Source organism: Hesperophylax consimilis, chromosome 14 (genome assembly GCF_061612785.1).
Source record: "Hesperophylax consimilis isolate HC1 chromosome 14, BYU_Hcon_1.0, whole genome shotgun sequence".
Taxonomy (NCBI): Eukaryota; Metazoa; Arthropoda; class Insecta; order Trichoptera; family Limnephilidae; genus Hesperophylax; species Hesperophylax consimilis.
Window position 1 is genome coordinate 34051413 of NC_142849.1, and position 72089 is coordinate 34123501.

Here is a 72089-nt window from a genome sequence, read left to right on the forward strand (position 1 = left end):
AATTTATTTGCGCACGCCGGGTTCGAACCCGCGACCTTCGGATCTGTAGTCAAAAGCGTATACCACTAGACCACGCCGGCCGTCAAAGATATATATTAAAGATATATATCTTGTTTTTGTAGATAAAATTTAAACATTTGTAGAGCCCGAACAGTAATTATATTAAATTCCCTCTAGATTTTTTTTTAAATTATTAAAAACACATCTTGATCTATTAAATAACATGTTATACGTATGAACAAAATCTCAGTGTATCTTTAAATTCAACTTAGGCATTTGTCGAGAGATTTTTGGTATATTTTAAACGTGTCGTGTTTAGCTCAATTCTTATCGTTTATTAATATTAGCTCGCTTCCTTTAACATTTGTATTCACTTATCTTCCTTTGAAACTTTTTTTTTTTTTTTTATACCAGCTAAACTGCCAAAGCAATGCCTTTAATGTAGATAATAATGTTAATGAAACATTTTTTTTTTAATTTAGATTTTTTTTTGCGCTTCTGACTTTTTATAAATGGTAGGAATCGTTGTATTAAAGACGTATTTTTTAAATGGTAAGGATCGTGATACTAAAGACGTATTTTTTAAATGGTGGGAATCGTTATACTAAAGAGGTATTTTTAAAATGGTAGGAATCGTTATACTAGGGACGTATTTTTTTGTTTGTATGGCGTTTTGTTAATCGTTTGATAGATATGTTTCAAAGATCTGTAGCTAAAAAAGTGAAATTGATCTGGCATGCTGAAAATAGATGCATTGTTTCATGACTCCAGAGCTCACCGTTTACAATCTTTTGGAAACTATGTATTATTCAAAAGGAAATTATTCATCCTTTTTAATTACTTTCTAATCAGTTTTCAGTAATGGTTTAAATTTCAAATGACTACAAAAAAAGAAAGGATTGTCATTATACACTTATTTATTAACTAATTATATATTATGTAATAAACCTAATCATATTAAAAAAATGGAAAGCCAAGAATTTAGAATTTCTCAATACAGGCATATTAAATGACACCTGAACTGCAATAAAATATAAAACTAATAATAATTGATACACATTTATTGAAAATTTTATGTAAGTAATTTTAAATTATTTTTTTGAGAATTTTACTAAAATCTTAAAAAATATATTTAAAAAAACTCATATTTATGAATGAAAATTCAATGAATATGCTCATTTTTACAAGATACAATAAAATCGTCAATCATATAAACACAAGCCTTACATCCTCTAGAATAGTTAGTGGAGCAAGCCCAGCGAATTTTTCCAGTAGAAGTTAAGTTTGTTTTACTGTAGGTATAATTTCCCAATTTTAACAGAGTTGTTCCCCTTCGTGATGTTATATATTGAACTGAAAAAATAACAAGGGTTAGATTTTAATGCATCAAGATGACAAAACGACTTTCATAGAACTTATAAAATAATTTCATGACTAACTGAAAGTTAGTTCATACTACAGTGTTTAAAATAAAATATTTTTTTAAAAAGCGTTACACATAAAAAACAATAATTAAATACCACACAACACTGTCTGTAGCCAGTTGGACTATGGCTACGACTATGTTGTGAGATTGGAGAGAGTGGAGAAGGAAGAAGATGAAGAGGAGGAAGGTTTAGAAGTATTCGGCTCCTCAGAGTCACCAAATACGGCTGTTGCCATTTCAAGCAAAGAACTTTCAACGGTGCGTATTGAGAGTATCTATATTTTTATTGAAAAATCTTTCAAAGTTTTTTTTACTATATAAGTCTATTTTCGAAACTTTTTAACAACTTTAAAAAAATAATTAATTGGTTTGACTGAGGATTGAACCTTCTTACCCAGGAACAGTCAACAACTCTACCAGCCAAGCCAAATATAGAACCACACGAGCGTATATATGTTCGCGTCTGTGTGTGTGTGTGTGTGTGACCAAGATGATAGAATCTTTGATAACGAGTCCATCTGCTGAGTTTCAGCTCGATAGGATGTCGGGAAGTGGGTTAATTTCCGCTTCCAAAATTTGCATTTATTTATTCCGGAAAACAAAAGTGAAATTCAAATAGATGTATTTAAAAGCTTTTTTTTTTTTTTTTTTTTTTTTTTTTATTGTTGATACATTTTTTTTTACAATATTTCATATTTCAATTTAGTAATGTTGGCCTCACTGGGTTGTTTACCCGTGCTGAGGCCCCCATTTTATAATTTAAATTTATACATTTAAAAATAAAAGAAAAACAACATTAAAATAAAGATAAATTTAAAATAAAAATAAAGATTAAAAATAAAAGAAAAATATCAAAAGAGAATGTAAATCGGTATTTATAATGATATATGTGTTTGTGCGTGTTGCGTGTTTTATATCTTTTTGTGTGTTGCGTGTATATGTTTTATTCTTTTATGTTATAGAATTTTGGTAATATTGTCTTTTTGTTCTTTAATCCATTTTTTTATTTTGTGTTTGAATTTATTTTTATTTTCCTCAATTTTTGTTTCAAGTGGAAGACTGTTGAATGCTTTAATAGCGTGGTATTTATGGTGTCTTTGTCCAAAGGTAGTGTTTACCGTCGGAGTTTTTATGTTTTCTTTGTACGCTTGTCTGACCGGTCTATTAGTGATATTTTGTGTTTGTTGGGGTTTGTTTTTTTGGTCGAAAATGTAGTTTAGTAGTGTTTTAACATATAATTGGCGTATATCAAGTACGTCACAGCTTTTAAATATTTGGTCTGTGTCGGTTAGTTTATGTTTTTTGAGTATTACCTTTAATATCGTTTTCTGTGCGATTTCTATTTGAGCGATAGCTGCGTTTGTTGCTCCTCCCCAAGCAATTATTCCATATTCTATTATTGATTGGCATAGTGCATAATATATTGTTTTCAATTGTTTTATTTTATATATGTTTCTTATGTTTAGGAAAATGTGTATTGTTCTGAGGAGTCTATTTGTGATTTGTTTGATGTGATGTGTCCATCTAAGATTATGGTCAATTACGATTCCTAGATACTTTATTTGTTCTGTTTTTTCTAGAGGGGGGCAATCGCAGATGTTGGTGTTTATGCATTCGTGTATTTTTATGGTGTTTGTATTGTTTTTTGGCTGTCCTGTTTTAGTTATGCTGTACGTTGTGAATTTTGTTTTCGATATGTTTAGTGTGAGTGTATTTGAGTCCAACCATTTTTTCACTTGCGTGATTCCTAGATTCGCTATGTTATAAACCTTATTCCAGTCCTTAGATTTAAATAGTAAAACTGTGTCGTCTGCGTAACTAATTATTTCTCCATCTATTTCCATGCTGCAAAGTTCATTTATGTAAATTATGAAAAGAACTGGCCCTAGTATGCTTCCTTGTGGAACTCCGTGTGTAATCGGTAGTGGTTTGCTAGTATAGTTATTAATTTTGACTTGTTGTGTTCTGTCGCTCATGTAACTTTTTAATAGTTGTAGTTCTTTGTCTTTGATACCCATATTTTCTAATTTTTTAAAAAGTGTTTTGTGGCATATTGAATCAAAGGCTTTAGCCAAATCTAAATATATCGCTATGCATTTAAACCCTTGATCTAAGTTGCTATGTATATAATCTATTGTACTAGCTAAAGCTTCTTTTGTGCTTCTTTTTTCTCTAAATCCATATTGTTTGTCCGAGATTAATTTGTTTTCTTCCAGGTATTTTATTATTTGGTTTTTTAATAGTCTTTCGAAAATCTTTGATAGAGAGTTTAACAAAGTGATTGGTCTATAGTTAGTTATTTCCATTTTATCTCCGGATTTATACATAGGGATTACCAGTCCTTTTTTAAGAGTATTAGGAAAGCAGGCATGTGTTATGCTAAGGTTGATTAGGTGTGTTATAGGTTTTAATATTTCATTTTTTATTATTTTAATGCAATCCGTTGTTATCTCATCTAATCCAGGAGCAATCTGGTTTTTTAATGTATTTATTATTTTGTTAATTTCCATTTCCGAACTTATTTTTAATATAAATCTGTGTTGTGTTGGTTGGGTATCGATGTTTGATCTGTTTGTTTGTGTTAGTGTGTTTGTGCTGTGTTTTTTACGATTCGCTAAAACTTTCCCTATGGTTGCAAAAAAGTTATTTGCGTGGTTTGCCATCATTTCTATATTTGTTTTGGCATATATTTTTTTCGAGTTAATATTTAGATGTTCGATAGTATTTTTTTGTTTGTATTTTTGTGTGTATGTAACTTCCTTTAATATTCTCCATGTTTCCTTTGGGTAATTGTTTGCTTTTTTAAGTTTTTCTTTGTAGTACATCTCCTTAGCTACTCTAATAATTTTCGTGCATATGTTTCTATATCTTTTATAGTAATTAAGTTGTTCCATGTCATACGGTGTTTGTTTAATTTGTTTGTGAATTTTGTCTCGTTTACGAATACAGTTTAATATTCCTTGTGTTATCGATAGTTTAATTTTTTTTGCTTTGTGTGTAAGTTTTATATGTTTTATTGTAGTGTAATTATTTATTTCTTGCGTAAGCGTATTTGTAAATGTATTCCAGGCTTCATCGACATTATCTATTTGGTATAATGTATTCCAGTTTATTTTTTGGAGTTTTTCTTTTAAGTTTGAGTAGTCAATTATTTTTTTTGTAAATATTTTATGTTGTTTCGAAGTAGTGTTTTCGGTGTCTATTGCTATCATATTCATGTAGTGATCAGTGATTGTGCTTTCAAGTACTACTGTTTTGGTTTTTAGTTTTGTCTTGATCATTATATGGTCTATGCAGCTTTTAGTGTTTTGTGTGACCCGTGTTGGGACATTTATTATTGGCTCCAGTCCGTGTTGTGCTAGTATTGCTAGGTATTCTATGTTTTGTGGGTGTCCGTTTTGTAGAATGTTTATATTAAGATCTCCTATGATGATGATATTTTTGTATTTGTTGAGATCATTTAATGTATTGTTAAGATCAGTTAAGAAATTTGTGATGTTGTTTTTGGATGGAGATCTGTACATAGCTAGGATACATGTTTCTTTTCCATATGTAATTTGTATGCAGTTGGAGTCGATTATGTTTATTTCTTGAATGGTTGTGTTATTTTTATCACTGACGTATATAACTATACCATCATTTTGGTTTTTGTGTATTTTTGTATGGTGTGTATTATAGTTTTTGATTGTTTTTGGTATGTAGTTGTCATTCAACCAGCATTCTGTCAGCACAATGACATCAAAATTATTTTCGAGCTGTTGGAGGTATATAAAAAATTCATCAAAATTTTTATTGATCGATCTAATGTTTTGGTGTAATATATTGATTCTATGTTTTTCTTTTGTGAATTTGGTCCAGAGGTTAATATCATTTGTACTTTCACAGTAGTGTTGATTGTCCGAATCTATATATTCCATGTAATCTGCCATGTTGGTGTGTATTTGTGTAAGTATGTGATGTGAGGTTGTGTTAGATGTACAGTCGTGTTTATGTCAGTTTATTAGATATATCGTTTAGGTGTTTTATTTCCATAACCTTTGAGTCTTTGGATTTTCTGACGAGAATTTTTCCTGATTTTACCCAAACATATTTGTAGTCCTTTTCTTGGGCTCTTTTTCTGGTGTTCCAGTGCAGATTTTTGTAATATTGGGTTAATGCCGCATTAAGATAAACATATTTGGCTCCTTCTCCGTTGAATTTTTTTATCGGGTCATTGTGTTTGGATGCTAACATGGTTTGTGCTTTTGTGGTATCCTTAAAATTAATTGTTATTTTTGTTTGATCATTTGTTTTGTTTGTTGTGACTTTGTATGTATCCTCTGGGGACATCGTAACGCCTGCGAGTTCAGCGATCCGTGTAACAGCGTGGACTGGGGATATGTTGTCCTGTAATTTTAGGCCGTTTATCTCTATGGAGTTCAGCAGGGCTGCTTGTTCTATATCCGCCAGGTGGATTTCTACCGTAGATAATCTGATTTCTTTATCCGCTAGTTCCTCCTTGATTTTGTTGACGGTGTTTGGAATGTCCATGATTTGTTGAAGTTTTTGTAAAATGTCATCATATTTGTCATTGATGAAGTTCGTGAAGTTTTTTATTTCTTGCAGCTCTGTTTCAATTTTATTGAGCATTACTGTCTTCATTTCCTCGAATTTCGTATTGATGAATTCAAATATTGATTCACTGTCTATATTAATCATAGATTGATGTGTCGCCGACGGTGAGTCCATAGTGCTAGTTTGTGGTGAAGATGTGGTTTTCTTCGCGCTGGGGAATTTACTGCGAGATTTAGACATGTTGTTGTGTTTTTAGGGTTGCTCCTGTTGGTGGGCAAAAACAATGGCACTCTCTAGCGCCTAAAGGCAGGCAAAATCAATTACACCGGTTATGTATTTTGAGGCTGGCGCCTGTTGGTAGGCAAACACACTGGCACACTCTCTAGCGCCTATAGGCAGGCAAAACCAGTTACACAGGTTGTGTTTTGGTTTGAATCCGTGATGGTAGCTGATTGTGAAGCTGTTTTTAAAATCCAAGTGAGAGTTTTATAATCTGGGTTATTATTTATTAATATTTATTATTATATTTATTAAAAAAAAGATTTATTATTTTTTTTGTTCGCCGGTCTGAGGATTGAACTGTGATCGACAGAATAGCGCGGTGCTGACGTTTTAGACCACTGAGCTATGGAGCCTTGGGTGAGAGCCGTGGGATACGTTTAAATATACTTGTGTAAAGTTCATTTAGTACTTGTTTATATTTTGTTTATGCTCTTGGGTATACACATGTATTTATTGTTGCACTTGTAACGTTTTTAGCACTTTTTTATTTTGTTATTTCACTTCTTATCTTCACCGAAAAACTGTGAATTATTTACAATTGTTCTCTTTGTTTTGTATAGCTTCTTGTCGAAATACAGTCTATATGATTTTAATTTTTAATGAGATTAAACTGTGCAATCTAGTAGGAAGTTTATTGTTTTAATTTCAAAACACTATTTTGATACTTTCGGGTGTTACAGTTGAGGATCTAAGATCGCGCGATGATAGTGCGCGAAAAACTACACTGTATTTCATAAACTGAAGTGATTCACTTAACTTTTTACTACACTTTTGATTAGATTAATGTTGGAGCATTCAAATAGTCGTCTGACGTTTATGATTGTTGTTGTTATTGTTCTTGGTTGGCGGGTATAGGTACCGCTGTCCCGGAAACCATTAATTGCATAACAAAGCAGTCCGCTATGTTTGGTGACGTATCACTAGTGCCTGGGTGCATGTCTTGGAGGTGGGTGCGTCAACCCACCAACTGCGTGGCGGGCTGGATTTGAAGACCTTTTCACCTCTCCAGCCGGACTCTCGCCGGATTCGTAGATTTGTCATGCCTAGACTCGCTGATCCCCAGATTCCAACCACCTCTCACACATTTTTCATTCCAGAACTCCTCGCTTTCCTTCCTTTCTTTCATTTCCTTAAAAGACCCCACATTCCAGCATCCTGGAAGATGACATAAGGTCTTGGGGAAATTATTTGCCTCAAAAAAAGGTGGTACCAACGTTGTCTGAAGAAATAAAACAATTTGTTTATTATCAAAAACATACATTACGTATAAAATAACAGTAATAGAAAATGTGTAATGGCACAGTTATAAAGATACAATTATGCTAGGTATATTATGTTGAATATAACCTCTCTAGGCGAACCTCTATAGAGGCGAATTTAAAACTAACTATCTATGGTTTACCAATACTTATAACGTATGAGTTCCTATAAAACCATTTAAATACTACGAGGTACACCATTACTCATCGTACAATAATTATACACGAAATTTGCTAGACTTGGATGAGTTCACTGGTTTCACTGATTGATAGAAGCGTATCATGCATCGTGTCAGGGGGGTATAGTGCACTTACTTAGAAGTAAAAAAGACAAATAACTTTTTTCGAAATTCAATCTTTTTTACATACAAAACTATTTTTCCATAGAAGAATATTTTCGCATACAAACAAGTCAAAGTTTTTACCTAAAAAACTACGTTAAAACATCGGAATTTAGAAAAAAGTTCTAATTATTTATTTCTTTCTTATCATGCAGAATCACCCTCTGAAGTTTATCCCCGGACACACTATGTGTGTTGTGGGCCGTATGTCCGAAGACAGTTTTCTTTTAAATCGGTATAGAGAATACTCATGAAAATCAGAAAATCTAAAAAAAATTATGAGGTAACACCAACATAACCTACACTCAACAAAGATGAATATAAGGAAATCAACAAACATGAAAATGAAGTCTACGAATACGTAGATGAGGAAATTATTTATCTTATGAATGACTGTTGGATCCCTTAACAAAATAAAATAAAACATGAAGCTGACGAAATCAACAATCACGAAAATGCGGTCGACAAACATGAAGGTGAGGTAATAATGATCTAACACCAGCACAACTACGTTCCACCTCGGAAAAGGAACCCCGTTATGTTTTTAACAGTCGGCACCAATCAATGGTTGTGTTTGTATCTCCGGGAAACAAGTATGTCGTTTATTGTGAAAATGCAAGCTTTACATCCCTTGGCCTTAGAGAATCTACTGAAACAAGCCCATCGAATTCTTCCACTTGAGGCAAAGCTTGTTTTGCTGTATGTGTAATTTCCAAATTTCAGTAAAGTTTTCCCTTTGCTTGACATGATGAATTCAACTGAAAAGAACGTTAACATATTTAATACTTGCATTACATAAAGTACTAAGTGCCAACTATTTTAAACTGATATATACGGTTTAACTGAATATAAGAGTTTATAGAGAATACACACCCGGTGTATATACGATTTGATTTCGTTTTTGCATCAGGTTGCGTAATATTTGTTTTATTTAACCCTTTCCGGACGAACCCCGCGCACTGCGCGCCAAGTCCATTTAGTCAGAATGGTTGCTTTCATAACTCCACGTGGGACGGTGTCCAGCATGTTTGAATATTTTTTTTGAGAAATTGAGAGTAAATTTTCCCTTAATTGTGATTATACCAGGTGTGCAAAATCCTAAGAATTGCAAATTACCTATCTTTAATGACACATTTATTCGAAAATACATATTTTCCGAATATTATTTCAATCTCATATTTTTTCTATTGCTCGCTAGTAGAAAAGTTATTAACCAGTGTACGACACGGTATGTTTATCTATCCGCTCGGGGATTAGTACACAAGTATACAGTTACCGTCTTGTGCAAATCCCTAAAAATCCATTTGTTTAAAATAAAATAAAATGTGGTTACCCTAAAAGCCTAGTGACCTACACGGTGACCGAAAAGATAGGACAGTAAGTGCATAAATAAATGGTAACAATTATTTTATAAGCAATAATTATTAGCCTGAAACATTCATCCACATAGAAAAATCTCCTGATAAAAGATACATGACGCCAACGGGACATGAACCCGTGTCCTTTCGATTTCCGGTCGACAGCTCTGACCACTGAGCTATTATTTTACAAGTTCTAGTATCTTCACCAAAAAAAATGTAGACAATTTGTCTCGACGCCATCTAGTGAGAGAGTTAGCACTTACAATGCCTTTCTCATATAAAATAAAGTTGGTTGTTTTCAGGTGAAAAAATGTAACAAGCAGTAATTGTTGAATGAAACACTAGTATGAATTGAATTATTTCGCGGATAAGAGATAAGCCGCCATTTTTCAATGTGGATGAGTGTTTAAGGCTAATAATTATTGCTTATAAAATAATTGTTACCCTGTGTGCTATGCATAAAAAATCTTGTCTTAAACATTAGTTTACCAAAAAAATATTTGACAAGTATAAATAAATGTTTAAGTTGTGGAAAAAATAATACGACCCAACTAACAAAACCTGTAAAATATTTAACTTCCCCAAAGGAAATAAGTCTTATGGTATTGGCGATGGCACATATACCATTTTAACATTTTTTTATCTTTTTTGCATTTAGTGCTTTATTTAATTCAGGTATTCATATTATTAATACTGTAGTGGTACGCCACTACTTCATTTGAACGGAATTCCAGAAGTTTCGATTTTTCCAAACAAGCTTCTTGGATGTTCTTTTATTATTTTTCATTTTTGTTTGGCAAATTATACATAGCAACCAAATTGTTCTAGAAGCTTTAACTTATAAAAGCGGCAGCGTGAAGGAACTCGCTAGTATTCCGTCTCCAAACCGCCAGTCTAGTTGACCTAAATATCGCTAGCATTTTATTGTGAATAATAAACTAGATTTTTATGTTGTACACTAAGATAACTACAATACTAATATTGCTGATGTAACTAAAAACACAGTGTTTTCCTTGAGATTATCAAAAAATACACTGTGTTTTTAGTTACGGCGGCAGAATACATTAAAACCGGTCCGGTACACCAAACAACACTGGAATAAAGTATTAATTTGTTTTATCAATTATTTTGATGGTATTCCACCACGAATTATCAATTTAAAAAACAAACAAAAAAAATATCACCCTTGATAACCCTCGTTAGTCATATTGTGTTTAACAAGAATATATACACATACATACACATTGAAGAGACAAATCTATAGAAGTGTATTGTTTGCGTGTCTATTTGCTTGAAGTAAGGTACATTTTACCGCACTTCAAATTGTTTAAACATGTTCAAATATCAACAGATTACTGGAACACAAATATGAACATAAGAGCTATACAATTTAAGGATTTACCTACTAATGAACGTGTATTCACATTTACACAACTAATAAACAATTAATTAATGTAGAATAAGTGGTTATTTATCAGTCGTGTAAAATTTAAAAACACGTTTAATCGTAAGGGGTCAGGAGGGGCTATTGCATACTAATTAATATCTCGTCAAAACATGCTTCGCTATTAGTACGCGTGAAGCGGTGCACGGGGAACTGTATGTACAGTACAGTGCAAATATTGCGTTTTTCATCGTATAAAAAATAAACTTTGCCAGAATCAATTTAATGTCTAACGTTATTTTTTTCAAATAAAAACCAATTTTTCGAAAAATGCTTTAATTAAACAGTAATTTAATATTTGATTATTGTATAAAGTATTTTGAGAACATAAATAATATAAAAAAATATATTTTAACATCAAAATTTCGATTTGGGTAAAACATAAAACGACTTTCAATTATTATCATTTCACGTGAAAAATGTCTCAATTATTATTTTTTTAACTAAAAAAATGTAATTAGAAGCTCTAAAAAGATGTCGTTTCATATTTTATTTTATGTATTAAGTATTATTTTAATTTTTTACACTTATTAGGGACCTAATAGACCGGGCTGTTGGGACTTTTGTGCTCTATTCACACAACAAATGACTTAATAGCGCTGATACGAATATTTAAAAGTACTACCAAATCTTTGGGGGATGATTGTGATCATTTTTAGAACAAATAATAGTATCATTGATTGCTATGAGACACGCCTTACATCCCTTATTGATATTTGTCGAACAAGCCCAGCGAACTTTATTATTGGCTCCAATGCTCGATTTGAAGAATGTATAGTTTCCGATTTTTATGAGTACATTACCACGCTTCGAAATGACGTATTCGACTGAAAGACAGATAAAAAATAATGTTTATATATGCACATAAGATTGAAACGTATAAAGACATGAGTAAGTATTGAAGTAGGTACCTACCAGCCAACCATTAAAACCAGGGAAATTATTTTTAATTAAGGTTTAAAAATATTGATAAAGAATTAACTTGATTAATTACTTTTTAATTAGTGTACAATATGCCATTGATAATGTACATAATATAATAATAGCAATACTGTTAATATTTGGTGAGTAATCTTTAAACTTCATATACACGAATAATTTAAATACCTCTGATAGTACGAATATTAAGTATTACACAACTAATAGGAATCAACCAAAATACTCAATCCCTAAAATATGTCAATCCTAAGGTACATTCAAGAGTTAGATCCTCCTTTATTTTTTTGGAAATGACCCTCTACACAGCACCCTCAAAGATGACATGCTTCGAAAGAAACCTCAAAGCCACCATATATTTAAGCTAATATACCCAACTCAACATCTGTTTTTAGCCAACGAGAGTCACAAAAAGGGCCGCCATAGATGTTCCTGGCATTTTTTTGTGGATTTCAATGACTATTAATAATATCTGTTTCAATTATTACTTTCGAAAGCGATATTGCAACAAAACATTTCAAGCAACTGTAAAATGTTAAAAATTATGTAACTATACCTTAGCAGAACTTTTGAAAAACGAATTTGATTAAAACAACTGTAATATATTATTGATGTTTGAAAAATAAAAACAAAACAAAAAACACACAAAAGTGGTGTAAATATTTATTGAAAGAAATCAGCATATTTTGACGCATTATCCTTAGTGGAAAATACTTTAAATTAATTATGTCCTACATTAGCAACTGAATTTCCTCTAAGACGAATTCATTAATAATTTAAAAAAACATAAATGTATAAAATCAAAATTACTTTCGCCATAAATTAATTGAATAAAGCACTAAGTGCCAAACATATGAAACTAAGCTATAGGGTTTTAATGGAATAACAGTGTTTATAGAGAAAACATACTTGATATATACGATTTTTTGGTTTCCGCTACAGGTGGTATAATGTATAGCTACAAATATGTTATGAGGTACTTAAGTCTTAAGTCATTGCCAATGGCCAAAAATGGGCACTTAGTGCTTTATTCAGGTATTCAATTAATGATTGTGTATACTTTTTAAAGCAACAACAGATTCATTGTATGTATAAAGGCATGCTCTGCATCCCTTGGGCTGATTAGTAGAACACACCCAGCGAACTTTCGTATTATTTTGTTCGGATCCTGATGCGCATTTTCGATAAGAGTAACCACCTACCCTTATGAGAACTCTCCCTTTTTGAGAAATGATGTACTCCACTGAAAAGAAGAAAAAATCAATAAATTGTGGAAGGTAAATTTATTGTTGCTTCGTTATTCTTTCAAATTCTTCATAAGTTTTTTGGCGTTCATCTTTGAATTTACGTCTTCACATATAAAACTACGTTTGTCACATATTCTCGTTTGATGGGCGCTGAGAGAGGAGTATAGATTTAACACTTTGTAAAATGTTCAAGAGAGCATTTTTAAACCTTGAAAATGTACAACCAAGAAATTAAACTGTTTTACAGACAGATATTTTTTGTAATTATGAATATTATACGACAAACAAAAATTTCAACCAACAAACACAAAACTTACTTTATAAATAATTATAAATGCGGAAAGAATTAGAAAAATCAGGTGAAAAGTGAAAATTTATTGGCCCGAATAACCCCGCTGTTTATTTTGGTATTTCTGATATTTAAACATAACGTGGTACAAGCATATGAAAAATAAACTGTTACGTCATTAGTAAATAGTGTTTTTAATATTAAAAGCTTTTAAACTAAAGAATAAAAAAAACGCGTCGGCTCTTCACGCCGTCATACAAAATGCTGTGCCTGTTGAAATAAAACGTAAGCGTTTTGTGACTTGTGACATCACTTAGACGGTTCCATGATAACTCCTCAAAATAACAACAACACACCTTTAAAAAGTGAGTCATTAAAAGTGAGGAGACAAAAACTAGGTTATATATGTAACTATTTAACCTGGTTTTTGTTTCATCACTTTTTATAGGTGTGTTGAATTGTCGTTTTGATGAGTTATCCAGTTACCCACTTGGACGTACAACAAATAAGGTGCGTTTTGAAGGGACCCGAAAAATTAAAACTTTGAAAATTAATTTAACTATTGAAACTAGCTTTAACAATAAAAATTATTTGTATTTCAGTTAGAAGGTGGAGTTATTCTAAACCAAATGACAATCCCCCATCTCTCTAAGCACCCTTCATTTGTTAGCGTCTGCGTCTGTTTCTCTATCTCTAACAAGGATGCCTTACGATTAATAATAAATAATAAGTCATTTTAAATATGGGATCAGAAGGATTTATAATAGGCCCTGTTAGGAGTTCTACCGAGCCGGACCCTCGGATATGAAAATTTCTGGAGTCGGTGTATTATTTTCCCATTTGATCTCTGGTGAGTTGAAGTGTTGTTCTTGTATTGTTATGTATTTATTTTGCTTATATAATGCACTTGCATAATGTGGATTGACCAGATAATCATTTGTAGAAAAGTGTGTGGAAGGGTTTAGTTTTTCCTATGGGGAAAATTTAACGCGGACATAAAGTCGGAAAATATAACGTTAATATCATTGGTAATAATTTTTATTGTTCCAATTTTTTATAATAATTACATATAATTCATTTATGCACAAAAATTTTCGCACCATCAGTGATTATGTGTATTTTTAATAGTGACAATGACATCGTTAATAGTGTAAATAATGGCTTTGCATCCCTTGCGGCGTTGGTGTGTGGAACATCCCCAGCGGGTTTTGCCACTGGATGAGAGGGTCCACTTGTAGAAGGTGTAAGGACCAATTTTAATAAGGGTATTACCCCGTTTAGATACGATGTATTCCACTGAAATTATAAAGTACTATTTTAATAAGGGTATTACCCCGTTTAGATACGATGTGTGCCACTGAAATTATAAAAATACTATTTAAATAAGGGCATTAACCCGTTTAGATACGATGTACTCCAATGAAATTATAAAATACTATTTTAATAAGGGTATTACCCCGTTTAGTGACGATGTGTTCCACTAAAAATATTAAATACTATTTTAATAAGGGTAATACCCCGTTTTGATACGATGTATTCCACTGAAATTATAAAATACTATTTCAGGGGAGAAAATTTCTCACTGCATTGAATTTTTTTCTTCAAAAAATCATCTTTTCAAATTTCAACTTCTGTGAAGGTTCTATTACAATATCATTACTGACCAGTTGCTTCAAAATACTGAAATAATAACAGAACTTGGATAGAATCTTCATAAAACTTGAAAATCAACTTTGAAATTCGATTAATTGTTCAGATTCTGTGAAAGAATATGAGGGGAGGCTGTCTCTCCTGGCTATTCAGATCTGGTCACCAAACACAGCTTAAGCCATTTCAAGCAACTTTTCAATTTCTGATTGGTGGTCTTACACCAGGGCGATATTGTGCCACAATTTATTATTTTTAATTAATACGATGTAATCAAATAAAATATTACTTTCACATGTCGGGATTCGAACCCGCGATCTTAGGGTTGTTTGTCGAGATCCTTACCCCTTGACCACGGGGACGTCAAAGTATATATGTAAATATATAATATTATAATGCATAAAATAATAATAGTCACATCAAAAACAAATATATTTTATTGAAATGTGTATCTTTTGACGTCTTTAATACAATGATTGTGTTCATTTCTTAAAAGTACTATAGTGTCTCCCACTGTGTGAAGGCAGGCTTTACATCCCCTAGGCTTGTGCGTAGAACACGCCCATCGAGCTTTACCACTGTTTCTAATAACCTCCTGGGAGAAAGTGTATTGTCCTATTTTTATTAGAGGTTTACCCTTCTTTGATACGAGGTATTCAACTGCAAAAAAGAAAGTAGTTATATTATTGAACAAAAAATTTATTCTGTTATTAGTTATAATTAATGATTTCTATTTGATGGAAATTTTTTAGGAATTCCACACATTTGTTGCATCTATGTGACGTGTTCTTTATATTCTTCTTTTTTCGAATGGTGAGAGGGTCAGGGGGGAACATCTAGGTCCGTGAGCCAGAGTAGGGATTTAGGCGTTGCCCAGTGGACCTTATCAATCCCGCCGGGGAATGAATGCAGGGGGCATTCGTTGACCATTTGCTCGGAGATTCACACATCGCCGATTCTCGAAGGCTCCACCTATGCATAACGTGGACACAGCTGCTGTGAGATGACCTTATAATTTTGATGGCGGAACAGAGTTTACGGGGCAGTGAGAATCCAGGCTGTCTCTCAGTGGGGTCGTGTACGAGATGGGCATTTCTCACGTTGGCCGTTTGCAACTCAAGTTTTAACATTTCTTCTGGAGTGAGATGTAATTGGAGGAGCCTCTCTCTTTATGTAAACAAACCCTAACCACTAATCAAATAGTTAACAAACTGATTATTCGCCAGACAGATTGTCACTTTGTACTACGAAGGAGCTGAGGTGGCAACCGACTGACTGTAACTGACACAATTCAAACATAAATAATGTATGCAATATTTCTAAACCTTTTATTTTCTAATCATCTTCACGGTACGGTAGGAACGGGTGTTTTCATTACCATTAAAGTACAATCATTTTTCATGTAAACATCTCACCAATCAAGTTCGCTTTTCCTAATTCAATAATGTTACAATCAAATAAGGAACCCCAGTGAAAAATATTTTGACATTGAAAAAACGTGTGTTTTTGTGGTTATCGTATAATTTATAAAGCGATTTTAACGAATAAAGACTATAGGCTTAAACGCACGTGACGTCATCTTCACCAGACTTTGATTTCGATGGCTCGATAAAAAATTCATGCCATTTATATATATATATATATATTTTTTTTTATAGTGAACACCTCACAAGAGCCCAACTGCTCCCGTCTGGAGCCAGTGAGACTATGGCATCCCCAATTGGGGGATGTTGTGAGGCTGAAGGTAAGTGGGGAAGAGAAAGAGGAAGGTGGGGAAGGGAAAGAGGAAGGTGGGGAAGTACCTGGCTATTCAGATCTAGTCACTAAACACGGCTAAAGCCATTTGGAGCAACGTTTCAATTCTGAATGGTGGTCTTACACCAGGGCATTTGGCAAAAACGAGATATTTGCACGCCATAAGAACATTTTTCACGATGGTGATTCAGGTAATTAGTAGAAATGCCTTAACAAAAGATGTTTTTATTACAATTTCAAGCTTTGTTTCTGGACTTCCAAAAATTAATAAAACAAAAAATTACATTAATTACTTTAATGCGTCCAGGTTACATAAATATTGTCACTTATAGTAGATTAATAAAATATACATATGATATTAACACTAATTAATAAAATATACACATGTTATTTACAGTAGATTAATAAAATATACACATGTTTTTTACAGTAGATTAATAAAATATACACATGTTATTTGCAGAAAATTAATAAAATAAACACATGTTATTTGCAGAAGATTAATAAAATATACACATTTTATTTACAGGAGATTAATAAAATATATTCATGTTATGTACTACTATTTGTAATTACTACTACTTTTGCAGGATATATTTTTATCCATTTTTTATTTACTGTGACTTTATGGCCCAGTTGTTTCGCAAAAATACACATTTGACAAAGTCACCAAATGGTGCCATTTTGTTTTTTTTTACAATTGAAAGGTTCCCGTTAGTCATTTTCAGCTTTTGAACAAATCGTGTTTAGCAGGAGAGGAGAGGAGCCGTTAAGCTTGTCAGTTTATTACAATTTGATTGAAACGCACCTAAAATCTACGTTTAACGGGGACATTTCAAATAAATAAATAAACAAAAAAACAAAATGGCCATTTGATGACAATGTTACATTTGAATTTCTGCGAAACAACTGGGCTTCTTTTGTGCTCTTCATTTGTAATCTTTGAAATATATTGCTGTGGGTAAAATTTTTTTTGGAGGCCATGAAAAATACTTAAAAAATTACATTTATTTTTTTCACATTGCAATAATGAGTAAAACTTCAAATTGTAATGTTAAATAATTTGAGAAAATATTGGCAACTCTCGAAACAAAAGATGTGAAATAAAAAATACAGAAAAAGATTCCGTCGCATCTAGGAATTGAACCCGGGATAATACATACATAATGATGAAAGCCAAAAAAAACGTTAAAAAAGAAGATATTGTTGGTAGCTCTCGGTCAAAGAATAATACAGTTCAAAATTATGCAAGTGGATATAGTCGATTTAGCTCAGTGGTTGAAGCATTTCCCCGGAAAGGAGGAGGTTCTGGGTTCAATTCCTGGAGGCGGCAGAATCTTTTTTCTTTTTGTCTTCCATTTTTAACATCTTTCATTTGAGCTCTATCTCGTTTGAGTCTTTAATATTTTATTTTATTATTAAATTCAGTTTATTTAAATGGGAGAAAAAAATTAATGATTGTGCGAGTTTTTAACATAGATTATAGTATTGTCTATTGTATGCAGTCTTGCCTTGCACCCCCTTGGCTTGTGGGTGGAACAAATCCATTGAGTTTTTCCGTTCACCCCAACTTTAGTTTTGCAGAAAGTGTAATTCCCAAGCCGTATGAGAGTGTTGCCCTTTTTAGAAGTGGTGTATTCAACTGAAATGGAGGAACACATAAATTAAATAAGATTGTATCCAAAATTTCTTTTTTACGCAGATAAACAATTTCACTAGCATGTCCGGGGCCTGGGAGCCAATAGGTCTTGTATAAGTTGGGAACATCAGTTTTTTGTTCAAATCGGTATAATTCACAATAATCTGGATTTTTTATTGGAAAAATAAAACACGAAAAAAAAATTTATTAACGTTTTTAATTATTTATTTATAAAATACATTTCACAAGGCATTAATAAAGAATTGATAAATTGAATCACCAAACCTCAGCTACTGCCTATTTAATGGTGTACAATAGAACATGGTTTGGAGAAGTACAGTTAGATATCTATTTTTTTGGTACAATATTTTTAACATTTCAGAGATATCCAGTAATGTTGGCCTGGGCAATAGGTGGCTTACCCGTGCTGAGGCCTTCATTTTATAATATAAAAATATAATATACATAATACATTTAAAGAGAAAATAATACATTTTAAATATAATCTTGTGTGTTTGTGAGTGATATGTGTTTTATATTGGTTTTGTGTGTTACGTGTAGGTTTTCTTAATTTTATGTTATAAATTAAAAAAATTAAGTTTTCCCAATTTTATTTTCAAGTGTTAGACTATTAGTGTCTTTCTCCAAAGCTTGTATTTACTGTCGGAGTTTTTATGTTTTTTTGTACGCTTCTTTTTGTAACTGGTCTGTTAGTGATATTTTGTGTATGTTGAAATTAGTTTTTTTTATCAAAAATGTAGTTTAGTAATATATATATAGTATTAAAGAAAGTGTAGTAATATATATAGTATTAAAGAAAGTGTATGTAAACAAGCTGAAAATAAATTTAACGAAAAATAAACAACAAAACAAAACAAACAGAGAGAAGAAAAAATATTTTATAAGAATACGACGGAAAATATACTTATACCATAGATAAAAGATAATAGAAAAAAGGAAAATGGGCCATAAAGTATTAATAATATGAAACCACTCGCATAAAAGTGTCGAAAAAATCCTTTAACTATACTTTTGCAAATCGCATTTACGCAAAGCGACGAGCATTTGTTTTTACTTAAAACAAACGCAAAAAAATCCTAAATTTCTAAATTCAAAAAACCTATACAGAAAGTAGAAAACATACTATAATGTCAGTATTACATAATGTCAGTGTTATATAATGTCAGTGTTACATAATGTCAGTTTTACAAAATGTCAGTGTTACATAATGTCAGTGTAATATAACACTGACACTTTCATCCCTTTGTAGCTCGGCGACAGTCGGAACGTTTCCGTGACATATTTTCCTGTTTATCCATTATCTATGACGCTAGAAGTATGCAATAAAATTAATGGTTATGCACATTTTTTATAGAAATGATTGTGTCGTCCATTGTATATAAGCACGCCTTACAGCCCCTTGTCGTAGAACAAACCCAGCGGGTTTTTCCGTTAGCCCTAATCACCTGTTTGCTAAATGTATGGAGCCCTATCTTTATAAGAGTAAAACCCTTATTCGATGTCACGTATTCAACTGAAAAACAAAAAAAAATAATTAGATACTTAATATTTGTTAATACCTTTGACCAAACTGCACACAAACAAATAATCACAGATTAAAATGCATCCATGAATAACTAAAAAAAATAATTATTGTTTATTATACATTGTTGGATACGGGATTTATGAACACGTGTTCCGACATTGTGATAATATATTCGTATTTCACTAAAAGTTTAACAGGAAACCTATTTATTCATTCGTTAAGGGCCACCAATCAATAATTCGCAAAGATTCTTAATAGATTAGTAATACCAATTTTCTCCGTGCATGGGTATTTAAGACGATGAGTTTTTTTGCGACTTTTTGCGTAATTTTAAAAATGATACATCGTTTCATTGGATTAAACTAACACTATCTACACATTTATAACTTTTCTCAAAAAAATATTGTGGGTAAACAAATAAATAAAAAAAACGTATACACAATGTAAAAATAATAGAATTTATTTATAAGTGTGTCAATAAAACAATATAATACAGTGAGAATCGATAATAAGGTAAAATTAATTTCTTTTTTTTAGTAGTAGTTATAATAACAATACTCCAACATTTACGCTTAAGGTTTATTCCGATCTTTAAAGATAGTCATTGTCTTTTTAATACATGTCTAAAAACTGGGTCCCTCACCCCTTTTTACAAAACGGGTGATAAATGCGATATCCGAAATTACCGACCGGATGCCGTTCTAAGCTCTATCGCGAAAACATTTGAGAAAATTTTGCATAAATATATTACTTAACCACGTTAAGTCACTGACAAATTGACGATTATCAACACGAATTTAGGCCCCAGATGTCAATAACATCTAACCTCCTGTGCATCTCAGATATTTTTGGTTTCCAAGCCGTTGATCGAGGTTTGATTCTCTGCTGTGGCAATTTCATTTGTTTTAATTTAAATTGAAAAAAAAACTTACATTTTAAATTTTATTTTGTCTTTTTTATGATTTTTCAACCTATCGATTTGTTTGTTAAGGACCTGCAGTCCCGTATTTAACCGGATAACGAATAATTTGAAGAGACTATTAATAAATTAGTCATATTATACTTTATCACAAATGAACAAAATTTAAAAAAGAAGAAAAAATTCGTTGTTTTTTTAGTCGTCAATGGTAATTGTAGGTGTCAATGATCGTGTGTATTATTAATTTTGACAATAACATCCCCGTAGGTGTACAGGGTAGCCCTGCACCCTCGGCCAGAGGAACACCCCCATCGTGTTTTTCCATTTGCTGCTGCACTCCACTTGTAGTAGGTATAGCCTCCCATTTTAATGAGGGTTTTTCCCTTGCTTGAAGTGACGTATTCAACTAAAACGTTTAAACTGCTATTAGTTAAATTCAAATAATAACAACATAGTGGTGAATTAATCACTTAAGTGTGCTACATAAAGTTCACAGATTATTAAAAACCGATGTATAAAAACAGCCGGCATAATCCAAAAATTCAAAGCAAGGATTTAAAATAATAAAAACGAAAATAAGTAAATTCTTGTCGTGTTGTACTTTGTTTTGTTTCTTTCTCTCTCCTTTTCTATCCCCTGTATATGCAAATAGAGCATAATCTATTTTTACCAATGTATTAGTGGGTAAGTTCCTTCTTCTAAATTCCTACCTTGGCTCTGTGCTTCGGTGTATATCCCAGTCTGTTTCCTTTTTGTTTCTTCTTTTTTGTTCTACTTCACCTCCTTTTTCTATTTGTGTACTATTTTGTATGTGACATTTATGATATTTTTGTACTCTTTCGTATGTGAAACTTATAATTTTGATATCAAAAGGCCAATGTAAAATTGTACCTGTTAACTATGTATAGTAAATTCCTCTCATCCTACAATAAGTTTTGTAACTCATCGGAATTGTTCTAGCAAGAAATAAAAATAATAAGAAGAAACTTGAGACATATAGTTGACAAAAAGTTGACCATCACCCCCAGAAGGTTCGTGTCTGAGGTAAAGCCAACCTGGCCAGTTTCAACATCTCAAAAACCCAAGCGTGTCTGATTTCTGCAAATAGACGCCAAATGACTGTCTGGTGGAATTCGATGGAAGTATCCTAATAAAGACTCCATTGAAATGTTTGGAGTAAGTATATCAGATCGGCTCAAGTATCGGGGCTCTAAATCTGGCTACTAAGAAACTGTGCGTCTTGTATAGAACTAGCAAATTAATAATTCATGCTATTTATTTTATTTACTAGCGCGAACCCGTCAAAAATCACGGAATAATATAACGTTAGAATGTGTGAAGCTTAAAATATTTATAAAAAAATATTCGATGAAATACGTGAAACATTAGGATATCTGCCAAAATATAACAAAAGAAAATAACATTTCAAATGTACAATTATTAATCAATTAAATAAAGTAAAATAATTTTTGTACATACTTTTTGTTTTAACTGTTCCCATAACCAGTTTCAATTTTGAAAACGACACTTAAATTCAAGGCAAATCCAAGTTCTTGAGTTCACTGAATTAATGTAACAGACAGAATCACAGCCGAAAACATTATTTTTAATTTTATTTGGACAATTTAATCATTGAAGACAATATTAGCGATTCTTAAACGAATATTTTAAACGGAAAAATAAGAAAAAGATATGGTCGCATCTAGGAATTGAACCCAGGATTAAACTTGTTTCCAGACTTATTATCCAATATTAACACAGCATATAACGTTAAACGAGAAATAATAATAAAATAAGATACTATTAAAGGTTACTTATTTTTGGAATAAAAAAAACTCACTTAGAATTGACAGTTAATTTATTTATAAAAATTGGTGCAGAATAATATCTATTAAAAAATAGTTAATGAGACAGGTTTTGATTGCACAAATTAAAATGCAAAAATGAGATAAAAAGTCGGAGGAGATAAAATTGCAGTCGTCGCCATGACATGATCAATATACGAGGAATGGTGCTGTTGAATGAAATTTCCGAAACTGTGGATGTATTTAATACCTTTTGAAGTAGCCTTAAGACTTTTTAATAGTTGCACACTAATGAAAATTATCGAAAATATTATTAATAGTCGCAAATGATTTCATCCACTTGATTTTTAGAGTAAAACCAGCAAAAAGAGAAATATTGATAGACGGTGAAGCTTTGAAATGAAATAGTTGGGAGTAATACTGGTCTCCGAATTGACTTTTTGGGTGTAATACAGGTCTCCGAATTGCCTTTTTCGGAGTAATACAGGTCTCCGTATTGACTTTTTGGGAGTAATACAGGTCTCCGAATTGACTTTTTGGGAGTAATACAGGGATCCGAATTGACTTTATTTCAAAACACAAAACAAATTATTAAAAATATGTACTCTTTCAAGAATAAGGAGTTTAAGAATCTCAGTGGTCCAGAGCATCTGACCGGACATCAGAAGGAGCGGGTTCAATTCCCGTCGGCGGCATTGATTTTTAGTAAAGATATTTTCAATTTGTATTGATATTGCAGGCGACTAATTATTGCTTATAATAATTTATTATAATATGTATTACGCTGCTAGGCATTAAATTACTTGCCGAAAAACACAAACAGATCTGTTTTTTGTTAAATATTATTAATACCATTAATGATTATCACTTGCCTAAATGATTGTGCACATTTCTCACCGTGATAATAACATCATCTACTGTGTACAGGGTGGCCTTGCACCCTCGTCCGGTAGAGCAGCCCCACCGTGTTTTTCCACTTCTTGCCACACTTGATTTGAAGAAGCTATAGGGTCCCATTTTTATCTGTGGTTTGCCCTTCGTTGAGGTGACGTATTTAACTAAAAAAAGTTTAAACACCTATTAGTGAATAACAAGTAAATTACATTTAAGACAAGCGAAGTTAAGTAACGTAAAAAGAGTTAAAATATTTTTCAGTCATTCATACATGGTTCGTGTTAGCAGCATAATACATATGCAGAGATAATATAGTACAACTTTGTATTACATTAACATTGTTTTATATAAACGGGTTATAGAACCATGAAGTATATTAAAGCAATATTTTACTGCCTCTGAGTAAACTAACTGTACACGGAGAAAAGTAGGTATTGCTTATTTATAAAGAATCTCTTAAAATTATTGGTAATCCGATCAAAAACGGGATTGCAGGCCTTTTCTAGGTAATTTTAATAAACTCGTAATATATCGGAACACGCGTTAATACACATGCATTTGCACATACTAAAAGTGTATTAGGAAACCTATCAATTGATTTGCTGCAGGCTTGCAATCCCGTTTTTAACTGGGTTCAGAATAAATAATAGAATAGATTCTTAACAATTTAGCAATATTCAATATCAGTATTTTTTCTCCGTTTTAATTACATGACTATTAATTTTATTTAGTTTGACGGGTAGCGTATCTCCGCGGTAATGAAACACATATGGTACCCACGCTTCTCGACAAATAACGCTACATTTTACTCAGAGGTGGTGAAATTATTCGTATTAAAAAAAAGAATAACAGAAAAAATAACCCACTATTTTAGTAAATGCTAATGTATCGCTTGAATAAAACACTTAATTTTTATGTACTTCAAATAATTTATTGTCATATAATGGCACTAGGCAGCAGGTACCTATAAAATTATTGTAAAAGCAACAAAAAAATAATTATCGCTTTGATAAAACATCTTGTGCAATCAAACAGATTTGACAAAAGGAAAATCATCAAAAAAACTTGTGCCTGCATACCTATACATCCAAGTACCAAATAAATAATGTATTTTAAATGTGTGGGACAATAAAGTCAGGTGCTTGACTCTGTCAGTGTAGAGCGAGACGGATATATTGTAGTTGTATAAAATCACATGTTTTAGTTTGATCTCTCTCTCTCACATCTCTGCACGCAACCAGTAAACTAGTATTGGTAACTTTTTGTACTCGGTTAACATAAACACGTAAACGATGTAATTACTATCGGAGTATCATAGATATGAATAATTCCAAAACCTAATACTAAGGACGGGTTGTTTAACAGAATTTGAACAATTCATCAAATTTCAAAGTTGATTTTCAAGTTCTGTAATTATTTCAGTTTTGTGAAGCAACTGGCCAATAATGATATAATGTTAGAACTTGAATAGAACCATCACAGAACTTGTAAATGATCTTTGAAATTTTATGAATTGTTAAAATTCTGTGAACCAACCCGTCATTACAGTGGTACAGCACAGTGGCGGCCGGTGGTCAAAATATATGGGGGTTCACCGGATTACAACATTAAGTCATAAAATAAATTAAATAAAGGTACATACCTATTTATAAAGAAGTTCTATTCTCTGCTCCTTTTGTTTAGCGAAGACCTCTATCAATGCAACACTGATAGTGCGTTCAGTCTGTCCTGGCTCAACGTGTTTAAAAAGATTTTATTCTTTTTAACGTTGAGAAACATCTTTAGCTTTCAACTGAGGTCATTCCAAAGGTCATGAATGGTGCACAAAAGTTTTAGTAATTTCACAGTCTCGGGAAAGTCTTCTAATAAACAAGTACTATAAAAAATTTGTAAAATTGATAAAGGGCCGTTAGCTTTTGAAAAATCGTCGCGGGCGTAAATTCTACAGAGTTCACTTTTTCTGAACTTTATTTAGGAAGTCATACGTTTTAAACGTAACATTGAAATCATGTTCTGGGAAATTTGACCTGTATCGATTTTTATTAAATAGCTCATTATGGTGTTTAACTTAGGCACGGTAGCCAGAATCCAATTGCATTCTGATGTCAACTTTTCCTAAAACCTTTAAGCTCAAAACTTTTTGTAAATGTAAATGACAAGAATTATGTTTTTTGATTTTTTCAGAAAGGTGAGTTACATCAGTAACACCGCTGATTGTCCAAACTGAATCAACATCGTAAATTAAACACGTAAAACAAAATAAACTATTCAATTGATCACATGCACAGAGCTACGAAGCTTTGTTATACATTGTTTTGTTAAATGATCGAGTAAACTTCTTCGATCCAGATTTTCACTCTTGTTTTATTATCAGTTCAGATTTTAGGTGGACAGGCATTTTTTATTATCACTTTGTTTTCAAAACTCGACCTATTGTTCTTAATGTATTCCACATTCAAACTCATTCTTAATTTATACTTTGAACAAACACAAAAGTAATCATAAATTAGTATAACCTGCAATTGATAACCCTATTAATAATTGATATACAAGATCGATATAACCTGCAATTAAACTTTAAAACTTTCGCAGAGTAAGAACATTTTTTAATTCAACAGACCGTGCCCGGCAACGGCGAGTACTGACTAAACTGATAATAAGTAATCTGACCATCACTCATCTCTTAATGACAAATTTTATCTTAAATGCTTGTATCCAAGAAGCGAAACATTCGCTGAAAATAGCAGATGGTAAATTGAAACCACGATATCGACAATAACATTAAACATACGCGTTTTAGTTTAACTTTCTACTGAATAAACCGTTCCTTCTGATGTGGTGGTAAAACTCCGAACGCCGTTCTTGATATGGTATTATTTGCAAAGAATAGTATGTAATGGTATGGACCCACGCTTTCGACTGTTCCACAGAATATGCGACAAAGCAGTTAAATTTTGGATCGCAATCGAAAACGAACTGCTACGAACATAGGCACAAGTCAAAGTCGGTCTGCAAGTTAAGCGCGCTTAATAAGTAGGTACCTTTTGAATGAGATATTATAACCGAACCGAGTTTCGTATTGTGATTAGTCATGTCGGAAATCTTCTGGTTGTTCGGCGCTCGGGAGCACATATTAGCTGGCCGCCACTGGTACAGCATATAACCATAATATAAGAGTAAAGCAAAATGTTTGGTACAAAAGTAAAAAATAAATCAAAATCTAGTAAATTTACAATTTGAACACTTTTAAAATATTATGCCGCAAGGTATTTAATAACTTATTGCATTCCATATAATTTTTTTAGCATAAGAGCGCATTTTAATGATTGTGTACATTTCTCACCGTGACAATAATATCATCTATCGTGTACAGGGTGGCCCTGCACCCTCGGCCTGAAGTACACCCCCACCGTGTTTTTCCATTTCTTGCGACACTCCATTTGTAGAAGGTAAAGGTTCCCATTTTTATTAGGGGTTTTCCCTTGCTTGAGGTGATGAATAGAACTGAAAAATGTTTTAGAGGCAATAATTAGTACAATAGTAAATAGGTTATTAGACAACTAAATTTACCTAAGTGTAAGCCCAAGAAGCTCTGAATTTAAAGTTGTCCATAAAATTAAACTTAGTATCAAACAAATTTTAAAAATTAATAACACTTTATTAAGTCCAGAAAATCTTATCGTGAGAAATTTTCCAGAAAAATAACAAACTGGTAATTTATGACGGCCTCCGTGGTAGAGGGGTAAGGCTCACTACTAGGTCGCAGGCTCAAATCCCGGCTTGCGCAAATAAATTTTATCGATTTGTTTTATTTCAATAATATATATTATACTTGCGGCACGTTCCAGAGTGGAATACTCTCAGTATCGTCTTGGTATAAGACCATCATTCAGAATTGAAACGTTGCTTGAAATGGCTTTGACCATGTTTGGTGACCAGATCTGAATAGCCAGGTACTTCCCCACCTACTTGTGCCCTATCTCCTTCCCCTCCCTTCTACCTTCAGCATCACAATATACCGCAATGAGGGATGCCGTAGTCTCAGTGGTTCTTTATAAATAAGAACAAAATAAAAAGTTAATAAAAATAAGGTGTTTATCATAAAATCAATGTACAAATAAATACAAACAGAAAACAATACGAAATAGCAAATGAAATAACAACACAATTTATATACATATATTTATTTTAAACCACTTTATTTTAACACATTTTTCAGAAGTACCCTTCCTTCGTTAGGAGAATATTAAAATTAATATGAGATGTACATAAATATTTAGCATCAGAGAGAGGTGAACAAATGAGAAAGGTTTAATTAGGTTTTACGAGGAAAACAAACAATATTTAGGTGATAGAGAGCGAGGTGAACAAATGGGAAAGGGTTAATTAGGGGGTTTACAGGGAGAAGAAACAATGTTCAGGTGATGGAGAGTGAGGTGAACAAATGGGAAAGGGTTAATTAGGGGGTTTACGATGAGAATAAATAATATGTAGGTGATGGAGAGCGAGGCGAACAAACGGGAAAAGGTTAATTAGGGGGTTTACAAATAGAAAAAACAATATTTAGGTGATAGAGAGCGAGGTGAACAAATGGGAAAGGGTTAATTAGGGGGTTTACGAGGACAATAAATAATATGTAGGTGATAGAGAGCGGGGCGAACAAACGGGAAAAGGTTAATTAGGGGGTTTACAAATAGAACAAACAATATTTAGATGATGGAGAGCGAGGTGAACAAATGGAAAAAGGTTAATAGGGGGTTTACGAGGAGAACAGGCCGGTTTATTGGAAATACGAGTATGTCTAGAATAGGACTACAAGATAAATTTATTTGGTCGTTTGGAGATTATTTTATGTTTTGCCTTTATGATTACGGCGAAGAATTCGAATCAATTATAATCGGTAGAAATGAGAAGATTTGCATTTTCTGAAAAAATATTTTCATAAACATCCGTGATTCTAATTTGCATTCAAATTTCGAGTTGTCTTACCTTATGTAGAACGATGGATAGTCATGGAAAAATAGTTTTTAAATGTCTGAGTTAATTTATATGTTAAAATAAAGCGGTTTACATTGTAATAATTATGGCAAGCCCCAAAGTAAAAATAAATAAATCAAGTTATTAACACTGAAGATAAATACTTTCGTGCTATATAAAGACCTGATCAATTACAGTCTTGATTAATATCATCCAAAAGTTTTCTTCAGAGTTTAATGATTGTGTATATCTTGGGTAGAGATGATAATATCGTTAATAGTGTACAGACGCGCTTTGCAGCCATTACGTCTCAGGGTACATCCCCAACGAATCTTTCCGCTGGCTCCGCGGGTCCATTGGCCGAAGGTATAGGGTCCTTTTTTTATAAGGACCCTGCCACGATTGGAGTATACAACTGAAAAATTTAAATACAACTTTATAATGTTAGTGCAATTTTTTCAAGGTCAATACAAACCTTTTCAATGTTAATACAACTTTTTCAATGCTAATACAACTTTTTCAATGTTAATACAACTTTTTCAATGTTAATGCAAATTTTTCAATGTAAATACATTTTTTTAAATGTTAATACAATTTTTTTGGAGTTAACTGAGATTTTATGTATCAATAACTAAACTCTAAATTTGACTGTTGCGAACTTCTGCAACTCATAAACTAACGAATACTTACAATAACAACACGACAAAATACACTATTCCACTGCAACACACATAAGCGCAATTACATTGCGAACTCCCCAATACAACGGTTTCACACTATGGGAAACCAATACTTAGGTGATGTCGATATATTAAATATTAACTTTGCGAATTTTGTGCATCACGTAAAAGATTTATTTCAACACTATTCCTAAATGGAAGTTGTATTTTTGTAAACCAGTCAAATCGCTGTATTTTTTTAAATTTATATTCTTGTTCGTTTTTATTTTTGTTTCTTGCATATATTATTTTTTAATGTAATTTTATTTTTATTATTTCTTAACCACCTACATTTAAAAGCTCTCTGGGCGTTAAATAAATAAAAATAACTTTATTCAATCATATTCACATTTAATAAAAAATACACCGAAAGAATTAAAGCTAACAGTGCTGGTACCTAAGAGTATGGATAGTTCCATGGCTGTTACCTACCCTGAAATATGGCAGTGAGGCATGGAACTGGAAGAGGAAGGATGAAAGTAGACTGAACGCTGTATAAATAAGATACCTGAGGCGGGTGCGTGGTAAAACCATTTATGATCGTGTGAGAAATGCGGAGATTCGTATAGAATGCAAAGTGTGGTGTAAGCATTAAGAATAAGATTAAGACAGAGACGTTTAGATGGTTTGGGCGTGTAGAGCGAATTAACCAATATGAAACAAATAAGTTCGAGTGAAAGGAGAATATATGACGCGAATTTAAATAGTAGAATAAGTCGGGTGCGCCCGATGAACACATGGCACGATCAACTGAACCAAATACTTAAGTCTGGTCACGTCAAAAGTATAACAGAATGGTGTGTGTGAGACGATGTATGAATGTTAATGAAGCAAGGACTGTGTGCTATGACAGTTTCGTTTGATTGTCCGTTCTATTTCTGTACTGGGAAACGGAGTGATAGTCACTTGGTTAGTTAGCAACGAATATTTTTTTAAAGATTTAAAAAAAATCACGACAGACACGTAATAAGCCTTTTTTGTTTTTCGTCTTTGTTTTAAAATAAAACATACATTCCAGGGTTACGAAAAGAAGACATTATATGAAAGCACTGAGCAAAAAATGGTACTTGTGACATGATGGAGGATTTAGCTAGCATAGAGTCAGGCATCGTGTAATTTTCACAGATTTGACCTTTGTAATTTTCAGATCGTAGCGTCATTTCAATCATGAGCTATGCCTCATTCAAATATGTATATAACTGTCATAACATAAGATACGATGAAACATAATTATATAATATTTTTGTCAGTAAGAAAAAAATATCAAAATTGCTGAAATATCGTACGAAGCTACCAAGTAACGGGTTGATTATATATATTTTTTAAAATATGAATTATATTCAATGAAACGTACTAATATCGTTCGTCTGTAATATGCGTTATTCTTGTGTGAAATTTTTCACGTTCAATAAACTCAAATAACCTTAAAATTTAAGTGTCGTTTTCAAAATTCGAACAGCTTGTGTGAAACGTAATTCAGACAAGCGATAAAGAAAGCACCCACCCATAGTCGATTTTTTGTTGTTGTTTCGAATTAATTAATAATTCCATATTTGAAATGTGTAATTCTATGGTTTAAAATTTTGACAGTTTTCGTAATTATTCAAGTTTGCTAACGGTGTTCATTCAAAAGGTAAATTTCCGATCTTCTCTCTAATTTGTCAATAAAAAATATAACTATACTTTTTATAAAGAAAATCCAGAGGCAAATATTTGCTTATAAATACTTTCAGCTTCGCAAACCCCACACTAATATCTTTATAATAAAACAGGTAACTATATTTTTTTTGAGTCGCTTTTATTTAAAATATTGTATTGGCAATAGAAACATTGATAAACATATATGTTAACAAGGAAATAAAGTTATACAAATTGAGTACACTTAAAAATATTATCTATATGTTACAGTTACATACTGTGTACATCGTTTACATTTTATTGAACTGATCAGTTACATACTGTGTACATCGTACACATTTTCTTGAACTATTGATCAGTTACGCACAGTGTTAATCGTATACATTTTCTTAAACCACTGATCATTTACATACGGTGTTCATTGTTTTTATTTTTTTAAACCATTGATCGTGTACATGAAGTGTTCATAATATACATTTTTTGAAACCATTGATCATTTAGGTACATATTGTGTTCATCGTTTACATTTTTTTGAACGATTGCTGATTTAAATACAGCATTTATCATTTATATTTTCTGGAACCATATTACATCCATGAATAATAATTTTTTTTAAATGTCAAGTGTTGTAATCATCATGGATGATTGTGATCGGGTTTTGCTGATATGATGACGTTCTCATAGGTGAATATGACAGCTTTGCATCCCCGGGAGAACCGCGCAGAGCAAACCCATCGATCCTTGCCATTCGACGTTCTCTGCTTCGAATAGGTTCTGTCCAGGTACTTCAACATGGGTCTTCCCACTCTTGACATTATAAATATTCCTGGAAGAGAATAAATATTTTGTAGAAACAATTCCAGGACAGGAAACGATGGCATGACAATATACCGGAAGATATAAACGAAACAAGAAAACATCACCAGAACTTGAACTAGAGAGCAGAATTTTCATGCACATATGAGTCTGATTTCAAAAGAAAGGTGTTCAGTTTTGTCTCCAACGGGAGAAGAAATTCCAGAGGTAGGGCAGTACGAAGAGAGGTTGGGCCTACTATGATTGGGTCTAGTGCAAATGAAGTGTCACCTCTCAATATACCTAGCTTAATAATAGACTGACAGTCCGCAAAATGAATCATTTTCAAGTGTTGTAAGTCGAGAAAGTTTCATATAGTTCTCAAAAAGCATGGTTTTTCTTATTTTGTTGGAAATCATTTGAGTGTGAAGATTCCATTTGAGGTATAGATCGATGGTGAGCCCGATGTACTTTGTCTGACTAGTACACTCAATGTAGGGGATTAAATTGGTATTAAAAAATGAGTGTATTATAATAAAGGTATCGTCCGTCATGTGGTCGACCTCTACGATTGATGCAATGTATTTAGTTTTATCGGTGTCGAGTGTAAGCGTATTGGTATCCAACCGCTTTCTAACAATACTTACATATATCCGTTTCAGCTTTTTGTAAGCAGTTTTGATAGCCAACTTCAAACAGTAAGACTGTGTGATCGGCAAGGTCAACGATTTTCTCCTAAATATTAACGTTGTTTTAGTAGTTAATATACAACAGAAACAAAGTCGGTCATAATATGCTCCCTTGTGGTATACCGAAATTCGTTGAAATTTTGTTTTTATGTCATTATTTATTTTATTGTCACTATGGACGGAAGCCACCAAAGCAGCGCAGGACAGGGACGTCTGGAATCCCTGACCTGAATAGGACAAGTGTAATAAGATGCAATGGGCTGAGACAAGTAATGGTAAGATATAATTCCTTTCTTCACTGATTGACAATGAATAGAATATTTCACTTACTATCAGTCGACCTGGTGCAGTGTTAGAATGGTAGTCTTTTTTAATCATTGGTAGGTCACTTTATGCGAGTCACCTTTAATTTAAAATGGGAAACCTACCTTGATTACCTTGCCTTCTTTATAATCAAGGCGAATAACTACAGCAAGTGGTATAAAGATATGATAAAAATTATTTAATTTTCAACGATTTTGAAAATAAAAGATTGTTTTCTAAAACATGATATTTATTCAAGTTAGTAAACATGATATTGTTCCTAACTGAAATGAAGAAAAAACAACTACGAGTATATATATTACATAATAAAATAAAGTACAATTTTGCGTACCTAAATCACTTATATTAACATATACATAGTTATATATTACTCCCGACGTAAACACACATTATCAAAAATAAAATTAAAATAAAGCATAAATATCAATGTGAATGTTTTTGATTAACACAATAAATAATGTCTCCGATGGTTAAAATAGTCGCTTTGCATTCCTTGCGAGTTGAGCAGGCCCACCTTTTCTTTCCCGTTGCAGAGAACGAAGTCATCCGATACGTGTAGTCTCCATACTTCAACAATGGCTTCCCTCTTCTGGACGTCAGGTATTCAGCTAAAATTATTCAATAATCAATAATAGTTAATCATTTATCCAACTCAGTGGCGGCTTGTACTCACAAAAATGGGTGGTGCGTGGTACGCAAAATATATTTTGAGTCTATCCCCTGCCAGGTAGAGAATACTACCAATTTTGATGCTTATACCGACAAATTGGTGCCTTCTTGGCGCGACAAACAAATATTTATACAGATTTTTAACTTTAAGCTACAACTTTAACATGAGTTAAAATATCACCAAATAGAACTTGGGATTTGTAGAAATTATATCATTTAACTTGTTATAATTCATTAATATTCAGGAGCAATACAAAGATTTGACAGCCGTCCGCTGTTAATATATAGTGTCTTCGGGTAATAATGCCTCTCGGAGAGTTCCGAGGCATCGATGAGCGCTGCTCATGTTTCGGAGAAATTTCAATACAATGCGTATAGATAATTGAGGGTCTAAGACGTTTCTACGAGGTTCCCAGGCGACATTTCTCAATGAGCGATATGGAATCCGCTCCCATCACGTGACTAATGACTAATGACAAGTGATACAACGAACGAAAAATAACATTTTTTACCTATTAAATATATTACTGAAGTTTATGAGTGCGTTGCTTCAACGAACATTAGCACTAGTCGGTCGCATTCCAATGTCCCTCGTGAACAAGATGGCTCCTCCACTCCTCAAGGTTCTGAGCTGCGTGGAAAGTCGCGGACACTATATTTTCAGTCACCTGTTACATTTGATAACTTCAACGCATCGGTGATCTTCCTTTGCTTCTCCTGTTATTAATTTTGCTATTGACCATAAGTTTCTGGAGAGTATCGTGTCGAAAGTTTCTTATGATCGTATCTTAAGAATCGTAAGTAACATATTACCATCGACAGATAGTTTACAGTCTTTTGTGGATGCCTAGCTCTTCCAGGATGGATGTATCGATATACATACAAAACAATAGACCTGCCCATGAGGGAAAAGTGAACAAACCCAGTTTCGCGGAACGGGGAGGTTGCGTGACCGTCCCCCACTTAAGTGATTCGTAAATATATTAATCTGACAGAACATAGGCATTTCACATTCTCCTATTAGTAGTTATATTTTAAAAATAAAATCTGTTTCCGAGTAAGTAGTCCTTTTTACATTGGCGCGAAATTACTGGCTGCGTAAAGAACTTAACTGCAAATCCCAAATCGGGTAAAAAAACGTGCTAGCTTGTTTTGAAAATGGATTTTTTTTACACTATTTATACACTTATATAAAAACGTGTTACAATTTATTCGACTAACTCATTTTTGGGTCGCTATGCAACCCGATTTGTAAAACATTCACACAATGGGCTGCGTTGCAAACCTTCACCTTGCTTTAGCGAACTTAACTTCTCTGCGCAGGGTCTGTATATTTCAATTCACAATCTTCGGCGGTCAAAATATGACTTTATGTCATAGTTTATCCAAAGCATTTGGTGTCAAAAAGATGGTCCCGTGGTTAGCTCGTCGAAATGATACCCAGCTTTTACGTTAGGGCAAGTCTACTATTTTGCAATGTCTATGGATATATCCTTCCAGTTGATCATATTGGAAAAGTAAGAATCGCACCTAAATAATCCATCCGAATTCTGAATGCTGAATTATTGTTAATATGTTATTTTTACTGAACAATTTATTTTAATACAACACCGTGTTCCTATGTGATTTTGATAGTTTTATCTTTCATAAACACTTTACTTCATGTAACGTACATGGTATTGTTTATAATTATGAATACACGAATTTTGTGAAGATGTTAATAATCGAATTAATGAATGTTCCGAAAAACATTTTATGGTTCAAAAAATAGCAAAAAAATAACCCGTTAATTTTTTTTACACTATAATACATTATTTTCAATTTTCAACATAGTTGTCTCATAGGCCGGCTAGAAGCTGATTTCAACATAGCTGTCTCATAGGCCGGCTAGAAGCCAATTTCAACATAGTTGTCTCATAGGCCGGCCAGAAGCTGATTTCAACATAGCTGTCTCATAGGCCGGCTAGAAGCTGATTTCAACATAGCTGTCTCATAGGCCGGCTAGAAGCCAATTTCAACATAGTTGTCTCATAGGCCGGCCAGAAGCTAATTTCAACATAGCTGTCTCATAGGCCGGCTAGAAGCTGATTTCAACATAGCTGTCTCATAGGCCGGCTAGAAGCCAATTTCAACATAGTTGTCTCATAGGCCGGCTAGAAGCTGATGTCAACATAGCTGTCTCATAGGCCGGCTAGAAGCCAATTTCAACATAGTTGTCTCATAGGCCGGCCAGAAGCTGATTTCAACATAGCTGTCTCATAGGCCGGCCAGAAGCTGATTTCAACATAGCTGTCTCATAGGCCGGCTAGAAGCCAATTTCAACATAGTTGTCTCATAGGCCGGCCAGAAGCTGATTTCAACATAGCTGTCTCATAGGCCGGCTAGAAGCTGATTTCAACATAGCTGTCTCATAGGCCGGCTAGAAGCCAATTTCAACATAGTTGTCTCATAGGCCGGCCAGAAGCTGATTTCAACATAGCTGTCTCATAGGCCGGCTAGAAGCCAATTTCAACATAGTTGTCTCATAGGCCGGCCAGAAGCTGATTTCAACATAGCTGTCTCATAGGCCGGCTAGAAGCTGATTTCAACATAGCTGTCTCATAGGCCGGCTAGAAGCCAATTTCAACATAGTTGTCTCATAGGCCGGCTAGAAGCTGATTTCAACATAGCTGTCTCATAGGCCGGCTAGAAGCCAATTTCAACATAGTTGTCTCATAGGCCGGCTAGAACCAATTTCAAAGATTTTTGTTTAGGATCGAACCTTCCTCCCCAGAGACTGACTCTTAAACTGCTGTTAACTTTTTTTTTTTTTTTTGGTTTTTCTGAGGATTGAACTTTGCTCCCAATGGTTTGGAGTCATCCACGCTAACAACTACTCCAAAACCCGATTGGGTAGGACCGACATTACTTATATTAACTGCTATAGTGTCATCCAATTCAGAGAAATGCGTATATGTATGTATGGGTGATTGCTGTATTTCAAAATAAAACCTAATTTAAAAACATCGTACTACCATATGTATCAAGTAAAATTTTAATGTTAATTATAGTGCGTCATTGCCTCCAAAAGTTGATAGAATACATTGTCATCGACAGCGAGTCTAGCTACCGAGTTTCAGCTCGATAGGATGTCGGTAAGAGGGTAAATTTCTGCTTCCAACATTTGCATTCGTTCATTCCCGAAAACAAAAGTGAAATTCAAATAAGGTGTATTTATAAATAAAATAAGAACGTATTCGTCACGCACACTGTTTATTAAATATCAAAGAACCCAAAAAACCATGTAACACAAAAAATACCATGAATAAAGAAAATAAAGAAAAAAAGAAGACAAGAATATTTTTTATTTGTACGAGTTAAGTTTATGTGAGTAAATCAACTATAAAAATTTGACTCAATGTCCAAAATATAACCAAAATATATCTTACTTACTAATATTCACGCCGTTCCCTCCCCTCGGCGGTAAGCAGAGAGGACGGACCGACAAACAATTCGGTCTTGACATAAAAAAACCACTCGGCCTTGGTCGTATATAAAATCCTATAATAAATTTAATCCCATCTCTGGAACCATAAAATTCGTTAAATAACGAAAATGAAAATATTTTTACAAAAAAATTTAAAAAGTACATATTATTATTTATTTTTTTTAAATATTAATACACAGTAAAAAACCTTTCACAAATTCCTTTAAAAACTAATAAAAAAATTGTAATTGATTAGTTAGAAGCCTCGATATACTTATTTTATAGTATTACAAAAAATATTAATATCTAAATGCTTATTTATATAATTATGTAACTGATAAGATTACAACACTGAATAAATAAATGTATAGAAGAGTATCGTTGGCGTGTCGGTTTACCCAAAGTAATGAGAGTTAATTTCATCTTATAACGGGTGAAATCATTGATCAAACATTTAAATTCTTTCACTAACAGATAGACCATTTAAGACGCCACCATACCCTAAAATAAAGTCAGAATCTTTAGAAGGCGTGTAGAAGAGCGTGTTCTACACAAATATGCGACGCACGTCCCCGGTTGAACGGACAGATGGTCGAATTTGCCCCAGTAAATATTCTAAAACAAAGTTCCGATAAAGGTATTACTACTCAGATGTTTTTAATTGAATACATCGGGAAGTTATTAATTAATAGAAAAATAAAATCTGGTGCATACCGTTAATTTCATAGCTGAAAAACGTTTTATAAATATTCAAACCATTATACCAGTTAAATATTTTAATGGTAAGATACTGTGTTTAACAATCTTAAATATTTACATTTGCGGGTATCGATCTAAGAAAAAGAAATCACAGTTACAAATTCATGGGAATTAATTAAAATGTCAGCTACGAGTAAACCCCCGTTATTAAAGTCTTGCGTGGCCTTAAATGCGTTGCCTCGAAAAGGTTTACTGAAAATTTGATGACTTTGAATGATAATACTATTGATTTTGTATTCAGTGGTAACTAGGAATCAGTGACAGTGTCTGTTATTGATGGATACGATGGTGTCATCCATGGTGAAAAGCGTGGCCCTGCACGTCTTGCTTCTTTGCCTGGTACAAGCCCATCGAACTTTTCCAGTACTTGTAGTAGAAGAGGTATAAAAGGTGTAAATTCCGTACTTTATCAGTGGTTTCCCGCGCTTGGACATCACAAATTTCACTGTAAAAAAATAAAAAAAGATTTAGAATAGAACAATAGTATCTTATTATGAAAAAAGTAACCATTCTTCGAACCCGGCATTGTCCCAAAATTATTTTACTTAAATATTATTTTCTTCGAGAAATTCAAATGAAAAACATAACCACTTTACAATTATTGAAATAATTCTTGATTTATTATAAACAAAGGTTTATTTCAACTATATTCACTTATTTATTGAACGCCCGTAGGACTTCTACAACTACTATAAAAGTAGAAATTTTACATAATGCAGAAATATTATAGATATATATATATATATACATATACTGTCAATTTTAAACTTTAGTAAGTCCATTAAACAGTGTAATTAATATCTTCGATTGGAATTCCAAATTTATTATGAATACATCTCAGAAACTCATGCTGCACTCTCTCAATTTTTAGCTGGTGAATCTTTAAAAATGGAGCCCACATTGTCGAATTATACTCTTGATTACTTCTCACCAACCCAGTGAATAATAATTTAAAGGAATTAATTAACTTAAAATTTCTCACCGTCCTCAAAATAAACTCCAAACGTTAGTTCTTTAATTTTGAATTAGTTAAAATACATTTTAAAACAGATTTAATATAGTAAACAAACTTTGTTTTTGATGGGTTGATTTTTATTTAAGTTAAATATATAATTCATAATCCATTACAGATGTTTCTTTGACCAAATTATTCCAAAATGAAAAAAACCACAATTTAAGAACTTTACAAAGGATGATGTTAGGTTAGGTAGTCATGTCAACTATCAACATTCACTCTGCTCTTTATCCGCGGGATGTTGGTAGCACGGAGCCTCGACTTGATGTTGATGACAATGTCAGTTATGTTTTGAAGAGTTACTGTCGTTTTCTTACGGAAAATTGGCAAGTCGCAGTCCATCGAAGTAATTAATACATTTAAATGAAAAACTGTATGTATACAAAATATGTGTATCAGAGATTTTATTTATTATTTTATAAATATCAATAACAAAATAATTATAAAAAATAACTTGGAAGGCCTAGAAAATAACAATCAAATGAACCAAAGGCCACGTACTTATATTAAGCAAAAGCATTTTCATTATTAAACTAATTCCCTATAAGTCTAAGAGAATCACCATTCCCTATTTACTCCTAATTATCACCGTTTCAGCTGAATCTACTATCTCTATCGCACCATCTTAATTTCCTCTTGTGGTAGTAGGTATGTTGTAACCACAATATTAAAAATAAAATATGATAATTAAAAACAAAATGAATCTAAGACCAACTACTTATTGTAAGCAATGGCATTTTCCTTATAAAATTAGTTAATAACGAATTTTTTACAAAAATTAATTCCATCTGTATGTCATTTTCGCAAATAAAAAAAAATTGGAAAAAAAAGTCGTCAGAAACCTCCTTCATACGATAACTTGGTATGGTTTTATAACATAAAAAAACTGTTTTATGACGAATAATCGTAATAGTTAGTGATTATGGAAATTTCTCACTGACACAATAACGTCACTTACTGTATATATGCAAGCCTTGCACCCTTTGGAATAGTGCGTGGAACATGCCCAACGAACTTTTCCTCCCTTTCGTTTGCAGGATGTATAAAATGTATAGTTTTCATATTTTATCATAACATTTCTCTTCTTAGACAAAACGTATTCAACTGTAAATAAAAAATAATATTGTTATAGGTTCATCTGAAAATAACATACTGAATTTGGAACAGACACAGATATTCTCATAAAACGTTACATTTGAAGTATTTCCTAAAGCTTAAAAAATGGGTTGGGTACACTACCGATCATTTTGGTGTGAAAATGTCTTGTTCGTCACTAGGCGAAGGTTTTTTTTGCACAGCTAAGTTTTAAGAGCACCTTAAGATCTACCAGACGTCGTACGAATAACTCATGCAACCCTTTCCGTTGCTTTCAGTTATTCCTATTTCTTTCGTAACACTGCGTGCGCCAGAAGAAAAATCTGTTCTTGTGATGTTCGCTTAGATGGGAACGTGTTTAAATTTGCTTTTCCTTTCAAACGCATGTTCTTCTTTTAAAAATGCCTCGGATAAGAACACAAACGTTTTTGGTATATATAAATGTATGCTGTGCCGTGTAGGAACATTCGGGGGCTCTAGGAAGCATTAAATAGTAGCTTCGTTTTTAAAACGAAAGTAGTTTCTTGACGTGAGAACCAATAGAGGGAGCCACAAAGAGGTGGGTGCCGTCGACTGATTCTTTCGTCGTGCAGAGTGAATTTCGAGGCTCTTATCTGACCCATCTCCCAACTCGATGACGTACAAGCAACGGAAATTTGTCTATTCTTAGAATATACACATCACTTGGCGCAACTACCCTTAGGCCACGAGTTATATTTAAATATTTTGCGACAATGAAATAGATACCCACATGTTCTTATAAATTATTGCCGTTACGAAAACGATGAGCGTGAAAACATCCAAAAGGCATTTATGTGTGAAAACTGTAATGTAATGTTACACGTTGTTTTTTTTTTATAACTCTAACTGCAAATATTTATGTTACCTCCAAACTGGATTTGATCGAAATAAAAGTATATTTTTTTCGTAAATTTATTTTACTTATATATATTATATACATATTACAATTCTAAGTAGGTTGAAAAAACACACTTAGAGACGTAACAATCCGTAATACTTTAATGTTTCTATGGAAAATAAATATTATAATAAACAAAAATATTACATTATTGCGTTTATATATGTATTGTTACAGTTAACAAGTAATTATAATTAACCTCAATTATAAAATATTTACAACATCTTTCAAGTAATTCAGAACAAAAGACAATATTTATTATTGATTCCTATCGGGAAGAATCATAACTGGTTAGTAATAAACAAGTCATAAATGCTACGTAGTGATTTTAGTCATTATGTTGTTTCGTCAAATAATGAGTAAATTGTGATTAAAATTAATAAATTCTAGGTTGAAGGTTAAACACAAAAGTAAAAGTTGGTTACAATGTACAATCAACATACCTTCCTACATTATAATTAAATTAAAATTGATTTAATACTGAGAAAAATATATCTTCACATGGCTGAGATCTATTGGATGTGAATTTTTTGTGTCATACTGAACCGTAATACGTGTTATTTCGTATTTCTTTTGATAATAACTCCCAAGGATTCATCGTAGGTACACAATATTACGTTTAATACGTGTTTGTGAGGAAATCCATAGGTATGAACATAATTATTGTACGTAAATTTAATTATGCAGGTTGATCACGTAATATGTATACATTTTAAAAATCATTGTTCGTAAAATACTGCATGGAACCTAAACAGTATGTAAACATGTCATCTGAAAATATAAAATCACAAGATAACGAGATAACACGATAATAAGATAATAGGAAAATAAGATAAGAATATAATAAGACAATAATATAATAATAAAATAATACAATAATATAATAATATAATAAAATAAAAATATAATAATAATATATTATTATATTATAATAATATATTATTATAATATAATAATATATTATTATATTATAATAATATTATAATATGATAATATTTAATATAATAATATTAAAATTTAATAATAATATAAAATATAATTAGCATTCTCAGACTATAAAAATATTACCATTCGTTATTTCGGCTACTGGCATTATACCTAGCTCTCTCATTAAAAATTTTGACGTATTAAATCTTATTGTTGTTGTTTAAGATGTAAAAGTCGGTCATTTTGAATACATCTAGGATAACGAAAGATTTTTTAAATATTTATGTTGAGGGATCAGTAGGATTTATAGGCCCTGTTAGAAGTTCTACCGAGCCGAACCCTCTGATATGAAAATATCTGGAGTCGGTGAATTATTTTCCCATTTGATCTCTGGTGAGTTGACGTGTTGTTCTTGTATTGTTTTGTATTTATTTTGCTTATATAATGCACTTACATAATGTTGATTGACTAGATGATCATTTGTGGAAAAGTGAGTGGAAGGGTTAAGTTTTTCCTTTGGGGAAGATTTAACCCGGACAAATAAATCGGAAGTTAAATAAATATTATAATATAATAATATAATTGGCATTCTCAGACTATAAAAATATTACCATTCGTTATTTCGGCTACTGGCATTATACCTAGCTATCTCATTAAAAATTTAGACGTATTCGAACTAAAAAAAAATATATATAGATATGCAAAAGTCGGTCATTTTGAATACATGTAGGATAACGAAAGATTTTTTAAATATTTATGTTGAGGGATCAGTAGGATTTATAGGCCCTGTTAGGAGTTCTACCGAGCCGAACCCTCTGATATGAAAATATCTGGAGTCGGTGAATTATTTTCCCATTTGATCTCTGGTGAGTTGACGTGTTGTTCTTGTATTGTTTTGTATTTATTTTGCTTATATAATGAACTTGCATAATGTTGATTGACTAGATCAGGGCTTCCAAAACTTTTTTCAACTGTGACGCCCTTGGGAAGTTGCCATATTTTTGCAACGCCCCCCACCCCTCCCCCAGTGACTAAAAATCTAAGCCCCCCCGCCGCTCATTTGTACCAAGCGTAGTATTTTGAAGCCCCCCCCTGAACGGGTCACGTAGTATGGGTACGTTACCTAATAACAATTTGTCAGAAAAACTCCAAATAGTATCTGTATTTTATATTAGAAAATAAAGAACACAACATAAAAACAAAAATGGAAGCAAACAAAAATGGAAGCAAACAAAAATGGAAGCAAACAAAAATGGAAGCAAACAAAAAAGATAAAAAAGCATTTTTTTTCATTGGTATTAATGAGAAGGATGTGCTTGCTTTTCTGAGCATAGTTTCACAAAACGAGATTGAAGTTTCGAAATCGCCACTCTAGTCTCTGCCTCTAAATTTATTTTTGATCTGTACTAATTCTTAATGACTGCAACTGCAGAGAAACCTGTCTCACACAAGTATGATGTCGCAAACGGTAATAAAACCCTTAACGCTGCAGTGCTGATGGAACGATATTCTCGCTATAAAGATTGCCTCACGACGCCCCTGGGATGATCCCGCGGCGCCCCGGGGCGTCGCGACTCACAGTTAGGGAAGCCCTGGACTAGATGATCATTTGTGGAAAAGTGTGTGGAAGGGTTTAGTTTTTCCTATGGGGAAGATTTAACCCGGACATTAAATCAAAAATATAATAATATTATAATTTTATAATAACATAATAATATAATAATATAATAATATAATAATATAATAATATAATAATATAATAATATAATAATATAATAATATAATAATATAATAATATAATAATATAATAATATAATAATATAATAATATAATAATATAATAATATAATAATATAATAATATAATAATATAATAATATAATAATATAATAATATAATAATATAATAATATAATAATATAATAATATAATAATATAATAATATAATAATATAATAATATAATAATATAATAATATAATAATATAATAATATAATAATATAATAATATAATAATTTAATAATATAATAATAAAATAATATAATAATACAATAATATAATAATTTAATAATATAATAATATATTTATATGATAATATAATAATATAATAAAATAATAAGATAATAAGATCATAAACCATAAGATCATGAAACCATAAAATCAATGGTTGTGTACATTTTTACAAAATACGATATTCACGTCAACGGTATGGAGGTAAGCGGGACAACCTCTCGAGCTAGAACAAGCCCACCGGGCCTTACCGTTTTGACTAACCCTAACCTGATAGAACGTATAATTTCCAACCCTAATAAGATGTTTATCTGCTTTCCTTGAAGGTACGAACTCTGCAGGAGTTGGAACTAAAACAAACAAAGTATTAGAAATTATTTTTGTTGTTTTAAAAAATTAATACTGTAGTAGATTATTTGGGTTTAGTGATACAAAACATCAGATTCACACTAAGTAATCTCTTCAACCAAGACCGGGACACTGACTCAAGTTGGCGTGCTATTTAAATAAGATCCTCCTTTATAATTATGTTAAAATTCATTGAACCAAATAAAATTACTCTATTATTTTAAAACGCAGTTCTATACGATAGAATGACTAATAACTAATAACATGCTACTTTATATTATAAGGACATTGCATAAAAAAATATCAGGCCGACTTCATTTGTGTCCTGGCCTTGAGAGAGGTGGTTTGGTGAAATCCTTTGCAAGCCTTCCATCAATGCATAAGCAACAATTGCAGCTAGTTTAATGATAGTCATGAGAAATCAAATATTTTCAGGCTTATTTCGAACCCATGAATGAAAATCATTTTTTTTTAAATAGTTTACCTGTAACAAATTCGTTTTTTTTCATGCCTTTAATGACTATTTGAAAATTATTTTGGGAGGAATCTGCCCCCAACTGCGATGAAGGAATGATTGTGTCCTTCAGTGTAGTTCTTTGAGCGGCGTAAAAGGGTACGTCAACTTTTAACGGTTCAGGGCATTGAAATGGAGGATTCAACCAATTCAATTCACTTTTGACTGTTACGGGGGAGCACTCTGAAAGAAAACAAAACAAAGTTTTAGATATAAAAAAATCTTATAAATAAAACTGTTTCCACATGAATTGATCTTAAAAGCAACCCATATCTCATATTTCAATATGGGAGGCGGGTATGGGCACCATTTATTGGATACTCAAAACCTCTGCCACAGGTCACCGCAGGTGGTCGGCTACGTTTGGTGATTCAGAAGGGGTGCCCGGGTTCATGGGGTGAGGTTTGTCTAGGTTGACGGCGGGTGCGTTTGCCCGTGTGTGTCTTTTTTGGTGGGATGGAGAGAGACTGGTTCTGAGAAACCTTTTGACCTCTCCAGCTGGACATTCTCTCGACCCAACGTTCTGCACCGCAGTGGAGGGATGGATTCATTCGAAACTCCTGGATACATTTACCCCCAGATTCCTACCCACCCTTCATACCTTTTTCCTTCTCAGATCTTCTTCTCCTTAAAAAAAATCTCCACATAGAATCCTGAAAGACGACATTAAACCTGAGAGAAATTATTTTCTTCAGGGCCTCCTGTGAGGAGAATACTTAATATCGTGGGGTTACTGCCTACATTTTTGGTTTTATGAGTTAGGGGTGATTTTAATGTGTATTTATTATAGTTTATGTCTGGAATAAGTTTGGTTCCCCACTTATGTCGTTAAAAAGGTTTTAGCTACTGCTTTTTTATATATATTTTTAATTAATTAATACGCAAGAAAAATATTGTAATCACACTTACAAAAATAAGCATGTTTGATTTAAAAACAAAACTGTAATGATATTAAAAAAAAATAACAAGAACATTATTTCCCAAAACACTGACTTTATAATGAAGATCAAACTTTAATATTGAGTTTACTCCAAAACATGGTTTTGTAAGTTACCAACTTTTGACAGTAACCTCACGATATTATGTTTTATTATTGATTACAATTACGTTATTTTAGATACGTAATAACTGGTAGTTGTGTCAGGATTTGAACCGGTACCCTTCGAATTGCGAGTCGATCACGGAGGGCGTCACAAATATATTTGGCATTCCTCACTATTGACAATTTCAACGATCTTCGTTTTCAAAAAGATTGGAATATTAAAAATAACGGTAAAAAATTGTATAAAGTGCTTACAAAAAAATCATAATTAAATAAAAATAAAACAATATTTCAAAACGATTAACATTATTTAATGTGTGGAATTTAGATATAGAACAAATAATTTATCATTAAAAGTTCCTTTCATACAAATTTGAATGGAAACAATTGTTCTTTTAGTCCAACCGCCAAGCGTTCCGTCTCACTTACACTCGCCAGGAATCGTAGATCTCCATCCCATTTGAATTTTGAAAACACTGTTTTGTATGGAAATATAGGCAAAGATAAGTGTTTTTGTTGATGAAAGCCGAGTTTGAAAATTCTGAGCAGTAAAATATCACGATCAAGTCGATCAAATGCCTTGAAAATGTTGGTCTAAAGCACAGATATCACCAATATTTAACGTTTTGTCTATGATTTTAATAGTGGAATGAATATTTTTCTTTGATAAACCAAACTGCCAAATGTCAACGACCGCAGATTATTTTTGGCTGGGATTAATTTGCAAGTTGATTTTTGATAAAATTCCCCACTCCAACCAGCATGGTACCGCACTACCGCGGTAACTAAAAACGCAGTATCTTCCTTGAGACTCTCAAGAAAGATACTGTGTTTTCATTTTCCCCGCCTTTGTTTCTACCTACATACCAATTGCATTACTTTAAATAGCTCCGCCGCTTGGATAGTCCGTGCAGTTTGGTTAATATCTATGGTCTAAACAAATTTTATGCCTACATAGATTTTATTTTATAGCAAGGGTACACCAACGGCCGATAGAGGAGAAAATAGGTTTTCAACCTCAAAAATCATGAAAACTTATTCTTATAAATTTTTGTATGAAATTTATTATCGTTACTTAATACATTATTTTATAGTAATAATGCTCACAGATCAATGTTTAATATTCCCTTTACATAAAAAAAAGTCTTAAAAATTACATCAATTCATTAAAATTAACATCATATTAATAATTTGAATTCCCAGCTACAAGAATGGGATATACAATTAAATTTATCCATATTGGAACTATAGCAAACAATGGAATATTGATAAAAATAATACAGGATCAAAATTAATTAATAATACTAAGTACAAAGTCAAAGAAGAGAGAAGAGAAAAAAAAGTATTGATTTCAGAAATGATAACTTAACTAAGATCAACTTTAAATTAAAAAATTACGGCACATGGAGAAAAAGACACGTGTTCAGACTTAAATTAAATAACTAAAAGTTTACTAGGAAACCTCTGTTCCATTCGTAATAGGCATGCAATCCCGTTTTTAACAGGATTACAAATAACTTTAAGAGGTTCTTAATAAATTAGCAATACTCATTTTCCTCCGTGTATGTGGTAAAATTCAACATAAAAAATAGGTTACAGATTACATAGCTAAACAAAGTGTTAATGAAAACAAGAAAAAGAATCTGTTTAATTCAAATCTTCTTCACTATCATCATTGATCAACGGATTGAGCTAAGCAGACAATTCTGGATGAAGACAAGTTTAACGCGACAGGTTTAATTACTTTCTTGGATAAGGTAATTGTTTGCTAGAAATAACAGGATCCCTCTAGAAAAATTTCTTCAGCAAATCCCTAGTTGCGTTCCCTTAGATTATTTTTATTGTTTCGTCTCCGGTAGTTTTTGCTGAACTCCTGTACCAACATTATAGTAAGACATTTTAATAATATAATATCTGTCTTACTAAAAAAACCCGGTGAAAATTTTATTCAATTGATAAAGACCGTGTATATGAAAACCTTAGTACGGGCTGTTTCGGAGAATTTGAACAATTCTTCAAATTTCAAAGTTGATTTTCAGGTTCTGTGAAATATTTTTTCAAGTTCTATTTTTATTTCAGTTCTGTCAAGCAACTACCCTATGCTGAAATATTAACAGAACTTGAATAGGACTTTCACAGAACCCGGAAATCAACGTTGAAATTTGATGAATTGTTCAAATTCTCCGAAACAACCCGTCCTTTTACTAATTGAAACGTGAAATAGAAACTGACATAAATTATTTGTTCGTGGAAAGGTACATAAGATGTATACATTGCTTATCCAGTCGAAGAGGGTTGTTTATCTATTGTATAAACTACAAATAATATTAATCATTTTTCCAAGGTATTTTAAATTTTCTCTGTATTTCTTCATTTTGAGGATGTCGTAAAAACAAATAAATAAATTAGTAATAATACGAACAATACATTGTACAGTATTTGTAAAATGTGTAACACAAACACTGTGTAACGGTATTGAAGTGATTTTTTATTAATAAAGCTGAAATATATAGGTTAGTGTAGTGTTTGGTGTTTGCGCTCGGGTAGCTTCGGGTTCTACCGAAGATAACCGAACGCTACTAGAGGCCTTGGTTTACATCGTCGGGTAGCGGGAAGGCATTTTGTCGCTAGACGGCCTTAGGGCAACTTGTTACTATTATTGTCAGTTTATTATATTCCGATTAAACAACCTCCGTATATTAGTATCTACGACTATTAATAATATATATCACCAAATCCCTATCCTCGTTATAATACTGGAGATTAAGGGCCCAGTATTATATCCTGTAAACATCAATACGTTACAGTTAGGTAAGCTAAATCTCACATTTCATATTTATTTATTATTGTGGACATCGTTAAGTTGACTGGCTTTTAGATCGCAACTCAACTAGTAGTTTCGTGAACAGTTGTTAGACGTCGTGTACAAAAAAGTATCTTTCTAATAACAATAATAATAATATTAGGCTGTTTTATGGTGAAAATCACCTCAAAATGACCTAAACCTCAAATTTTATGTAACATTTTTTTTGGTTTTTTTTTTCAAAATTACTTCCGCACAAAAGGCAATGAGAAAATTAATTTTTCTCAGGGCCTATGTCATCTATGGGGATGCTGTGTGGAGGGTATTTTTGGAAGAATGGGTCTTGAAACTACCCATGTTGTAGGAGGGAGGAAACACAGATACCGGCAAATCGTTCCACGGCCGAGCTGTTGAACTCAAGATTCAAGCGAGCCGTTCTTAAGTGACAGATGTCAACAGTATACACAATGTGTAACAGTTGGGCGCACGTTTGGCGTGTTTCCCGATTATGCACCAGTGCCGAGGGGATCAATGACGATAGTTCCTCGAAGCACCTTCTATTTTAATACCAATAGAACAAGGACAGCATACCTACCCGACGACTGTGCTCTAAAGATTGCGATCCGCTTATTTAGATAAGAGAAACTATCAAAGTTAAGGGTTTTTTAGGTATTTTGGGGCTCCAGACCAGAGGTGGCTGCCAAATTCAACAGTGGGGCGCACTTGCGATTTTTACAGGGTCAGCAGTTGTTTACTATTAAAGTATCTGCGGGCTCTGTACAGTACGGCCGTCTTCTGAGAGGCTAACTTGAATCTGGCTTCGATGGAGCCTCCGTGCCTGGGCTGTTCACTTAGAGTTACACCAAGCATATCAACATGGAAGGCGTGTTGGGAAGATTGCTTCTGTTGAAGGAGACTAGATGTCATCCTTTTTACACGTAATCAGACGTGATTGGGTCTTGAAACACTAAATTCGACTAGGTTATTCTTACATCAAGAGGAAACTCTTTCGAGGTAACCGTCCATTCTCTGTTTCAAAACCCACCGAGCTGTTAGAGTTTGTGTATCCTTTGGGGGCTTGTCAAACAAACCGCTATCACAGACTGTACTGTCATCCGCGTAACAATGAATCGGTGCACATGACAAAAGTTCATCGTTGTGGAACAAAAACAAAGTCGGAGACTGAACCGATCCTTGTGAAACGCCAACATTTATTGAGTGATAGGAAGAGGTGAAACTATCGGAAACCGTCTGAATCGACGTTTTCCCGGAAAAGTCTTCAATCCACATACACAAGAAGGCAGTTTGTTGATAAGTTCTCGGCGCCAAACCCGGTCAAAGGCCTTGGAAATGTCCTGTACAGTTTGGGTCTCACCGTAACATTCTAGGCACCGCCCCCAAACATGCGTCACATACGGGAGGAGATCACAGCACGAAATAAGGAATTACGCAAATTTTTCAAAGAAACGTCACGATAATTATGATAATTTGTTTATCCAGCTTTCTTCAAGTAGGTAAGTACAATAATATAGAATAAAATGCGATTAATAAAGTCGAAATAAACACGGAGATTTCACATTTGAAAAACAGAATATCTTGAAAGGTAAACAGAGAGTACAAACAAATATACAGACATTACTCGGCCAATAAATTAATGATTGTGTAAATCCTTTGTGGATACAATGACATCATCGAGCGTGTACAAGCAAGCTTTGCACGCAGTGGACACGCGATATTTACAACACCAGCGAATCCTTCCGTTGGTTGAATAGTTATTCTTGTGGTATCTTTGTCCCCGCATCACTATTATTCTCGCTCCTCGGACTGTTGTCATGAACCGCACTAAAACAAAAACATGTATTTGTAAAATAAAATAGCGTAAGAACAACTACGGAAAAATAAAATGGTGAACATATAACCTGCCTAGATTAAACAGCAAGCATAGTATCTAATAAGTGATAAAAAAGAATATCCACATGAAAATGATTGTTCTTATTATTTTCTTCGTTCAAAATATAGTTCAATATCTGAAGAGGTTTCAGTTCAGAATGTTTTAATAAAAACGGTAATAAAACGGGTAAAGTAGTTATGACTTATGATAAAAAAGGAACATTGTTGGTTTATGTAAAATAAGAACTTGCATTCGCAACAATATTTATTTTATTTTGAAAATCAAAGTGTCAATGTATCATTTTGTTATTTATATAGATGCCCATCAGACTTATACAAACATGTTAAACCATAAGGACGGGTTGTTTCAAAGAATTTCAACAATCAATCAAATTTCATTCTATTTAAGTTCTGAGATTATATTATATCATTATAGGCCAGTTGTTTCACAAAACTGAAATAATGACCGAACTTGAATACAACCTTTACATAATTTGTAAACCAACTTTGAAATTTGATGAATTGTTCAAATTCTGTGACACAACCCGACCTTAGAGACCATTTATTTATTTATTAACGCTCTTTTTCGGGGCTTTTACATGAAAATATTAAGAAATATACATTATTTATTGTACATAACTGAATTGCTTCATTGGCAACATTTTATATTTGTTTAAACATAAATTGAAGATGTCCACTGACTTGGTATAATTGTTTCCCTCCATTAGTATTCCAGGCAAAGAGGAATACGTATGGTAGTTAGTCCCAGAATGTAAATCCTGACTTCTAGTATTACGTTGTGGAATCCGAAAGCTTATCATTTCTAGCAATACCGGACTATCAACTAAATCATTTAGAATATTGTATAGAAATACCAAGTCAGTGAAAATTCTTCTGTCTGACAATTTGAGCATATTCATATAATTTAACAGAGTGTTGTAGTTCAACATAATTGCAGGAAAACCCATTTTAAAATTTATAAAACGTAAGAATTTGTTGTGTAGTCTTTCAACAGCTTTTACATTTACATATATTATAATGTGGGTTCCCGATTATTATTATTATTTTGAAAGAAGAATAATATTAAACATAATTAATGTCAAATAGGAATGAAATTAGTTAACGTAAGTAGCAACTAATGGAACTGACACACTATTACACTGTTTTCTCACGGATTGGCCTATTTCAGCATATCGCTCGTTATTTCTGATATGCTGAAATAGGCCAAGCCACGAGAAAATAGCGCGCTTGTAGCATTGTATGTCGCTCTTGTAAATGCCTGTGTATATTACCCAACGTAAATGCCTGCGTAAAATAAAATTTCAATTACAAAACTGAATTATAAAATGAAATGTACAAAAAAAGTATATTTACTATGCAGTGATAAATATAAACTCGTACATTTCATAGAGTATTATTTCTATGTAGATTTCATTTTAGCACTAATACGGAATATCTGAATATGTCTACAACATTTTCAAATCTATTACCATGCATGATGATTTGTTTTAAAATTGTTGCATAGAAATTAGTATTTTATTTCGCGATAATTTCAGGGATGTTAACATCATAATTAATAATTTTATTTAAAGAACAAGGTCAGAGATAATCTGCCTAGCGTAATCCAATTCAGAGTATATTTATTTTGACTACATATTTCATGTATATTTGACATTGAGCAAAAACGATGTCACAAATGCTGGAAACTATATTGGTATGATTTATTCTTACACTGAGTGAATCTTACGCTAAGGGTAAACCTTAACATTACATAGCGTTGACCCAGTTTTCATAGCCTATGTTATAATAATTTTATAAGTAAACATAATCTTATATGAAGGTTCCTATATTTTTTAACTTATATTCGAAATAAAAATCTGTGTATCTAGAAGAAAAACGTCAAAGGTTATTTTAAAGGGGGGTCATATATAACTATCTATATGCTTATATAAAAAAGGGAGTCCGTGACCTGGGGTGTGGATTTGATGTTTAAGCAAATCAACAATTTTATTCTGAGATTGATGAAATTTTGTACACTTGACCTTCGAAACGAGAGGAAGGTAACTGTCTATATGAGATTCCGAAAAACTCTGTGAACTTCAGCTAGTCTAATATATAAAGAAGAATGTCTGTGCGGACTCCGGGCAGACGGCAAAAATTTTTCATCCTTTTCAAGAGATATTATATGAACCTCAAAATATTTACATCAATATATTGTATAAGAACCTTACAAAAAGAATCCCAAATATACCTAATTTTTAGCCGTCTAAAGTGAGATGAACCCTTAAGTACCCATCCTGAATACTTCTCTCAGATAACTCACTAAATCTCTACCAGAATTACGACACTAAGTTATTCAAAACTGCAATCAGTCCGCCACAAATTGGTGCAGTCGAGATTACCACAATAACTTTTAAAAATTTACGTGGAAATAATTTAAAAAGGTTTTTAAATCAAATTCCATATTAATGTCACACTTCAATGATTATGCTCAGCCTTATAAGAGACGATGATTTCATGTACAGTGTAGATACAAGCCTTACAGCCGCTAGTCACTCGAGTAGAGCAGCCCCACCGCACCTTCCCTGACTGGGAGGTAGGGCCTGAAGAAAATCTATAAAACTTGTGGCCACCGTATAGCAGGGTCCTGCTTCCTCGTGCTGTCGTCTCGAAAAAGGCTGAAAAAAGTAAAAATATTAGAAATTACATAATAGTTAAGTTAATTTCCGAAGAGAATGACAAAGATTAATATAGCAGGGACAGCTCCGCTGGTCAAGATACGTTGAAAGATTGAAGAATAGTCAACTACCAAATAGACTCTACGAGGGCTGTAGTGCATGACGAATTATTTCAAAATTACAAAGCTACAATAGATATACAATGTTGTCCTGGACACACTGATATCAAGTATCCTATTCATACCCTTTTCCTTCCCAGAACTTCCTCTTCTTAAAAAGACCCTCCACACACCATCCCCAAAGATGACACAGGCCCTAAGGGAAATTATTTTCCCCAGGGCTTTCCGTGTAAGTTTACTGTAAAAAAACTTCCGGACTAACCACATTATTGTCACATAATTAGTCTTGTTGTAGTGGAGGTCAGTTGGAGGAGGTTAAAGTAGAATGCTAAGGTGATCCTGTCAGTCAACAGCTTCAGAAGTCACTTGGTTCAGCACAGACGTGTCTCTGGTAAACCCTGATAAACGGGACATTCTTATACGATGTGTTCTGTTATTTGAATTTCTCCACATTCACATAATTTAGAATCCTTTTGCTCCATTTGTGTATCGTGTGTGCACGGCAACCCTGACCGCATCGGTTGCTGTTTAGAAAAGATGTAGGTACACATTGGTACACATTTCTTCAGACAGATTCGTGGATGGTTTGAAAACTCGGCTATCTTGGAGAAAATTCATTTCTATGTTCCCAATGGTTATCTCCGTCACCGACAGCATAGACTGCTCTATATCCTAGCCTGCATAACTAACTTGCCAATGGTCATGCCTGTGGAGAGAGTAATCTTACTGTTGAACAGAATAAATTTGGATATCGATATATTAAGCATCATGAAGCTTGCCCTTAAAAGCCAAGCTCTGTTACTTCTAGTATAATTCATAAACCCATTATTTATATTTATGTAATTCTCCTTTACATATATGTTTAAAACCTAAACTAAAATGAACAATTTTGTAATGTTTTAATATAGAATTGAATTAGTGCGGTTCCCCTGTTCCGAGGGAAAACCACCGGAATTTTAATAGTAGGGTTTCACACTTGGTTGTCTGCCTCTAAGTCCACCATGACTTTTCAGGAAAGCGTCGTGATGTGAAAGACTGTCTCCTTTAGTGTAATAGAGTTTTCTGGAAGTGGGGCAAATGGCCCGGGGTCTGCAAAGTCATATTGAAGTCACGTACAATGCATATAATGCAACAGATCGGACAGAGATCTAAGTGCAAATAAAGCTTTTACCGTTGTAGGTATACGGATAAAAATTATTAAGAACCTCTTCAAAGAATTGGTAATCTGGTTAAACCTGTTAATTCATTCGTTAAAGGCCTGCAATCCCTTACTTAATCCGGATTACAAATAATTTGAAGAGATTCTTAATAAATTAGCAATACTCATTTTTCTTCGTGTAGGTACTCCTTACCAGGCCAGGTACTTCTCCACCTTCCTCTTCCCAATCCCATTACCTTCCCACTACCTCAGCCTTACAATATACCCTATGTATTGCAGATGGGGATGCTAAAGTCTCACTAGCTCTAGGCGGTTGAGAGAAGTTGGAACTCTTGTGTGGTATTCAATTATGGTAATTTAAAACAAAAAACATGCTTTTTGAATGCTTGGTAAAGTTGCATTCATTGCAATTTATTAAATGTATGAAAGTGGAAAATATTATATATGTCATTGAAGAAGAAGATAATACTAATAAATCTAAACGATACATGAAACAGAACAAGATACAGACAAATAAAAAGATAACGGTCACAACTAGGAATCGATCCGAAGAATACTTGTCTTACCAGGACAGGCGTCTTAACCAACTTGATCATTGGGACCTTTTTATTAAAAGTCATTCGTTGATCACATATTCCAAAATTCAAAATAAACAATATCAACTTTCACTTAATTTTTACCATATTTTATAATAAATGATTAAAAAATTTGAGGTAACAATATTTTATTATTAATCTTGTGTTGGTTCACATGTTTTTATTTTATTATTTATTATAGTTAAAGAAATATAAATATTTCACATTCTAACTAACTACATTACATAATTTAACAATAATCTCATCTGATATTAACAATCACTCTACATTAAATGGCAATATAATTCTGTTCACTTATCTTAAGATGGAACAATTTTTTCTTAAATTTACTTATTCGATTTTCAGTTTTAAGGACAAGAAGGACATTATAAATATGTGTACTCTCATGGCCTATGCTTCTCTTACCACTTTGCGTCTGCTATATTAGTGTACAATTTATTACGTTGTCTTGTATAGTGTTTGTGACGTTTTTATACAAGTTGAGTTCATGTGTAGAAGTCCATTTTGTATTTTGAATATTTATTAAAAGGCATGGGTATGTTATATTTGTACAATTTTATAATTTTAATAGGTTCATTTCTTGGTATAGTTTTATTGTATCTGGGTTATAGTTGGAGAGTTTCTTTGATAACTTTATTCTGTATTATTTTAAATCGTCTAAGTACGTAATGTATGTGTTTCCTTGTATTTATATCAGATAAATTAGGTGAGTTTATGTCATCTAATATTTAAAAATAATTTTAAATAAAAATTAATTAAAAAATATTATAAATAATTACACATCCTGTCCGAAACGTTGTCTAAAGAAGGAGGTAGCGCGAGATGGCGTAATATCCCAAAAATAAAACACTATAATACCGTGAAAATTTCAAATCATTAACATTTCGAATAGTTTTTAATATTTTATTTTTAATTTCATGCAAAAAAGTTTGCCAAGTAAATACATTTTTTGATGCAATTTAGGGATGTATATCCCAGTGTTTTTGCGTGTGAATTAACATTAACTTAACATAGTAGATATTTGTATAGTATAATAACATTATTTTTACATAACTATTTTAATTTTTAATATTGAATTATTTTTTCAACTTGTTTTATATATTTTTTTATTTATTTATTCACTCCTTGAAGGATTTCACATGTAGGTATACATTGTTATGGGTAAGTTTTTCAGGAGTAGAATAATAAATGTAGTACATAATATAATAAACTGAGTATCAACCATGTACAATACAAGTTATCAGAGAGAGTTCTGTTGTACAAAGGACTTCAATAATTGTACATAATAAAAGAGTACAAAATAAGTACTTATGGTGTTATGAAAGTAGTTACTTTCTTGATATTTGGAAAAATAAACATGAATAGTTCGTTGTTTACTTTTAACGCCAGATTCGGTGTTTTACAGAACATAGCTAAATTAATACAGTGTGCACATGAAGAAGTGTGAAAGACGTATCGAAAGTTGTACAATGGAGTTTGATAAGTCTATCATAGTAATATAATAACGCAGACAAAGTAATTTAGTGGTTTATTTTTGGGGTATTATGCCGTGTTGCGCTACCTCTATCTTTGGCGAACGGCACATTTGCCCTTACGATGGACACTGTAATTTTGTCCGAGACGTTGGCTAAAGCAGGAGGTAGCGTAACACGGCATAATATCCCAAAAATAAATCATTACAACACTTTTATCCGTGAGAATCTCAAATCATATCTAGATAATGTAAGTTTGATTGTTACTGGTTTCAGATTATTATAGCCATCTTCAGACTGGTACAATTATTCATTAAAATAACTAAATCAGGGTAATTATGTCTGCTGGTAATAACCAAATAATCGGGTTTCAGCGGTTAAAAAGACCGAGATAGTAAAATCTATATATTTGCAGTAAAATAATTGCATAACCCACCTTCCCACAAATGTTTGGTATAAAAACCATGTGGAAGGTCGTTTTAAGGAAAGGTAGGAGAGGAAGTTCTTGTCAGGAAAAAGGTATGAGGGGTGGGTAGGAATCTAGAAATAAGTGTGTGCAGGAGTGACAGACGTATGAGTCTATCCTTCCCGCTGCGGCGCAAGGCAATGGGTCAAGAGATACCAGTAGGAGAGGTCAAATTGTCTCCCCAAACTAGCCTCTCTGAATCCGACACCCCTCACCCGATGAACCCGGGCACACCTGCTCAATCACCAAACGTAGCGAACCACCTGGGGTGACTTAAGGCAATGGTGTTGGTTTTCCAATAAATAGTTCCCGGGGAGGCGGTACCCATATACCAATATTCATTTTAGTGGTTATGATAATTTCTTTCAGATATAATAACATCCCCTGCAGTGTAGAGGCACGCTTTGCATCCCTTTGGCAGGTGTGTGGAACAAGCCCAGCGAACATGTCCGGCCCTCGTGGTAGAAAACTTGTAGAACCTGTAACCACCCCTTTGTATCAACTGGCCACCACGCTGCGATGTGACGTAGGAGGCTTGAAAATAAAAATAATTAGTCATTAATAAACATAAAAAATGGTCAAATAACTTTACTTAATTCGTGAAACCTCAAATGGTAGATAAAACTTAATCAAAACGAATAACATTTAATTTAACAAAAAATGTGAAAGATAAAAACAGAAAATGATTCAGTCTTATCTGGGAATTTATCCCAGGACCTCTACCTTGCCGAAAGAGTGCTCAGACCACTGAACTAATTTGTCCATATCGACTTACGTCTGTTTCAACATTATCTTCATGTTCTTAACGCATTTTTGTGGCAGCTATCTTTATGCATGAATGCAAGATTCTACCCGAATTAAATTTCAATCAAAATAGTGTACAGAATAAATTGAATTCATTTTTATGTTATTGTGCGAGATCTATTGACTTTTTACAAATTTAGGATGAATAGCCAATATTTTTATAGTGAAATTTTAATTTTAAATATTAGAAATAAAACTTACTGATAATAAGTACCTTCATTGAAAACAAATAACAATGTAAAAATTGATTGGATATCTTTGAAAGACTTGTGTAAAATACAATCGTAAAAAAAATAAAAATAAACATATGCACCCACCTATTGCATTTATGTTTCTATTTTTGATGTTGAAAATTTGTGGTGGAATTCCATTGTAGTGATAAACTGAAACAATTTTATGGAATAAGTAAGTGGAAAAAATTTAAAATTGTTTGAACATATAATAATAATATGAATATTTGGACGATTTGTAAGCGCCGTTTTTGTGTAAAATCACTAAGGTATTCAGTTTTAATATAAAGCAAAATATTTTTTTTCATATTTTTTTACTATTCATTTTGTCTTTCACCCATAAGTATGATCTTGGCCAGTTACATTACACATACACGGTAATTTTTTTCAAACTACAGTTACACGAAATAGTCCAACTTATAAACAAGTAGATCAAACGAGCGTTGATTATATTAATTGCAGAAGATTATACAACATAAACATAAACATAAACATAAACATAAACATAAACATAAACATAAACATAAACATAAACATAAACATAAACATAAACATAAACATAAACATAAACATAAACATAAACATAAACATAAACATAAACATAAACATAAACATAAACATAAACATAAACATAAACATAAACATAAACATAAACATAAACATAAACATAAACATAAACATAAACACAAACGTAAACGTAAACGTAAACGTAAACGTAAACATAAACATAAACATAAACATAAACATAAACATAAACATAAACATAAACATAAACATAAACATAAATATAAACAAAAACATAAACATAAACATAAACACTAACGTAAACATATAACTAAACATAAGCATAGACTTAAATCCGGACCTGACCATATTTAACATAGGAACCTGAACATGAACAATGTGTGGCCAAAATGTTTTGTCATGATATTTTTATAAATAAATTTTACCAACAAATGGTGAATTTCAGGAGTTTTGAGACTAAGCATGCAGGGTATACTAGCGAATTCATTTTCAACTTTTATCAAACTAAAGAAATTAGTTGTTGATAGGGCGCTAAACAAAATGATGGTCCAGAGTATTCTCTGACCCACAATCACAGTAAGACGAACTGACTATTTGGAGCCTGGCAAAATGGCTTATACAACAAGTGTGACCCAGTCGCATTCGGGTTATGGAAGAAATATATTTTTAGGCATGGAAGTGTATTAGTGAAAATATAAGGTAGAATTAATCAACTGGTGACCCATTCAGAGCACCATTGGAGTTGGTACTTAGTTTTTAGAATAGGTAAATGGTCTCTAACCGGATAAGGGGTATTACTTAACGAACCATGGGCAGTGTCTTTTAGCAATATAATCAGCCATATTGGACCCATAATACCGAGGTGTTCCGGAATTCGTTTAAAAGACTGATAGACGCTTATCAGCAGTAGACCATCCTTATGGAACTGGGAAATCAAATAAAATAACATTTTTAAATTCTTCTTTATTGGACCACAAGAGTTAAGTAATTAAACCACCTCCTCCAAACGACTTAAAACAATAAATACTATTAAAGCTAACAATATTCGATAGTAATACATATGTTTTAAATCAATACAAATTTACTTATTAAAGATGTGAAAACTGATAATGCAAACATACCATGTTGAAACATACACAATAAATTAAGTAATTGAACAAACAAATTTATGGCTGGAATTTTTTTGTTAATGTTTTTTGCTTTAACTGCCGAACCACTGAAATACATTCAATCGTGCAATACTCGTCGACCAATTGCACAATCATACATTGCTTTCAAAATGATAAATATACTAAATATTTTGCTTAGTTTAAAGAAACTCATTTTTCAAATATGTGGAATACAAATGTTGATATTCAATGGGAGATTTCAAAGAAATACTTCAATTCCTCGATGTTACTATGTATTTCTTGCACTCCTTGTTGTTATTACGGATATAGTTCATGTAATAGAGTCAAAATTTAGATGGGATCCAAAACATTCCGCAACCCATCGTGTAACAGTAGTGGCATTCATTTTGGTGTCGGCTTTATGCATTGTTTCGTGTATTTTGTCTGAATCTTTATTAAACATTGAAAAGAAAATCCAAGTTCATAACAAATTGCTAGAAATTCACCAAATGCTCTCATCAAAGCCATTCGTTGAATCAAAATCACTCGTTCTTATTAGCACGAATTTACTCATTTTTGTAATATTGAATGCGGTTCAAATTGTTTTTGCCTTAATAGGCCAGAGACAATTATGGTATGGAATTTACTTTGCAGCGAGAACTCTAGTAATGGCTATGATTAATTTGGAAATACTGGCGGAAGTATACACCTGCACACACTTGGCTTATTTACTCAACGAGTCTTTTATTTTGCGATATTATCAAAAAATAAAAGAACAAGACACAATTGATTTTGAGAATTTTCTAACTTACACACATCTCAGAATTGATAAAGATGTTGAAAAGTTTAAAGAATCGGAAATTATACATTCGGCAGTAATTGATTATACCAAAATTTATGACACGCTTGGCGATACCATTAAGTTGATATCTTTGCGTTTTACATACACGGTATATTCAATAAATATCTATTTTTGTATTGTTAAACATTTAAAAAGATGATTTCTTTGATGTGAATTTTTTTAAACCATTTCAGCTTCTACCATTAATGATGGCTTCATCCCTATCGTTCATGCTAATTGGAAACTCATTGATCAGCACATCACGCTCACCGTTGTTGGTGAGATATTAGCAATAAATAAATAAATATACCAATATGGGCTGTGTTTTTATCGTCCATCTGTAACTACGGTTCAATTACTCTACAACTTTAGCTTTGAAAAAGTATTTGTTTGAACACATTCAGACAAATAATAAAGTACCTTCCTGTGGTACAAAATTTTTAATAGAAAATCTTACTATCCCCATAAGACATAAAGGGAAAAAACTTTTTACATCCAATTAGTCCCTAAAAACTACGGAATCCGGTCCCCACGCACTTCTACTTGCTACTGATAATAGCGAAACGCGTGTAGACGAGATATTAGTATGCAATAGGTCCTCCATGACCATCCCATGATTTTTCACGGGTCTGCGCCAGCACTTTAATAATATGTAGGCAGAGAAAAATATTTGTAATATTTTGGCTTTCTCCGAGGTTACAATTACGAGGGTATAACAAACATCTAATTATCATGCTAATTTCGAGCGTATTTTGATTAATTCTTCGATCTCAAATTATTTTCTTACTAATTAGGACGAGGGATGCTGTTGGTTAGTTTTCACCTCGCCGCTCAGGCTTATAGCTGCGATGACCAATAAAAGATCATATTTTGCTTAAGTTACCTAACTTCGGGAACCTCTGGCAGGTCTGACTCAAGAGACGCTTCGTAAACCGTCTACTTCGGGGTTAAGTTAACCCAGAGGGAAAATATATTCGTTGAAATCCTTTTGAAAAACAAAGGGAACATATTAAGTTCCCTTGGGAGGACCGATACAAGCGTAACCTGTTTCCTCAGTGAACCCATAATGGAAGTGGTTGTAAAATTATGTTACACTATCTTACTATTGTTGACCTGCTATAAATACAAGCCATACTTGCAAATTGTTTGTACCCAAAATAAAGACTAACTGTGCTCACCGTTAAAACTCCGTTACAAGTATATTTTTGTCGGAAAGTGAAAATGTTTCCGAAAATATATATGTATTTCTATTTATGATTTTTAAAATTTTATTTCAGAGTGAAATTATTTCATCATCAGCGTGGTTTGGTGAGAACTGTTGGTTTATAGTGAGCGTACCTATTGCCGTAGAAACTTTAAATAGGGAGGTCGAAAGGGCAAAACGAATTGCTTGCAAAGTTGCACTTCTTGATGGGAAAGGTAAGTGCGTTCATTATTTATTGTAAATAAGAAAATCACGGAGTACCTTCTATAAATAAAACTTAAAAAAAAAAGTGTTTTAAAAAATAAATAATACTATTTATATTTTTTACAAAACATATATAATTTTTACATGTTGTACAGTTTTATAAAGGAAAAAAAACCATTTCATCACCATAAAGAGACTAGGCTCTTGGGTTTGGTGAAGGAATTTTATCTCAATTATACACGGAGAAAAATAAGTATTGCTGATTTCTTTTAGTACATTCCTAACATATCAGAACACGTGTTCATGCCCCTGCACCAATTTCATATAAACTTCGAAATTTTTAATAATTTTTTTATCGTCTCCTGTTAAAAATATTTTCTGGCTTGAAGGGTTTCACTAAACCACAGTCGGTATATATATGAGCACAAATTATTAAAAACTTCCACTCAATCTTCTTTCTTTTTTCCAGATAAAAATAATCAAAAGAGTATAAAAAGATTAGTGCAGTTCTTGACCAGAAGAAAATTGGTTTTCGTTATGGCCGGAGCCATTCAGGTGGATTTAACGCTCGTTTATTCTGTTGCAGCTGCAATTGCATCTTACATGATTGTATCAATACAGATGGACCTATAATTTGGCTGTATTTTGAATTAATAAACTCTTATAAAAAAGATACAATGTTTATTTGGATTTCACGGAGTCTCGTGATAAACTAATTTAATGTATTTAATCATTAAAGACAATATAAGCGACCCTTAAATAAAAATTCGAAACATAAAAATAAGAAAAATATTCGGTCGCATTTAGGAATTGAACTTGCAATCATACATAAAGATAACTGATGAAAATTAAGACAACGTTGGTAGTTGTTATTCGAAGTTTTATGCAGTTAAATATGACCGAAGGGGATAGGGTCGAATTAAAATCAAGGCTGATTTCAAAATTTCCTTTGAGAATCGTTAATATTGTCTTCAATGATTACGTAATAAAATATGAGGCTTAAGTAATTAAATCTATCTTAAGCCTCCCACTATCTTAAGCCTCAAAATGTACCTCTATTGGGATGTTATAGTCTCATTGGCTCCAGGCGCTTGGGATCAGTTAATTTTATATATTATGGATATTTGAGAAGCGGGGTGACTTTACTTGGTCTTTAAAATTAATCATGCAATTGTTTTTGGCACCCTGCATTATTTTATGTAGATTAAATGTAATAGCTTTCATATTAGTATATGAGCTCACCCATACATAGATATAGATGGCATTAGCTGTCGAGAATAATTCCAACTTCAAGGCCCGGGTCCAGATTATTCCAACCGCCTGCTACTTACGGTACAACACAATTTTAAATTCATTTTCAATTTGTACTGATATCACAGGCGACTAATTATTGCTTGTAATAATTTATTATCCTTTGTGCTATCCATACAAAACTTACAAACATTAGTTTATCATTAAAAAAATATATATTTCACAAGTCAAAATATTATAGTACCTATGTCTCGACGCCATCTAGTGGGAAATTCAGCACTTACAAAGCCTTTCTTACAAAAATAAAGTTGGTTGTTTACAGGTGAAAAAATATAATAAGCAATAATTGTTGATTGAAGTACTAGTACATATTGAATTATTTGGCGGGTTAGAAATAAGCCGACGTGGCTCAATAGTTCAGAGCGTCTGACCGGACATGAGGAAGGCGCGGGTTCAATTCCCGTCGGCGGCATTTATTTTTACTCCGGAGATATTTTCAATTTGTATTGATATTACAGGCGACTAATTATTGCTTATAATAATCTATATTATTGTATTCAAATTTTAAAGTTGTTAGACGATTTCGCGCCATTCGACTGTATACAAAATAAACAGTATTCGATATTCTAAAATAACTGAATTAATAACACAAATACATTAGACTTATTACGAGTGTCAACTGTTGATAATATAAACATGATACATGTTGATTCATTTGATTAATAAAACAATCTAAGGTAAGTCCGATTTATTTTAACTTTCTGTGTTTATTCGTCACTGAGTCTTAACAGCTGTCATATTCCTGGAGTACCCACATTTTATCGGGCTATTATTTTTGATCGATAATTTTATTGTTTGAAAATGAAAAATACTCAAGAAATTTTACTAACTTCAAAAAAAATTCTGTATCAAATATGTGGCTTTCAAACACTAATATTTGATGGCACCTTTAAAAAAACTACTTCAATTTCTCCATTCTATTACGCATTCGTTGCATTCCTTTTTGCTGTTGCAGATTTACTTTATGTCATTCAAATTGATTTCAAAAATAACAAAAAACACACATACACCTATCAAGTAACTATGGTGGCCTTCATTTTGGTTTCAGCATCGTGCGTTGTTTTGTCCATTTTATCAGAATCTTTCATATATATAAAAGAGAGAATGCAAGTGCAAAACAATTTTCTAGAAATTCACAAAATGCTTTCATCAAAGTCTTTCGTCGAATCTGATTTTCTAGTTCTTACAAGATGGAATTTAATCTTTTTCATAATAATAAATACGGTATACTCCATTTACACAATATTCTTTTGGGGATATTTATATTATGGATCTTATTTTGCAGTTCGATCATTGGTTATAGCTATGACTATTTTGGAAACATTGACAGAAATATACACTTGCAAACATTTTGCCAAGTTACTCAACAAGTCTTTTATGTCACACTATTCTCGAAAGATAAATGATCAAGATATGATTGATTTTCAAGAAATTCAGCTTCTTCCAAAAATCGCAAGAGACAGTGAATTATTGGATGAATTTGTACCGAAAAAGAATTCGGAAATAATTGATTATTCCAAAATTTATGACATGCTCAGTGATAATATTAAATTAATCTCCTTGCGCTTTACGTACACGGTAAATTAAGGCTCAGATGTTTTGCAGAAATTCACGTTTGATAAAGTTATCAAATGGCCACTCAGTGCCATTTTTAAAAAAATTTTAATGGTTCCCTTTAAAAGCAAATTATAATTGTATTTCAGCATTCTATCAAATTGTAATAAGCTGAGAAACTTAACACCACTATAGTTTTCCTCTTCCGCTGTTCTTAATTCGTTCAGAAGCTGAAACAGGTTAATCGGCATTTAACGGGGACTTTTAAACGGTCAAAATAACAAAATAGCACTGATTGGCCATTTGATGACGATGTTACATTTGAATTTCCGTGAAACAACTCGTCAAAAAATGAATAAAGCTTTATCATTGATAGCAAGAATAACAATTATTATTTGAATGTTTTTGATTGTTTCAGTATTTACCAGTAATGATGGCAGCATCATTGTCATTTGTGTTTATTGGGAACTCATTTGTTAAAAAAGAGTCCCTTTCTTTGGTAAGAGATTTAAGTATATGCCTATACTTGCTTTTTAATCGATTCAAGTTTTTAACTGCTGATTCATGATTCGATGTTATAACACAAATCTTATACTAAACTGAAACTTTTTAATATGTTTAGAGAATATTCTCACAAACCGAAGCAGAGAAAATTAAGAAGCCTTTATCCAGATTTCAAAGTAAAGCATGAAGCCTCCTTCCACATTTAGAAGTAAAGCATAAAGTGTTCATTCAGATTTCAAAGTGAAGCATAAAGTCTTAATCCAGATTTAAAAATAAAGCAAGAAGCATTCAACCAGATTTCAAAGATGAGTGAAGGAAGATATTGATGATATTTTTTTTATTCCAGAAATTTGTTATATCATCATGTGTGTGGTTTGTAGAAAACGTTTGGTTTTTAGCAAGTGTACCATTTGCCGTTGAAACTCTAAATATGGAGGTCGAAAGGACAAAGCAAATTACTTGCAAAATTATGCTGATTGAAAGAAAGGGTAATATAGTTATTTGTTATGTCTTGGCTTTACTTGCAGATTTCTGTGTTGGGAACTCTTTGATAAAGTAAAAGGTTCTTTAATTATAATTGTGTTTATTTACGTAACAATTAATAGGTCTGGATTTAGCTACACTGTTCATTACCCGAGAGATGGTAATTCTCTGTTTCAAGAAGCTTGTTGTCAATAATATCTCACAGTCAATTGCTACACTCTAACGACATCTGTCGGACTCTGGAGTAAGCTTTATGACTAGTGCCATCTATTGCTTGAATACCCAACTTATTACCATACATCACAGTTATTCAAAATTAAGAAGCGCTGAAAACTAAGACAGTTGTAAATTAATGGCATTCACCTCATCTTATAATTTTCTTCCAGATAAAAATAATCTAAAGGGAGTATATAAATTGATGGATTTCTGGCTTCGAAGAAAGCTAGTTTTCGTTATGGCCGGAGCCATTCAGGTGGATTTTACGCTACTGTATTCTGTTGCAGCTGCAATTGCCTCTTATCTGATTATTTTCATACAGATGGACCTATAATCTAATGTATTGTTCACAAAATCAAAATAACCCAATGTACCTAAAATGAGTACAATATGTCACATGTCGTGATAATTATTTATATCACAAAGAGTAAAAAGTAACTATGAAAAATACATAATTTATTGAATCGATGACGAAATAGCACGTTTTTTTTAAATATTAGCCAAATAAAACACTTTGATTAGCGTATAAATTAATAAATGCACGCTATCGAAAAATATTCACAGTGAAAAAGGAACGCTTTACATGCTTGAAATAATGCCAAATGACCTATTTATTTTTTAATTACCCCAGTCGACAGGAAAATATCAATGTTATTGGATATATTTATTATTTAAAAATTAACACATATTTTTACAGGCATCTAAGCCATGGCAGCGGCACAAGTTAAAAAATTGCGTTTTCAAGTTAAGTTTTCAGAAATGTTTCAGGATGTCTTTTTTATCCTCGAAAACAAAGGTACAATTGTTGAAAATATTATTGTGCCTTTAAAGAAAAATTTTCATTGTTGAATTATTTATAATATTTTACTAAAATTTAAACAAAAATAATGGCATAGTGATCATTGTGGCATTGTTATTGCTTAACGCATCTCTAAATAGTATAAAGTCGCTATCCACGTCTGTCTGTTTGTGCGCTTATTTCTTCTTTAGAAACGGATTTTTATAGAGTTTTCACTATCATTTAGAGGTTTTTATCCGGAAGGTTTATTATATATAAACCTTTATATTAATACATGCATATTATATTTATAGAAAGCAGAGAAAAGTCGTTGTTTATCCCAGAATTCACAACCTCAAAACTTTACTCAAAATCATTCACAACCCGAGCACCGCCGGGTACTAGGGTACGGGGTGTTAGCTAGTTAAACAAAAGATGGCAAAAGTGACCCATCTTTACGTTTATGTCAAGTTATGCCACTGTTCTAAGTCCTAATAATTATTTCCATTAGCTTTCTGACATGGGCGGTTATTTTATACAATTAAAGAAATTTAAATCAAACCATTGTTCAGTTACTCGTACATAAGACCCATTGTTGAAATATATTCGAAATACCGAAAAATTATACAAGGCAGTAATCGAGTATTTACTCGAAACCAAAATTAGACTATGCAAATCTTTTTTTAGAGCTGTTACGGCAAAAATAATTCATAATGGTTTTTTAGAGACCAAAATACAATTAAATAACCCTGCTCTTTCTGCGGCTAAAATAAACTACTTTTGCTAGGCACAGCTCATTCCAAGTGCCTTTATCAGTTCTATAAAATTTTTGTTGTTTGTTTTTGGGGTGTTATGCCGTGTTGCGCTAACTCCTTCTTTAGCCGACGTTTCGGACAGCGTTGCAGTGTCCATCATCAGGGCAGATCCGGTAGATCCGAAGATGTGGATCTGCCCTGATGATGGACACTGCAACGCTGTCCGAAACGTCGGCTAAAGAAGGAGTTAGCGCAACACGGCATAACACCCCAAAAACAAAAAACAAAAATGCTTTTGGCCGTGAAAATCTAAAAACTTACCAGTTCTATAAAAGTTTAAGGTTTTCCACTATTGCTGATGTTGATACAGCAATGTATAGTATAATAATAATGTATAATGTATAGTGTTGTTGATTATAATGTATTTTAATCCTCTTTTGTAATCACACTGTGTTTCACACCTATTTTGTAAGAGGTTGAAGCAATTTTATTGGTGTTCTGTGTTTACTTTGTTTTTGTTACCTATTAAAACAAAGTTTAAAAACTAAAATGATTTTATATTAAAAAAAGTTATGAATGATTCATAATATTGATTTCTGCATAAGTTGAAAATTTTAAAATATTTCATTAATAACAATGGGACAAAATCAAAATTTGTCAAATTCCTTAAGTAATGAAACTGTCAACCAAATTTCGTATTTTTTTCTTCTGTTTTCAATAAACTGATAAATACACTAAAACGAAATATTCAAACTGAATTAATATTGCAATTGCATTATACGAATTGCAATTGCAGGTAGGTATACTGTCCATGTTTTGAAAGATGCTCCGAGGAACTATCGTCATTGATCCTTTCAGCACCGGTGCATAATCGGGTTGAAACACGGTTGAAATTTGTCACATGAGAACGGGTCGTTTCTACGACTCGTTTTTGAGTTCAACAGCTCGGCTGTCGATCGACGTCTCAGCCTGTATGTTTCCTCCCTCCTACAATATGGGTCCCTTCCATACCCATGTTCACTCCTTCCAAAGACGACACGTTGAGAGAATGAAAAAAATCGGTATATTGTGGAGGTGCGCACATGAGCGATGCAACAATATGGAGACTTTTTTGAATTTTAATGAATTTCGGAATAGTTTTCAAATGTCGCATCGCTGCGGCTAAAGCCTCTCGTCTGCGGGAGCCCTAAATCTTACTGTTCTGTTGTTTCCGTGTATTCAGACTTGGAAAACTCTAAAATCCTGTTGTGTTTTGGCAACCTGGCGACAAAAACCAGTGACGAATTGGCAGTCTACAGGATCCCTATTGGTCTTTCGTTTATGTCATCTGCAGTGGCAGTGACGGCTTCTTATTTCATCGTGGTTACACAAATGATTGCACAGAAAGAACAATGCACATAATAAGGTTACCGTAAGATAGTGAAAAAATGCGTTTCATCACCGCCATCTTTATTAATACAGGCCGTGCTGTAGAAAAGAAAATGAGAGTTAAAGAGATCTATTTTCGGACTGTTGCGTTGTTTTAATATATATATATATATATATATATATATATATATATATATATATATATATATATATATATATATAATGCGCTTTGGATAACATCAATAATATTGAATTTTTCAAACATAACACTCTATCACCTTACTCTTAAACCTAACCTAACCTAATCTCTCATTTTTTTTTAAATACTCAATTACCGCCCATCTAAGTTAAAAATTCTTGAAAGTGTAATTTGCGTCAAATATTTTCTTCCAGAACAATATCACACTTATATTCAGAGAACGCACACCATCGGCAAGGGATCGTCTGGTGATAGGAAATATTGGAATGGGTCCATATAACAGTTTGTGTTTATACATTGTTAATAATATATATTTAGTTACGTACAAACGAAATATTTAAAAATAAAACAGTAAAATTTATAAAGTGAGTTTTATTATATAACAAAAGCTTAAGCATGAAATATTCACATATTTTCAAAAAACCGTTGACTACTCCAGAAACAGTTTTCTAATGATTATGAATATTTTTTGCTGAGACACAATCTCCTTCAATAGTGTGTAAACGAGCGCAACATCCTCGGTTATGATGTGAAGAGCAGATCCAGTGGACCTTTCCTCCATGCATTTTCTGTTTGGTAAAGGAGTATGTTCCCATTCTGATCATATCCTTGTTATTTCTTGACTTGCAGAAAACAACTGAAAGAAAAAATTAAAGCAGAGGTTAAGTAAGCATTAAGAATAAATGTTTAGTATGATGCAGCTTTTAAAGTTTTCGATGTAATTTTTTATGGGATCTTAACAATGTGGCAGATCGTTCCACAGCCGAGTTGCTAAACATATGAAAAGGAGTTAAGAATCGATCTGTTTGCTTGCGGGCAATGGCGGTTTGTGGATTATTATGGGTCTTGGGATAATACAGCGTTTACTTAAAATTTTGCAACTAGAGAATATAATGTTTTATCTAAAAAAATGGTTGAATTTTCAATATAAAAGCAAATGCCAAATATATTAAAATCTGTTTTGCTAGTTGATTTACAAATGCCATTAAAAGCAAATGGATGAAGAGATGTAGGAACAAGAAGAAAATGTACACAAAATTATTACCAACAACTTATAAATAATAATAACATTTAACTTGCATTTATGTAGTGCAAAGCTCAGCTGCCGGCGGAGGCGGTGATGGTTCGGTCAATCTTGGTGAAACTGGTCAATCTCCGGAGGTCACGTGACATCTAACATTCTCTTTCACGGCGCACAAAGATCGTCTTGTTTTGGCGTAGGTTATAAGATTTCACCGTCCGGGGGTTGTGTTGTTTTTTTTGTGCGAAGTATTTTGTGCTGATTCTATAACGCACAACATGGGAATAACGGGATGCTCTTTGACAGTATTTTTCGATGGCGTAGATTTTAAAGGCGAAATTTAAATTGGGCGCAATTTTTATTGCGCTAATATTATTATAATTCACGTTTGTCTTTTCAATAGGAGTTCAGTGCACAAACCCACTTTAGAGAAAACCGCCACTGTTTCTAAATTCAAATATTATGAATTCACCGGTTTATTATGAAGTCAGATACGTCTTTTAACATCTTGTATATTAAATGAGAATAAGAAAAGTAGTTTAATACAATATAAAATAGAGATCTTCACATAAAATAATTATTGATAAGAGAAGCACCTACATATTTGTTGTCTTACATATTTGTTGTCTAAAAGTGTAGATACATCATTATGTGATGCCAATCGCCATTAAAATTGGCGACAGAAGTGAGTTGTGGGCGGGTCCCGGTACTCGATAAGTTCAAATTTGAAATAAGAATAATACTCGTCAATCATATTTATTAGAAAAATATACAGCCAATATAAAATTCCTTATTCAATTGGTTACAAAATTAAATTGCTCGCAAAAAATGTGGAAACAGTGTTAAAAATTTACAAACAAATATGTAGTGGTATACATGACCAGTATTTCTGATATCTACATTGTTTGATCAATATATCAAAAAGTATTTTAATTTAAAGAAAAATTTATTTGTATCATTTTTTTTTTTTTTTAAAGAAAGACAAACATTCCCAGGTTACGAATAACCCAACAATGATTGAAAATCTCCTACTACCACCACAGAAAGCCGAAAATGTTGCTTGTGTTGTGATGGAGGACTTAGCCAGCCGAGGAATCGAACACGCGACGCTCGGACCCATCATTGAAAAAATTATAATATTTTTTCAATAAATCACTACATTCTTAAAACTTAAGATGTGTTATTTGTCTTACTTAATTTAAGAGGCGAGTCTGGGTAACGCAGCCTTTCATTGGATAATCAACACCTAGGAGTTTGTCTAGTTCTTGGCGTCGGATGTGTGGCAGGCCAAACCGAAAGAAACTGGCTGAGGGAGACCTTTGGACCTCTTCAGCTGGACCACATCGACCCCCAGATTCCTAACCACCTCTCAACCCTTTTCTTTCCCAGAACTTCCTCTCCTTCCTTTTCTCAAAAAGACCGTCACACAGCATCGCTAAATATGACATAGATCTTAAGAAATAATATTTCGATAGGACCTCATTTATGGTGTCAATGAAAAAAAAGTTAACCTTAACACATATACATTGCTTGTTTAAAGCATTTTTCAAGGATATTATTTGATTTTTACCAAAAAATGCTATTAGGCCCACAAATTGTTTCGCACAAATTCACGTCACTAAGGACGGATTGTTTAATAGAATTGGAATATTTATATTTATTGTTATTAAGTTTAATTTGTAGAACTCCATTTTATTTTTTTATTTTTTATATATACAATAATATTATTATTGGGTTTATAAAAACAGTTTATTTTTAAACAAGTTCTGCTGTGTAATTATTATTACGCGTGACAGCTGTTTCGCCCTCTGAAGGCATTATGTTTGATAATGCCTTCAGAGGGCGAAACAGCTGTCACGCGTAATAATAATTACACAGCAGAACTTGTTTAAAAATAAACTGTTTTTATAAACCCAATAATAATATTATTGTATATATAAAAAAAAAAAAAAAAAAAAAAGAATTGGAATAATTCATCAAATTTTAAAGTTGATTTTCTAGTTCTGTATATTGGTGAAGTCCTTGCCAAAAGTCAATGAGACCTCATCCTTTTGTCTTCTTTTGAATGGCTATTTGATGACAATGTTACATTTGAATTTCTGTGAAAAAAAAACTTTTGAATTTGGAAAAAATTGAAAAAATGTTGACTTGCCCTTCCTCAACGCTAAGTAGGCGTAAAAAGACAAAGGGCTGTTTCTCATTTGAACGTTTGGCAAGAACTTCACCAATACACAATCCTAAGGGTATGTAGTGTGGGTCAACTCTAATTGCGCGACCTATAAAACTAATGAGTATGAACGTTTTTTAGGTAAACAATAACATTATCAATAGTGTGTAGGCGAGCCAAACACCGTTTGGTTTGATGAGTGGAGCAGACCCAATGCATTTTATCAGCGTATTGTCTCTCCATTTTGAACGTGTAAGCACCCAGTTTGATCATATCTTTGTTCCTTTGCGACTTGCAGAATACAGCTGTGAAAATAAGATTAGTATAAGAATAATTAAGGTACAATGAATTTCAAAACATTGCGTTAAAATACGTATTTATAGAGAG